This window comes from Thermobia domestica, chromosome 11, assembly GCF_964235325.1.
Source record: "Thermobia domestica chromosome 11, izTheDome1.hap1.1, whole genome shotgun sequence".
NCBI lineage: Eukaryota > Metazoa > Arthropoda > Insecta > Zygentoma > Lepismatidae > Thermobia > Thermobia domestica.
The window spans coordinates 67,900,558-67,972,646 of record NC_137464.1 but is presented as its reverse complement, the minus strand read 5'-3'; the positions used below and the strand labels follow the sequence as shown (position 1 = coordinate 67,972,646).

The 72,089-nt window shown below is 36.4% G+C and overlaps 1 protein-coding gene across 1 annotated transcript; it reads right to left on the bottom strand.

The window, feature by feature from the left end:
• Positions 1-37,999: 37,999 nt before the first annotated feature.
• Positions 38,000-65,451, bottom strand: LOC145664146 (uncharacterized). Its single transcript, XM_081730546.1, has 2 exons — positions 65,069-65,451; positions 38,000-40,823 (listed from the first exon to the last, which is right to left on the bottom strand). The coding sequence occupies exons 1-2, from the start codon at positions 65,199-65,201 to the stop codon at positions 40,060-40,062; spliced, it is 897 nt and encodes a 298-aa protein (XP_081586672.1). The 5' UTR covers positions 65,202-65,451; the 3' UTR covers positions 38,000-40,059.
• Positions 65,452-72,089: the final 6,638 nt, after the last annotated feature.

Here is a 72,089-nt window from a genome sequence, read left to right as displayed (position 1 = left end):
GAGAGAGAGAGAGAGAGAGCGTTAGTGCTATGGCCTGACGTCTAACTTTCAAAGGCTGAAGAAATGGTACCTGGTTAGAATAGTCTCCACCTACAGTAACACGTTCATGACAAAACAAGTCTGAAATCTGCGATGCGAAGCTCTCAACTGCATGTTGCATCGCCCAGTCATCATGGACGTTCCCTGCCAAGAAGTGATCAAGATGCCAGAAGAAGTGATAGCCAGTAGGATTAACATCAGCAGAATATGGTGAGTGAGGAAGGGTTTCATACAGCAACTAATGGAGGGTCTGCACTGTCCTTCGAGTGGCATATGGAAGTTCATTTTCGTGAAACAAGTCTGCCATTCCTAGACGATTGCGGACAAATTTTTCATGGAATTGATCACTAACGTTCCGGAGTGATAGTTTCGCCTCAATGGAGAAAGAAATAATGGATCACCACCTCCATAAACCACCAACAACTGCGGGTGGAGAGGTGAGTTTGGACGTTGATCACGATCCAACAAATCCTGATCGTCTGCGGATGTCATAGCAGAGCCATTTTTCATCTAATTTGCAATCCAATGCTGGATATCTTCCCGGTTATTTAGTACATTCAGAGAACTCACACTTTCAATCGAGGATTCTTGTCAACCAGATGTCAACTGATGTGACAATCAATTCAACTTTTTTTACTTTACCGATTGCGGGAAGCCGCCGAACGACAGTAGTAGGGTATATGTTCAACTCGTCTGCAATGGTACAAACCCTTTTCCAAGGACCCGCTTCCACGATAATATTGATGAGGAGCTCATCAGGACATACCATTGGTCAGTTTCCGCAGTACTCATGTTTCAATCCTAGTCACCGGTACGAAAATGCATTGTTGATCTTTTTGCAGCTAGAATGTCTCAGTTTAAACTCATAAAGATAAGTACTTACAATTGTGTGTTAGAATGTTTTAGTTTGAACTCGTAAAAGATAAGTACTTACAATTGAGTATTCTCCATGATGCATATTTGCACGACCCTGTTCAATAACACACTTCCTCTTGACTGACTGGGCACCTCAATCTGTTTCCTGAACATTTGCTGAGTTTGTGACGTTGTACGTGTGACCTCGGCTCATCCAGTGGTTGCGTTACAGAAAGTGATTTCCCTCCAGACATAAAAGCAGACATTCCGATCGTACCAACCAAAAATATAACACTTTTGTATTTCACTTATTTTTTTCAGGTGTTTTCTGTTTTTCTTTGTAAGTGGTTACATTCTTCGCAAACTTCTATACTACGTACAATCAGTTTTAATAATATGGCTGAGCTCCCTCGTGTTGTCTTCAGTGTGAGAGTCCCGGGTTCGATTTTCGGCTAGAGCGGTTCGGGTCCCACGTTCTAGGTCTATATCTTATATAGTCTCAATGTTGACAGGGGCGCTAAATTCTAATCCAACCAATTAATAATATAGTTAAATGGATAATAACAACTACTTTTTTCTTTCTATTGTTTCAACTCACGAAATGTTACGGGCGACCAGGCGGATTTTAGTTCGTTGGTGTGTGGTCAGCCCTTCACATCCCTTCGTCTTTGTGTCATTCTGTATAGACTGGAGTTCGTTATCTCTAAATCCAATGGTCCCAATTGTTTTATGATAGTGAGATAACAAAATAATTCTATGTATTTGTTAGGAATTGAGACCATATTTCATGGAAGACACGCAAGATGGTCTTTTGGTTAGATGAGAGCATGACAAATTACTAACCCGTTAATAGAAATAAATACAAAGTACTGAGATTCTCGAGAATATGAGTAAGATTTTAAAGCACACATTAAAATTGTATTCCTTGTAACAAAAAACAAGATTTCATCTTTAATTGGAGTAGAAGGGATGTCTATAATTAAACAAAGATAAAGAAGAAACTTACTTTCTTTAGAGCGAAGAAATACCTCTTGCTCTTCTTTTGTAGAATTTCAAGGTAATTGCCAAGATTAAGATGGTTTAACCATAGTTTCTTCTCAAAGGTTTCTAAAACCTGAAAGGAATTAAGGATATTAAAGCGTTGTTCACTTTATTTATTTATTTACTTCGGAAAAACAACATGCAAATGCCTAATTACAGTTTTCCCTCATTGTATGGTAATACACTTTAAAATACACATATAATGATATAATAATATGATCTCAATTGTATTGTAATACACTCTAAAATGCATATATAATAATATAAAAGAAAAATATACGTTAAAATACAGATAGCACGATATACAGGATACAGCAAATTTATACAGAATGAAAATTTTGTTTATAACTAAAAATATCTATATCTGGGTGTCCTTGTGACATCTTATTATACAATATACACATTTTTCTGACAGGCGATACATCCAATGCATTAGTCCTTTTCGCTGAGAGATGGAATATGCCATTATGGGGTCTCGTTGCTCTGTGTGAGACGTGAATTTTGATTTCTGATAACAAATATTGTGAATCTATTGCACCATGAATTATTTTATGTAAGAAAGATAAAATGAAATGACTTCTTCTGCTTTCAAGAGATTGTAATGAATATTTGTTTCGAAGACCTTCGTAGTTCTCAAATTTTGGATATATCCCTGTTTCTTTATATGTCAAAAAGCGCACAAATTTATTTTGAATGTTTTCGATTTTGTTTACATATTTCTTACTATTAGAACCCCATATTATTGCTGCATATTCCACCTTGGACCGTACATAGGCAGTATATAATGTTTTAAGGACATTAGTGTTAGAAAAATCACTTCCTAATCTCATCACAAAGCCAAGGTTCCTAAAGGCCTCACCAACTATTCTGTTGACATGAATATCGAATGATAAGTTTGACTGCAGAATGACTCCAAGATCAGTAACATAATCCACTCTCTCAATTGGCATTTGATTAATAGTATACACATAGCGTACATAATTTATTTTTCTGGTGTATGATACTACTTTGCATTTTCTAATATTTATCACTTTATTCAATGATATATTTAAATTGTTTTAGTTCTCTGTAAGAGTTTTCTTAACTTATTTACTATTAGATTTAAGTTGGAATTCAACATTCTCAATATCTACAGTTTAAGAAATGAACGGTTAGTGTTCGCATAATTATTTTCATTGTAATTGTTTTCATATGCTCGTTTTAGCATGTTAGTCAAAATCATGGATAATAGAATTCAATAGATGAATAATTAATAGAAGTAAACAATAAAAATAATTAAAAGACTAACTCCAAGAAACACAACGTGTGTATTTATTAATTTAAACTTATGTATATAATATAAATAGAAAGATAATACATAAATTGTATTTTGTCTGAATTCACTTGCTAACTTGAAAAAGTAAGTACTAGTTGTTCCAATAACAATACAAGAAAATTTTATCTATAATAATGACTTCTGCTCATATTTAGACTGTCTATAGCGATATATACACGTAAAGGACACATGCATTTACGCATACGTCTGTAACTTAAATTCAACTTTTTGGTATGAAGTCCCGAAGGATTTAAGCTAACTAACCGTCCACTTTCAAGTTAGTTGATGTGCAATCAGCATTATGCAAATCCCATCGTTGTTTTTGCTGCTTTTCTTCACCTGAGTTCGCTTCTCCTTCCATTTCAGTAAAAAACTTATCCTTTTCCCGTCCGAAAAAACTTGAAAACAGTAACATCTGGCAAATTGTGTTTTACAGAAAAAAAACTGTATACACACGTGAATCAGCTCTCATGTGTTGTGTAGCAGAGTGAAGATCTTGTAGTGAGCAAAATGCCGATGAGAAAAATCGTTTTTGAGAACGGTAGGCTATACCATGCGTCTTTCCCATGGAAGCATTTCCCTTATAGTAGAACGGTGTCAAAACAATGGCTTTGCAACGGGACACGTCACACTAGTAGTGATTTAACATTATGCAGAGCATCCTCTTCTACAACCCACATCATCAACAAAATCGCGCACAAAGAGGACATCAGTTCAGCTCACAAGATATTTGGTAAAGAAGATTCGGAATATGGCTGCCTGTGAGAATCCACTACCTCAGTGTGTTATGGTCAAACGGTTACACGTGGCCCAACCAACAACGACTCCTGCAATCCATCACAAATGTAGCCTCCCAACTGTCCGCAAGGACAGAGTCCATGAGCTGACATCGCGGAACGAAGGAGAAGGGCAGAAGGCTGTACGAGTGCTACCTATCTCTTTCCGCTGGACATTTGTTAGGATAATAGAGAAAGCATAGATTAACCTAAGGGACTGTTGAAAACGTCAGTTAACACCTACAGAGGTATTCGTCAAAAACAAAAACAAAACAAAAAATAATAACTTGGTACTTAAATGCAAACAAATTTTCTCGAAATGTTTTGCGATTGTTACTTCCTTTTATTATAGGGAAAGGTCAAAACAAAAGTCAAAATCAATTATGCTTATTACCAACAACACGTCCTATCTCAGATTTACTCAGACGAAACATCAGCTCGTGTGGAACAGCATTGTACAACAACAACATCCGTCGTGTGGAACTACACCATGACCATGGCTAGCCGCAGAAAGAGAGGCAATGGGAGGGGTAAATGCTAGATAATAGCAATACTGCCAACACTATTTCCTTTCCCACCCATCTCACCTAGGTATTGGCCAAGTCCAGCGATGATTACAAAGAAATCAGTAGATCAGAAGGTTAGGACGTTGGCCTGTGCTACTGAATGTATTTCAAGGAAATCTTTACTAATGAAAGCAAGGTATGTGTAAAATTAAGAATAGCTTTTAATTCATTTATTTTAATCTCTTTCTTTTGCCTGCCTAACAGTTTCCATCCAATGAGATGAATTTATACTTCTCTGGTAAGAGAAAGCGATTTAACTAAGTATTGACTTTAGGAAAAGTCATTTCAAAGGAATTTGGTGGGAGTCCGGAACGGCGGTAAATATGAACTTGCTCAGCGAGTTTCCTGAGTCACAAGTCAAAGAGTTATACATAACGTTCGGTTCTTGAATAGGCTTGTTTGTTGTTCTGAAAAGAAAGAGAAAGACGCTACAGTAATTAATGTTTACATCTAACATTATACTTACCAACATCCATAGCACTTAAAGCAGGTACGGACAGCATTCTAAGGTAGAAGATGGTTGCAAATTCCACTATCAGTAACAGCAACAATTCATTGAAGGTATTGGATATCTCCTCTTTGAAAATATAATATTATAATCTTCTGTCAATTACATGTAATATTGAATGTAATAATCTCAGATGCACTGTAAAGAGTGAGTCACAAAGTCTTGAAGTGGTTAAAAAGCTAAAAGAGTTAATAATCTATTATAAGAGCAAAAATATTACAGCATCTTCCTTAAAATAATCGCTGGGAGTTGCTTAATGTTGATATTTTTTGAGTTTTCGTGTATACTATTCACAGGCAACCAGTCATTAAATATTTTGTACAAAATATTGTCTTGATGTAAGTGTGTTATAAATTTTTCCAAATAGTCCGTCTCATCTCGAAACTTCTTCCATGTAATTTATAACTGAGTATACGTATTTCTCCATCTTCTACAACGTACGTCCATGCAAAAACCAAGAAAAATATTGTGCTGACAACAGTTGTATATTCTTTCAGCTTCATTTTTTTCACCTTCTTCTGTTCGTTTATTTCAATTGACTATTTTTTTTTTTTTTTTCATTTTGCACTAACATTTATTGGCAAATCCGATTTCATAAAAATTTGACTTCAGAACTATCAATTTACGCAGTTTTAATTTCGTTGATATTTAAAACCTGGTAACTTCCTTTGAAATTAGAAGAACAAATGCTTTGCGAATAACAATTTTATATTGAATGTTTCTTCTCCAAATTTAGTTCAATTACAATCTTCATCTGATAAATGGATCACAAGAGTTATGGAATTCAGTTTAAAGTGAATAATGTTTTTTTTTTTTTTTTTCATTCTTTTAAATATATTAGAAGTACATAAGATCGCTTTATTCTGAAAGCGAGGGATTATTGTATCTGTTTCACAGATGTTTCCACTGTATTATTCATGATCATGTCGAAGTTATCTGCTTTTTCAAATTATATTTTATAAATATATCTTATTAATATCTGCCTATATTTTGAAGTTAGAAAGCGGTATATTATTTCCTTAATTATCCAACCCAAGCATCCCTTGAAGACGTGATTAAGTACTATATGTACACAATTTTTCCCTGCATCACAAGATCACAAGTCATCTCTGTAGATTTTTGTACCCATGGCACAAAGAATATCAATTCTTTTTAATTCCATAATATCAAGAATGTAATCCAAAGTAAATTTAGATTCATTACACCTTAAAAACACATGTAATTTCTTCCATCTGTCTTGATTTCTTAAGGATTTTTCCTTTATTTTTGGATCCAAACAGACTTTTGATTGGTAGATCTAACGAGTAAGAATCTGCCTGTAAAGACAAAACGCTTTAAAGAACCTACGTATCTTGAAATATTACGATATTTCAAGATATTTCAATTATTTTGTCTATCTATCAGTGGTACCATCATCACAGATCGGAAGGAATTGAATTATTAGCTGACGGTTGCTCTCTCCTTTGTTGTATTTAAGACTACATGGCTCATCAATAAATATAATACATCAACGTGGTTTTGTCTATGACTATACAACACAGATATCTTACTAGTGAATAATGTCTCTTGACGAGAAAACATACTTGTTGCTAATGTCTGAGCAAGCCTTCATAAACTCATAAATTCAAATTCTTAAAATTTATTAATATCTGGATAAATTATTTCATATATTCATAATCTCAGACTAAAAATCTAATGAATCCAAACAATAGAAAATATTTGCACTTAGTTAATATAGGCAAAATCTCTGACAGCAAGACAGAATGCAGTAATCCCTAAAATTCAAAGTCTTATCTGTTCTTAAATACACCTTTCGCATTCAAGTATGATAGTCAAAAATAAACTCTTAATGACCCAAGTACAGCAATTAATTTAAACAAATGTGACATTAGTTTTATAATTTTGAAAAGAGATTAAAATCTCTGTTTGTTGGATAAAATTTTCTTTTTAGTTACGCCATCCAGAGTTGTAGTTGAGCCAGTACACAGTACGAAAAAAGTAGAGAAACTAAGCGTACCTACAAAATAATCGCTCCTGCTATCGACATATATATTCATTTCCTAGCAACTTTGTACTATATACATACATACATGTATACTGTAAATACAGTAGATAGATGAACGTGTATTCATCACGCAGAAAAAAAAAAGCATCATAGAACTGTAGCAAATGAAGGTGGAAAACAAATATTTCAGTATATTTATGACGTCCATCTACTATTTCTACATTTAGATAACTTTAATTTATTATCTATTTCTTTTCTAGAATTGGATTTTGTTTATGAATAGATCGATGGTTATACCGAGGGACATGCATCTTGTTGGAAAAGGGATAATAGTTTGGATATAATGATCACTGTTTGTTGTAATGATCTTATAAATATATATTTAGTTTTGAAATCAATATGTCTAATTGCATATTCATTGTATTTCTTGCAGCAAATAACCCGATAAAACTGTGAAATGCGCCGGAGTTCCCTGTCGTATTATCCTAAATGTCCTGAATGGTGTCACGTAGTTTCCTTTTAAGCGCGGATTTCAGTGTAGGGAACAAGACAATGGAACTAGATCAGATGAGTACGAGTAATAGTATTCGATGGGGACGTTGTCTTTGAACAAGAAGTTGAACACCATTCCTTAAGTATGACACCGAGCACTGTCATAATGCAAATGCCACTATTCGGATGCATCATTTGTCCGGTCATTTATGATGATATGAATCGCGTAATCTTTGTAACACAGCTGCGTAGATGATCTTATTGACAGTTTGGTCATATAGAAGAAATTTACAATGTACGATCCCGAACATGTCAATAAAACACAACATAGTAATGCTTTCACTTTAATCGAGCTTGTATGGCTCTTTTGGTTCTTGAGGATTCCAATGGATTAGCTTGGTTTTCTGCACTCGTACATTCATGATTCATTCTGTGTGATGATACAGGCCAGAATTTTCGGATCATTGGCGGCTATTTTCTTCAGTTCCTTGCTGATGATGAGTTTAGTGTCCTTCTGGTTCTATGTGAGAATCCTCGGTACGAATTTCGCCAATACACACCTATTTTTTCCTGTATGATTAGGTAAAATTTGGAGCCGATGGAAATATTTAACTCTCTCGAACTTTTACAGTCAGCCAGTCTATGATTGAATCTCTCGAACCGAATGCGCCTTCGCTAACCATATAACTACAAAGCTCTACACTATTTCGAATCTCATCAAATTGTAGGTACATGTCTCATATAGACTCAATGCTGAAAAGAGACATTAAATTAAAAATAAATTCTACTGTGGATAATTAATTGAAATTTTATATTCATATTTTCGATATGCTAATGCGGACATCATGCCCATAATATACTTTTGTAATAACATCAACTGTTATATAAATCTGCAAATAAAGGTTCTTTACGTAATCAAGAAGCCACTAGAAGAAACACACTTGTTTTGTTCTACTTGATAAGGAGCTTACCAAAGCTGCCTAAGCAGCGCACGCGACCCACTCGGGTCAAGACAGATTCTTTCGCCAGTTGAAGGAACCTCATTCCTTAAATGTTTAAGTTCAATATTTCAGTAAACCATTATCTGGAAATAAAATACAATAAATAAATAATAACTGGCATGCACTTTAAGGAATTTAATTACTGTTCTAAACACTCTTGTATTATTCGCTCTAATCAACCCAAATTGTAACTGACAGTTTTTAAATGATTATTACACATTTCAACAAACGGATCTTTTGGTTAGCTAAATATTGCGAAAGCAGTAGTTAAGTTGTGAATTTGGTTATAGCGGTGCTAGGGTAGCTTCAACAAAAATTGTTTTGATTTAGGAAAAACCATAATGTGCCTGATAGTAGGAAGAGACAACAATGGTTGTGCAAATACAATGGAACTTTCGCTGTGTGTTTCACAAGGGTCCTTCGTTACGTAGTACTATCAAGACATGGAAGGAACGCTTTTTTTTTTTTTTTTTTTTTTTTTTTTTTTTTTAATCAACAGTGAGTTAGGTGAAATGTGACGGTAGTAGCAAATTCTGAGTATGAGATGAACATGTAAACTTAATAAGAGACTGTTTCACTCATAGCCCATGAAAGTCAATACCCACATTACCCCTCTGCGCTTCTTTCTTTGGAAGTACATCAAAGAGATATGTGTTTTAGTGAAATAATAGATGATCGACAAAAATTGAAAAACCATATTTGAAATTCTATTGTTGTTTCTGTAACCTCTCAGATGCTGCAGAACACGTGAAGAGAGATTAAATACAAGATGGACACTCTGCACACAACACACGGAGTTCAGCGGGGCTATACTGACAGTGAGATATAACTGCTTCCAGTAAAACTTGGTGAATTTGTCTCAAAAATGTATGTTTTTGCTTCCAGCTACTGTTTACCATATTAAAACAACACATCTTTAAAAATTATCAGTGCCACTTTGAACAACCTGTAGATTTTGTAATGTATACTGTTGTTTTCTTATAAACGTGTTTACATTCATCTGCTTTAGCTTGAAATTTTATGCTCCATTCTCAAATAATTTTCGTTTGTGTTCTGCAGATATTTCAATCTCAAACTATGTACAGGAGTCATGGATTCACTTCCAGATGTAAGTTTACGAATTTTAAATCCCCATTAAACTCAGTTCGCGATTTATATAGCCTCGGTGCTGAAACTGAACGTGAAATTCCCAATTAACACACAAACTTATGCACAGGCTGGTGAAAAGAGAATCTGCTTGCCATAATCAATTTGAATCCATTTCAGATAACTTACAAGGAATGATGGGCCTTATATGTCATAGAAATTGTATTGATATTCGTACTACAATCGGTTGGATGTTAATAACGAAAGGACAGATAAGCATAATTGGCTAGGAAGAGTATTTCCACAATAATATACTTTCGCCAGGCGAAGAATTAAAAAAAAAAAAAATCATTACCAAAAAGTAAAACCAAATTTCTCCAGGAAAGTCATGATCTAAAGGTCACCCAGCCCCCACCATAAATCCTTCTTTTTAGCCATCTTCCACTGTTCCGTTGCAACAGAGAAAGAACTACGGTTTTTCTCAGTATGGCCAACCTCGTTACGGTTATCTATTAGTATAATTTTACAAACCATGGATTACATTTAAATAACGCAGGTAAAAATGTACTTTGTCGTATGATACTAGATACTGTACAATCAAAGAGGCTTCAAAAAAAAAAAAAAAAAAAAAAAAAAAAAAAAAAAAAACTGAATGGTATTGAAATTGAAATTCAGGAATGCAATATTTTTACTATAGCTAACGGCAAAAATAAAAGTCATTTTTTTTAAATACGAAATTGGCCTTTACAAATGATACTATGATTGTGTACAAGGGTATTAATAACGTACCTACTGGCACTCAAGACACGTCAAATAAAAATCCAAAAACTATTATTCGCGTTGCTAATCCTGAATGCCAATTTCCTAAACAAAAGAATAAAAATACTGTTATTCTTTCTTCATATCAGACTCATGCTTCCTCTATAGTACATTATAATGATCCTGATCATTCTTTTATGGCAAAATAGAAGTCCAATAGTGTCTTAAGCTCTACTCAACATAGTCAACTAGAGATTTTTCATCAAAATTTACAAGGGCTTACCTAAACAAAGAAAATTATGCTGGAAATTTTATTTAGAAATATGCAGGAACCTAGTCTAATTTGTTTAACAGAACATTGGAGAAAACAAAATGAACTTGGTATTATTAATATTCCTAATTATAACCTAGCTGCAAGTTACTGTAGATCAAATATGAAACAGGGAGGATCCTGCATATTTTCACGATCAGATGTATTAATTAAAAAGGTAACGAAATTTGAAAAATTAAACAGATAAACATTTTGAGGCATCCATTGTTGAATTATTATCTTATAAGGTAGTAGTTATATGTATATAGGGTGTTTAATAAGTAATGGTCATAAATTAAACCGTAGATAGTACACGCCAAAACTAACAAAAAAGTATTAGTAAACATGTGTCCGCAAACGCTTCGTAACGGAGATAGGGGCTGTCGAAAGTGTGAGAAAATGAAGTTTAGAGACGAATATCTCAAAAAGTGTGAATCGGACAGAGAGCGGTCCAATGAATGACTATCGAAGTCAGACCTGCGCTATGCAGAAATGCATGGTTGATAACTTCAATGCGCGCGCAAGGTTCCCTAAAGAAACGGAGGAATTCCCGGACAATTGTCCGAGGAAAGGGGGCTCAAGATGAACATCGAGGGCGCGTCTATCCACCAGTAATTCATAAGTCGTAGTACCAGGTCGAAAGCTCGAAAAGAAAGAAAATGGCGGACAATGTTGACGTGTCGTGTGTGGTTGCATAACCAGCAGGAAATGAGAGGCAATCGAAGAAAGGTGGTGGTGCATGTTGTGAACTACTTCAGAGGACATTTCTAAGACGAATGCATATGTACAGAGTAGTCTTTTACTGTACCATACTCGCCTCCCACATACTCGAATGTTGTCATCCCATTGCAATCCAGTTTGCGGATATTTGTTACGTTAACTGCTTAGCACATAATGCTTCATCAGTGCCTTGCATACCGTTTGGTTTACCTAAGTGCTGCCACACTTGTACGTGTGCATTAGTTGTCGGAATTCTTCCTGGAGCCATATACAACGTACATCACCACACTTCGATTGCCTCTCTCATTTCCTGCTTTTTATGCAACCACACGCGGCACGTAAACATTGTCCACCATTTTGTATCTTTTCGAGCTTTCGACCTGGTACCACGAAAGCGTGCATAGCGTAGGTCTGACTTCGATAGTCATTCATTGGACCGCCCTCTGTCCGATTCATACATTTTGAGATATTCGCCTCTAAACTTCACTTTCCCACACTTTCGACAGCCCCTATCTCCGTTACGAAGCGCTTGCGGACACATGTTTACTAAGACTTTTTTGTTAGTTTTGGCGTGTACTATCTACGGTTTAATTTATGACCATTACTTATTAAACACCCTGTATATAGAGCGCCGGAATGTGATGTAAATATTTTTATCCGAAATTTAGAAAATATTCTTTCTTATTATGAAACAAAGACGAAGGATGTAGTTATAGTGAGTGATATAAATATTGATTTCTTGGACCATAGTTCTATTGATGGTCAATTGAAAATATTATTACTTAGCCATAATTTAGAAGCAATAGTTAATGAACCAACGCGAATAACGGAAAATTCACAAACTGCCATTGATCAGGTGATTATAAACAAAATGTAATCCGATTGCTTCGTTAATGTTTTCAATAGCGGGTTTTCTGATCATAGAGCACAAATTGCCACTATGAACTCATACAATGCAAATGTGTTAGTTAATCCACAAAACAAAAAAAACTGGTTGTTCTAAAATAATAAAAATGAGAAAAAGAAATTTCAGTGAAGACAATATTTTACAGTTTAATAAGTGTCTAGAATCCGAGGACTGGTCAAGTGTAACGTCTAAATCATCTTATTCGGTGAACGATAAGTTTAGTATATTTTTCTGTAAATTTAAGTTGATATTTGATCAGTGTTTTCCATACGCAACCTTTACAATTAAGAACACAAAACAAAAGAAATGGATGACCCAGAGTATAATGGTGTGTAGTAAAACGATGAAGTCATTAAATCATCTTAGCAAAACGACTAAGGATAATAGTATTAAGATATACTGTAAAAATTATTAAAAAATATATATATATAAAAAGGTAATAAAACAAGCCAAAATGTCCTATTATAATAATGTAATATCTAATGCAGAAAACAAGACCAAAATGGCCTGGAAAATAATTAAAGAAGAAACAAACCAAAAACCACAACATTTTCAAAATACTGAAATAAAACTCGCGAACGGCAAAAACTGTAAAGACCCCCATGTTATTGTTGAGCTTTTCAACTCTTACTTCAGCAATATAGTTACTAACCTACTTAAATCGCAATCACCACCGAATGATATTAAGAATAGCCCTAATCTAATTAATCAAATAAGTAGTTCTTTATTTATAGTTCCAACAAATCCTTCTGAAATAATATCAGTAGTAAGGAATTTTAAATACGGATCATCAAGGGGACCGGATGACATCCCGAAATTTATAATTAAAAGATGAATCCACACAATTGCCCAGCCTCTGTTTCACATAATTAATGATTCACTCTTACAAGGTATATTCCCAGACAGCCTGAAATGGGCCCTTATAAAACCATTACACAAAAAGGGTGACAAAAGGAAATGCGAAAATTACAGACGAATAGCTCTCTCCTCTAAATTTTCGAAAATTATAGAATCCATAATGAAAAATAGATTAATTACGCATTTGGAACGTAACAATGTTTTATCTGACTCGCAACATGGTTGTCTTAAAAATAGATCCACATCAACAGCTGCCTTTCATTTTTTGCAAGAAGTAGTAGACTCAATAGAGAGTAAATCATACACACTATCTATATTTTGTGACTTAAGTAAAGCTTTCGACTGTGTCAACCATTCGTTACTCTTAAGTAAATTACATGCATATGGAATAAGAGGTGTTGCTAACCAATGGTTTCAAACTTACCTTACAAATAGACAACAATTTGTAGAGATAAATTTCATTAATGAAGACAACTTGTATATCGAAACTTACAGATCAACACCTTCCATGGTTAACATAGGAGTTCCTCAAGGATCAGTCTTAGGACCAATATTATTTCTTTTATATGTTAATGATCTACCACTTTATATCACTCATGGTAAGTCATTTCTGTATGCAGATGACACAAATATACTTGTTAAAGGAAGTAATTTAACTGAGCTGCAAAATAATATAAATATAACCGCAAGAGAGCTAGAAACTTGGTTACATCACAATAACTTAATTATTAACACCGAAAAAAAAACAAATGTTCATATATTTTCCCAACTAATTCATCATCGATTAAACCTTCGTTTACAATTAATAACAATAATGTGGAATGTGTTTCAAATACGAAATTCTTAGGATTAGACCTTGACGACAAACTTAAGTGGAAACATCATATAAACAATTTATGCCAAAATTTATCTTCTATTGTTTATATGGTTTATACACTTTTCTCTGTTCTTAACCTAGACACTTTAATTTCATTACATTATGCGTCATTTTATTCCCGAGTACAATACGGTATTGCCTTCTGGGGTGTCACTAATGATTTGTTTACAATATTTAGATTACAAAAGAAAATAATCCGTATCATTATACATTCTCATTTTCGTAGTAGTTGTAGAAGTAAATTTCGTGAACTCAGATTGCTTACTATACCGAGTTTGTATATATATGAGGTGTTAAAATTAGTCAGAAAAATATAGAGAGCTACTTAACTCATGCCAACGTACATGAATATAGAACTAGAAACCGTGATAAATTTGTAATACCGTCACACAAAACAAGTATGTTTGACAAAACTACTTTTTATAGAGGTGCGGTACTATATAATAAATTACCAAGAGAATTGAAAAACATAAAAGATGAAGAGAGGTTTTTCAGAGAGGTTAAAAATATGCTAATTTGTAAATCTTATTATTCTGTAGATGAGTATATAGGTGAATAATCCTTTATTATTTCTGAAGGCAGTAACCTTGGTATGTAGATATATTATAACCATTAGATTAAATAATAAATCTTTCTCTTTTTTTCTTCTTTTATTGTAAAATTTTAGTTTTTATATTTGTATGCTTTTTGTTTGTATTTGTTTATTAACTCTGTGAAGAGATGTATTTAACCAATGTATTATTGCGAAATGACATGTTCTATACCATATGTACAAATTTGTGTACTTTGTACGTCGAATGAACGCAATCAAATCAAATCAAATCAAATCATACAGCTCTTGCTATTTCTAACATCTGCAGTTTTCACACAAATAATATTAGTATAAGTTGAAGGAATGTATTTTTAGATAGCAACTAGCCCACATCATTTGACAGTATATGAAAGAATTATTTTAAGATGTTTACCTGTAAAACACATAGTACTTTGAAGTAAATTATGTCAGAAACCATGTAAATGTTATGGACTAGAGTAGAGTTTCTCTCCTCCCGACCCAAGTCTTTGTGTTTTCTCCAGGAAACATCTAAGGAATAAGTAACACATTTTAAAATTTGAGATCTTTGCACTGCGGAATTTTTCAGTGCGGTAACAGATATTTCTTGTACTATATGGCGGTATGCTAAAGGATAATCCAGTTCAAGCACTACTTCTCCCTTAGTGCATTATGTTCATTTGTGATCCCAAATGTTATGATGGTTTTTGAATCACAAAAAAAAGTCCCTAAAAAATAGGGAAACTACACACAACTTGTCGAGGACATTGAAGAAAGTTATCTTATTTTGCGAAATGTTTTTGATGAGAATAAGGAAGGAAAGCGAGGAATAAGAATACAACTGATCGATAATTTGAAAAATAGGAGAAATTATTGGGGGTTAAAAAGAGGAAACTGAAGATCGATAAATATGGAAGAAACATTTCCAGGCTAAAATCTTTTTTTAAAAAAGTCATTAGTTCCAAGACCTGTCAAAAGGCAAAATACTTTAATAATACTAATAACGATCACGTACGTCATCGATAAGAATAAATCTTCATCAGAAATTGAAAGCAAGGACATGCTTTAAACTGTCAAAATGGGAAGTTTATATTGCTTATTTTATCAATATATACGAGCGTCACTCTCAAAATTTGAGAATGAAAGTTAAAAACGTGAGATACATTATCCAGACTCTCACATCTTCTCGAAGTATTCTCCACCACATTGTATGCGAAGTTCCATCATTTGAGAATATTTCTGAATTGCCGAAAGCCAAATTTCTTTAGAAGTGATTGTCAGGTGCTCCTTATAAGTGGCCACAGCACTGAAATCAATAGTCAAGATTTTTTTTTTTTTTACTGTGGGAAAAAGAAAAAGGTTACATGGGGCTAAATTAGGATTGTAAGGGGATGGGACAGTTTTCACTCTTGATTCAGTCAGAAACGCAATTGATTGTCCAGTGGTATGTGCAGATGGATTATCGTGGTGTAAAAGAAGGTCTCGCAGACCGGACTTTAGACGTTTCATCCTTACCGCTTCAAACAGTTTAGGAAGGTATTTTGTCACGAGCCATCTTGCCATCATTGTTTTTCGTTCTTCCAGCAAAACTGTCACGATAGAGGCCACTGAGTGGGAAGAAGGAGCAAATCATTTTCTTTCCAACGCTTCAACATTTCTTCACTTTTTGGGGCGGACCCGCACCTGGGAAGACCCAAACTGATAATCACCACTTTGTTTCTGGATCGCACTGGTATACTCAGCTTTCGTGACCTGTGATATATATTTTTTTTTTTAATTGACCGCCCTACGTCGAATACATCCAACATTTCACAGCACCAACTCATTCGTGTCCTTTTCTGTTCACCGTAAGTTTGTGCGGGATCCAACGACTTTAGAGTTTTCTGACATTAAATTTTTCATGTAGGATTTTTCTATTTGCTGCTGATCCAATATTGAGAGAGTACTGGATCTGGGCATATGTGCATCCAGGATCTTCTCATAACATTTGTTCCACTTTCAGCACATTAACATCTGCAGTTGCTGTTGTAGGCCGAGCAGAACGATCTTCATCTTCGAAGGAGCCCCTCTTCCTCCTGAACTCTGCACAGCAGCGGTGGACAGTGGCTTGTGAAGGACAACTATCCCCAAATGCACGCCTCAATCTTTCATGGGATGCTTTCTTGTCTAACCCTACTTTATAATCATAGAAAATCATTGAACGAAAATGTTCTTTTCAAATCCATTATTGTTGAACGCGCAACAACAAATGTTTTCACCACACATTTCAAACTTAACTTTTAGCTAAACACCACTCAAGCAATGGTCAAAGTTTCAACGAACTGCGATAAGTCATTGTTGCCCATTTTCAAAACTTTCAGAGTGTCCCTCGTATGAATCAGAATTTCTATTATAGTATTCAACCAGGTGTGGTCTAATGCAGCGATCTCCTAAGAGCCACACTAACTTCTCCGCTAAGTCCCAAGGGCCAAGACTAGCTAGCTCATACCAACATACCGTAGTGCCAGTGTCATTTTGTGGGAGCGGCGGAATTATGCAAAATATCAATTATACTTGGTAGTCAAAATATACAGCGCCATGTTGTAGCCAGTAGCAGAACTAGAACATGTTGTGGAAAAGTTCTGTTGTGTGATCACTTGTCTGGAAGATTCGAGTGTTTTCAAGTGGAGACAACCGAGAGTTGGACAGTTCCAAATGTTTAGTTTGGAGCGACAACTGCAATCTGAAAAGCGAAATATAATATGACTAGTGTATTTTGTGACTTTAGTTTCTGAGTGAAAATACAGTGTTTTCAATTATGAGTAGATAAAACCCGTGCATTCTGTTTATTCAGAAGCTTGTATGGTATTAATTAGCACTACTTTCATTTGAAATTGCGTGCTTTTTGTTTAGATTTGTAAAAATATGGAAAAGAAACAATAGGTAGATAATGGGTGCAGAACATTTAAAGAAGAATGGAGTATCAGTATTTCGTGATTGAGTCAAGTACTAAGAATAAGGCAATGTGTGTAATTTGCAATAAAACAATATCAGTCCTTAGAATATGAAACGTCATTATGAGATTAAACATTCTCAGAATGACTCCAAATTTACAGGAAGCCTACGGTTAGAAAAATATGAATCTTTGAAAAACAGGTTGAAATCTCAGCAATTGTTGTTTAAGAAAGTAAATGCTGAACAAGAAGCAGTAACTTGTGCTAGTTTCTGAGAGGTGCATCCAATAGTGTGCCGGTGCTGTGCCATCAGTTGTAGCTCAGAATACTTATTAAATGAACGCAACGAAATGGGGGTGAAACTAATGCACAACACGGTACTTAACTGTAAAATTATGTTTGAATTTAAATAAAATTGAAATGTTTCTGTTTTAAAAATGACTATTTGTGGGAAAGGTAAGAGAAAGAGAAAGGTTTTAATTAAGATAAAGGAATGAGCACTAGCCTGATAGATCCAACGAGGCTGGCGTCGCCCTGGTCATCTGGAACGATGAATGTCTTTCTCTGGAGGAGCCTGGATAAACTGGAGTCAGTCAACATCTGGATCTCTATCCTGTTGATCTGCAAGGGACGTCGAGTTCTCTCTTGACAATGCGTTTTTACGATTATGTTCTCCTACACCTTCATTCCAGTAGACTCAACTTAAGCTCGATGTATCTGCGGTGATAAACCAACAGAATGGTACTCTTGAGTTATGGAGCTGGTTGTTCTCCAACGGTGCGATCCGCTTCTCTCGTCGATCCTGCACCTATCCTAACTGTGTGTCGAATACCTCTTGTCGATATGTCCTCCATGGTTTTGTCTGGCTGTAAAGTGATGACTCTAGCATTCAATGAACGGGGAAGTATCAGGCTGTGCGGAAAGGTATGCGGAAAATGAAGAAGAAAATTAGTCCTGTTTATTAACAATTTCGGAAGCGACAATTAACAAATACATGCTTATTCAAACTGTCTGGCAATGTACAACATTAATAAAAGTTTTGTTTCGTAGGATTTTAAAAGAGTTCATGATTCTGTAGTTGATAAATGTAATTTAATAAAGAATTGAATTTAGCGAATTAAGTTAAGAGTTTACACAATTATCACATGGTCACTTCACATCTAATACACAGTTACTTCACAATAGCGAGACGAAGCCATTTACAGACGGGGAATTGATTAAGGATTGCATGATTGCAGTAGAAGAAGAAATGTGTCCAGAAAAAGGTAATTTATTTAAAAACATCTGTCAGCAAACACTGTATCTCGAAGAGTATATGATATTGCAGAAAATATATTAACTCAATTGTCTGACAAAAATCGACACTTAGAGTGTCTTTTTGCCCCTAGATGTGTCAACAGATATTAACAGGTACTGCTCAGGTGTTACGTTTTTTTTTTTTTTTTTTTTTTTTTTTTAACATTCGAGGAATAGATAAAAATTATGAAATATATAAAGAGCTCCTTGACATTCATAGCATTCACAGCACGACTACTGAAGAAGATATTTAAAGGAATTGAAATTGCTGTTCAGAAAAACCATCTTCAATGGAAAAAATTAAAGTGTATCACTACTAATGGGGGCCAAAATATGTGTGAAAAAATAAAGATGTCGTTGCTCTCGTATGTAAAGCCGTAGAAAATAACGGTGGTTCAAAACCATTAATCGTGCATTGCATCATTCATGAACAGTCTTTCTGCGGAAAATGCTTGGATATGTCAGAATTTTAAAGCCAGAGATGACAGTTATTAATTATATGAAATCACGTGCGCTCATTCATCGTCAATTCAGCGAGTTCAATGAAGAGATCGGAAAAGGAAATGACTTACTGCAGCACGCTGGATGAGCTGCGGAAAAGTTCATAATGTACCTTTTTTTTTTTAAACTGCGAACAAAAAAAAATGTTTCACGCACTTTAACATATGTCGAACATGACAAACCGATAGTCCACTTCCGGTAGATTATGTAATTGAAGTTTTAGGTGCTTTAAAGATAAATTTTGAGTCTCGTTTCTCAGATTTTGATGCAACGGCACATGACGTCAAAAATTTTTACAATCCTTTTAACGCCGACATCGAAGCCCTTGCCCCAGATAGTCAGATGGAAATGATTGATTTGCAGTGTAGAGGTATATTTTTAAAGAAAAATATTTAAATTCACCATTGCTGGAATTTTATAAGAGTCTTCCAATCATACAATTTGACTAGTCGCATAAATTTGCTCTTTCTACTTTGAAAACGGCTTATCAGTGTGCATTCTCCAAAATGAAATATACAAAATATATATTTACATATCGAAGCTAACTGATGAGCATTTAAAGTCGCTGCCGACAATTTCCTCTAGTGAACTTGATCCACAACTGCAAACAATTGTCAGTGGAAAGTTACAGATACATAAATCTCATTAATCATAATTATAATGTTAAATTTCATTATGTGAATTATCTATGTATATCACTTGTTGTAAGTTTTAGGTTAAATCTCATATCTTTAATTACAGTTAATATGTTGAATTCCATTATATACGTCAGTTATTGTGTTTCTTAATTGGCCGTTTCAAAATAATTTAATCAAAATATTTTTAAAAAGAAATAAAGAAATTACTATCACTCACCTCACGTCTATCTTCAAGGCACATGTATAATGTGGTCATGGTAATCGATTTTTAAATTATTACAACAAATAAAGTTAAGTTCAAAATTTTATTATTTAAACGAACTTCTATTTTTGACAATACTCAGACCAGCCAGTGCTTTTCATATTTTTTTATATTTATTTTATTTTAAATTAAGTTCAACCATTATGTACCAGGACTAAGGGAGATGGCGATAATGAGATGGATGATGATAATAGGGAATGAAGAAAGTTGAAGGAAACAGGAGAAACCCAAGAAAACCCGTTCTATACTAATATACAATAAATATATGTACAGGTTCTTCCTCATTTTGTTCCTCTCACAAATAGAATTCTGGGGATATCAATACCGTATTTTACGGACAATAAGACGCACTTTATTATTATTATTTATTTATTTATTTATTTATTTATTTATTTATTTTTTAAATACCGTAACATTTCTAGGGTTGTCGACTAACAGATCGACTGACTGGTTAGTTCCGTCGTCGCATGTTAGAGGCGCTACGGTTCACCTTGTTTCCAGTTTTTCGCAGTTTACGGTCTGTATATTCTAGTCTGTGATTCTGGGTTTGTGATGGCGGAGCAGGAGGGAGACAGTGTTAGCAAGCTTGTGAATCCCTGCAACTCATGTTCGTCGCATCGGTGCACTGCTGCCGCCAGTTGAATCCAGTGTTGCCAGATAGAGATAGGTTTTCCCGCGGCACCGAATATATGGCCATTTTTAAGACTGGCGCGAATTTTAAATCAAACACTGAACATTTTTATATTAGTTTCCAGTATAAGACTCACCTGAATTTTGGAGGAAATTTTTCGAAGAAACAAGTGCGTCTTATAGTCCGTAAATACAGTTTCTTTTTAACATAAAAAGTACTTGGCTGTGGTGGTTCAGTGGTAGAGTGTTCATCTCTGGTGCGTGGGGTCCTGGTTCGATCAGAGCTCACGCCAAGTGGACTTTGTGATAGACAAACACCATGTGCGCGGCTTTTCTTGGAGTTCTTCCTTTCCTCTCACTTTCTTCATTTCACCATTCCATTCATTCACATCATCACCACCTCCTTTAACCAACACGGCATAACCGTGGAGCGTAAAACCGAAAGATTTCATTTCATTTCAAAACTATTTCACACTGCTCTGCTCACAAGTTACATACTACAAATGTAATTTTCACAAGACCTTGTAATTTTTGTTCCTCAACAAAATTTATAAGAACTTGTAAATCGCACAATGTTTTCAGAAGTCACGTAATGCCAAGAAGTCAGCTTCTAAATGAGATGTAGTAGCTATATTCCAAAGTTACTAATAGTAACAGACATACTACCGGTATTACTATTTTCTATAGTGTTACATTTTACATTCTCCAAACAATAACAATGGAATCGAAATTATTTTCGACATGTAAGAGTATAAAGAAGGTAGTTAGGGGATATATATATCAGGGGTGCCCACTAAGGGGGGCTATGACGCAAACTGCGTCATTGAAATATTTGGGGGGTTAAAAATCTATATAAATATGTTTGAGGGGGTGTAAAAATTAATCGAAAAGATTTTTTTCATGGAAGAACACCTACGGATAGACATATGGGGAGTGGGCACCACTCTATATATAATTTTAGCATGATGTGCCATAATGCAATAGTACCGATTGGAAGTGCTTTAATATGGAATTGACTGCAGATTTACAAGTAGATATCACTAGAGATTGTCATTAGTAGTCACGGCAAACAGAAAAAGTATGTGAAATATGATGACCACCTCAATCACGTTAGTTGCAAGGATGAGCTTGTCACTGGAGGAGCGTGTCTTTGTTACAGATGTATTTTGAAAGTAAATTGCACACTGTAGCAAACGATCAATTTCAGAAACGTTTCTGTAAGGAAGTGAGTAAATCAACTATTCATGGATTAATCAACAGTTTTCGTGAATTCGGCAGTGTGCGGGATAAACCTTGAAGTGGGAGGCTGATAGTTTTGACGAATGATTTTTCGAACGACATTGCCGTTACAAAAATCACCACGGAAAGAAACAGCAGGTACGACTACTATATGGCTCACTCCAAAAGAAACATGACGTTTTATAATTACGTCCATATTATGTGCAAGTGGTATAGGACAATCGAATGAAGTAATATCGAGAGTTCTAATAATTTACACGCTACGATGCGTCTGTACTTGATAAGAATTCTTTACGGACGAAGTCTGGTTCCATTTGACAGGTCTAAGTCACAGAACACTAGATATTGGTCCACTGAATTCCCATCTCTCTTACACAGAATTCCCCTGTGCTCGCAGAACATTGGTGTGTAGTGAGCTGTGCCCTATTCACGAATCATAAAACTTTTTTTTTTTTAACAGAATTAACTCACAATCAATCGGTTGTGTACCAAGATACTATTCGGCAGTTCGTAGCGCTTTTGACAGTTGAACGAAATATATAGCTGCAACAAGACGGGACAACGTGCCATACATCAGATGAAACAACTACATTTTTACGTGATTTTTTGGTAACCGTCTAATTTCGGAAAGACTGCACCTGGTAAGGTTACCGGATTTGATATCTTCAGACTCGTTTTGTAGCGTTACTTAAAAGGAAAAGTCTACGAAAATAACCCTAAAGGATTTTGATAAATTGAAAGACATCACCCAGTGCATAACAGTAATTGGTGTACTATTTTGCGTTGCGTGGCACAAAATATGTGCCGTTATGTGCAATTATTTATCCTACAACAAGGTGGATATTTTCAGTATCTGCTGTAATATATCATCTACCTACAGGTCTACGGACAGCTCAATCAATCACACGTACATCACCTGCACACCGGTAATACCGTTTCACTTGTAGATTGGTGCAATGTTTGATCGCTCTGTATCTCTTCGCTACTGAACTCGGAGTCACTCAACCGCTTAAAAACATAAATAATGACAATAATTCAAGAAAAGCATATTATTAACATTTGTTAAACTATACGAAAGCGGCACAAGTCTCCAAACTCTTTTGGTATTTACTAGTAAATAAACATACTATGCTACAAGTATTTTGTTAAAAAAAAATACATGTTCTTTGTAATATTAGTTCAGGGCCTGTGCCTAGTAGTTTGCTCGTATAGATAACAGAAAAACTTTTATTTATTTAGATTGCAATCATATGTCGTCGAAATGGTATTACTAGGCAACTACCTATAGTCTTTGAGAAACAGGCTCCTGGCACAAGGTTCCATAACAAATTTAAAATGGGACAACGTAAATCAAGTTAGCCAATTTATTGAGTGTTAAAAAATATTTTATATAATAGGTCATAAAACTTTTTTAAAAATATTGTTCTTACTTTGAATCCACGATGCAACTGTGTACATTGTTTCCACTTAACACGAAAACTAATTTTAACCAGATGCCCATCCCATGTAATTTCTGAATGGGCTATCTAAAATGGTTCGCTATAGCGAGGCATTAAAGTAGTACATATTTGGTAACTTTACTCGGGAGGATTAGAAAGGATAGTAATTTGAATATAAGCAGTTCGTGTTTTCATTTCATTAATCTGTGATAAGCCACGAAATATTTCATTTGAACAATTTTATAAAACTTTGTTTAAATTGGATAATATTCTGCGATCTGCTTAGTACGATGAAATTGGTTGTTACCTTTCTGTGCCTAAGAACCTCAATCAGTATCCATATCTTCATTTTCAGAACGATGTAGTCGTAGTTCTATCCTTCGGCTTGTATTGCCTGCATATACTGATGTATTGCTAGACCTTTTGGTGAGTATATGCTAGACTATTTTCAAAGGTATAACACAAATCTACCCCCATATAAGCTGTTTTCTCGTAAATTGAAGGTGAATAATCGCTGGACTATAAAAATATTACGTAGGTATACACAGTATACTCTCTTATAAACTCCATTACTCCCTGCTCTGCATAACCCTCATATACTGTGTCATAAAGGGGAATTGAACAATTTGACTCTCCAGGAAATTAGTTCAATGCGTCAGATCCATTCGTTGTTCTGACGAGCACATTTAAAAACTCGAATTTATCTTCATTTTTTTTTTTTTTTTTTTTAATGGAAACAAGTTCGTTTTCTAGCTGGTTCTCTACGTAGTTTTCTGATTTAATGATATTTTATAGTTTTAGACAAAATAACAAAAAGGTTTAGGCATAAGCGGCCTTAGCCTTTGCGGGGCATAGAGCAAGCAAGCCTAGCGGGGTCCTTCGCCGTGCCGTGGCATAATTTCAAAAGTAAAAGAGTCAACGACAGAATATCCACAAGCAAATATACGGTAGAGCTCTTATAGATTTTAGCGGTGCTTGTTTACAAACCACAATATTGTTGGGAGCTGCTAAACATAAGCGATGTTTCGTGTACAATCAAGAATAATTGAGTATTGCTACTATTTCAACAACTATTCTTATTTTTGTCTTATTGCTTGACATGAATTTTATAATTCATTTGAAATATTTTTGTTCTCTCCCTGTTAGTTATTTGGCGTAAAGTTTCATCAAATCGAAAAACTTATTTGATTAAACTCAAAACAGTGCAACCAAAATTGACGTTCAAATTTTCTCTATGATTGCTAAATTGTGTAGAGATAATAATAATAATAATAATAATAGTAATAATAATAATAATAATAATAATAATAATAATAATAATAATAATAATAATAATAATAATAATAATGACCAATCGTCTCTCTCAAACATATTTCCAGCGCTCTTCTATTCCAATTTTGATCTAAGATAGGTAGACGATAGTTGCTCTACGCTTCGTTCTATTTCGAGATCAAATCACTTCAACAAAGGATCTTCGTGAGTTTGTGAGTGTAAACTCTTTGTGTTGTTTAGATGATACTTCACATATTCTCGAACATGCTTCGCCTCACATATACCCTCAGTTGAACTGAAACCTTTGAGATCTAAAATAACTAAACGACACGCATAACGGTATACAGAACTTTTAAATTCGCAATATATTTATTAGTGTGTATTCTGTGTTTCACTATTATACGATATTCTCATGTTGTAAAGTTTACTAAAATGCCGTCTACTTTTACTTAAGAAAGCATTTAAAAGTTTGATTCTACTAAAAAATACAGATGGAGATTCAACTGAAGTGGGCTCCTATAGTTTCAGTTGTCTCCTAAGAAATATTTCGAAAACATTAGAAAGGATAATAGCCAAAAGGATTCAGAACCACATCGAAGAAGATGAACTTTAAGATGGGTTCAGAAAGGAAAAATCCACAGAGGATACGTTGAAAGCATTTGTACATCAGGTTCAAGAAAGTAGAATGGGGAAAACATACGCGCTGGCTAAAGTCTTTGGCATAGAAGGTGCGTTCGACAACTTACAGACACTATCTCTCATCGGAAGATTAAAAGAACTATCATTACCACAATAAACATAATGAAAGATTACTTCCTGAATAGGCAAATAGTCATCCATGAGGATCTAACTGATATTAAAATAACTACACTAAAAGGGTGCCCACTAAAATTCATATTAAGGCCATTAATGTGGGATTTAGAATTTATAGAACTCAAAAAAGTCAAAAGGTATCGAACTGATAACATCGGCTTTAACCAACTAGAGATCATCAATAAAATTAATTAAAACACATCAAAAAGTAATCCTTAATGCCTCAATAAACTATGCATCCAGTGTGTGGACATACCGCTTGTTGGAGAATAATTCTTTAAAAACTAAAATAAATTATCTACGGAGGAAACTCCGTATTTTTACATTTTTATATAAAGGTAACCAAGAAAGTTCTGTCATTTTTTGTGGAGGTCTGTGTTCAATTGCCCTCACACTGTTAGCTGAATGTAAATGGAGATAAGACGAAGGTCAGTTGTTGGTGTGGGTATATCCAACATACTACCTGGTAGTGGCAGTTCAGTTACACTGTGAACTTGCGTAAGGACAGAGTGACCATGGGACCTCCACAGAGCGTCATAAGGGCGTATGTGCTGTACGAGTTCAAACTGGGGTCAAATGTCGCTGCAGCGGGGCGGGGGATATGCCAAGCCTTTGGTGAGGGCGTTGTGACTATGCGGACAATGCAGCAGTGGTTTAACAAGTTTAAAGATGGTGACGAAACACTCGAAGACGCACCACGTGCCGGAAGACCAACACATGTACAAAATGAACATCTTCAGGCAGTAATTGAGGCGAATAGTGGCCAGACATGTGAGGAACTGGGACTACAATTCAGTGTGCGTGGAGAAACCATTTGACAGCACCTACATCAACTTGGGAAGCACTACAAGTTCGTTCGATGGGTCCCACATGATTTGACTCCGGACCAGAAGGCAACGCGAGCAGACACCTGCTGTCTCGTCTGTTTCTTTGCTGTCTCGTCTGAGGAAGGAGCCATTTCTGGACAGGGTGTTGACATGTGATGAGAAGTGGGTCCTGTTCGAAGCTCCACAGTGCCATCATCATTGGTTAGCATCCCATGAACCGGTTCCAAAACAGCCGAAACCAGCAATGCACCAGAAGAAGGTTCTCCTGTCTGATTGGTAGACTGCTCGCGGCATCGTGCATTGGCAACTGCTACCAGCTGGTCAAAGCATCAATGCAACTGTGTACTGTTAGCAGTTGAGCAGTGTTCAAGAAAATCTCAAAACTCTGGAGCCAGCACTTCTCAACCGCAAAGAGATCCTCCTGTTACAGGATAATGCTAAGCCCCACCTGGCTAAGATGACCCGATCTACGCCTTGGATGGGAAACACTATTGCATCCGCCATATTCCCCGGACATTGCACCGTCCGATTATCACCTGTTCCATTCCTTGGACAATCACCTTAGAAGACACCAATTCAAATCCCTAGTACAGGTGCAAAATGCACTTGATAACTTCTTCGCTTCACGGGCCACCAAGTTCTACCGCGATGAAATCCATAGCCTTCCAGAACGTTGGCAGAAGGTAGCCGATGCTGATGGGGACTATTTTTTATCTTCCAGGTACGTCTTAGGTAACATATCGATGTTCGAAGGATGAAAAAGCGACAGAACTTTCTTGGTTACCCTTATAAATACATAGTGAAATTTATCAGTGTAGTGTTTATGAGATGTCAATATGGTGTTAGTACTGTGAATCAAGCGTGCTATTAAACACACAGGTAAAACCAGTAACATACGGGAGAAACATAATTAACACAGGCAACGACTGTCATACAGCTGGAAATCAACCATGTAGGAAGGAGCAAGAATCAGTAGAAGCCATTGGTAAAGACAAAATTAGACTAGAATTACAGCTTAACAAGCATACAAAGTAACAATCAAATAAATTGTTGTAGGACTTCTTTTTTATATAATAACAAATTAAATGAATTTAAGATTAGATTAGGGCAGGGCCGGCGCGAGGGGGGGTCGAGCCGTGCCACCGCCCAGGGCGGCAAGTCTAATGGGCGGCAAAAATTGAAAAATAAAAGAATACTATAAAAATATAATGCTTCGTAATGGGCCCACATGGAAAAATAAAACTGTTCATCTGAGAATATAATTGAACTTACTTCACTCACATTTAGGAAAATACTAACTCAGGAAATTCAAAGCATTTTTCCTCATTTTCAATTATCTAACTACTAGCCACATATCGTTCAATATTTCCCTTGTAGCGACGTAGATAAGATTTTCAGCTAGGGTGGGTAAGATTATCAAGGTATATTTTTTTATCTATTCAACAATGTTCTAACGCCCCACTCCAAGTATGCAAAAGGTACACTCCCACTTGAGACCCATGGGAGGACGAAATTAATACCACCATTACTTAGGAAAAGGTGTTCAAAATTGAGTTATTCAGATTCTTAGTGAACAAATAGAAAGTAAAATGCTGTCTTTGTTGAGAGTTGCAAAATATTATAGTATAATACTAGACTGTACGCCAGATATTTCTGGTACCGAGCAAATGATGATAATCGTTCATGTACAAATTACATACAATAATGGAGAATGCCTTGTAAAAATTTAAAAACACTTTCTTGGTTTCGTAGCGGTAACAGACACCACTAGTCTAGGACGGACAGAAGTAATAATTAAACAGATAAAGGAAATTAACATTCCTATCGAAGACATAAGGGGCCAAGGATATGACAATGTTTCCAATATGAAAGGCAAACATTCAGGTATTCAGAAGAGAATTTTAGAAACAAATTCCCGAGTCTTCTATGTTCTTTGCAATAGTCATTCACTAAACCTTGTCGTTAATGATGCAGCCACAGCATTTCAGTACGCCGTTCCATTTTTTTTGTATAGCTAAAAAAGATATATATATATATATATATATATATATATATATATATATATATATATATATATATATATATATATATATATATATATGCATCGGTTCAACATTGGGCCATACTAAAGGAAAATATTAGCAGTCTCACTTTAAAACCATTAAGTACCATAAGGTGCGAGAGCCGAATTGATACTCTAACTCCATTCAGATACGAGTCCCTCGTATCAAACAAGGAAAGTTTATGATGCCTTACACGGCAATAGAACAGATAGAATGGTTGCCCTCGATGCTCTGTGTATGGCAAACCAGCTGCATAACTTTCCTTTCCTTACTCACTAGTTATTTGGTATGATTTTTTATTCTACGTAAACCTAGTAAGTAAAAGTCTCCAAACCATTGATTCTCATGTGTTGGATGCAGTTGGGGTCTCTTGACAATATATCTGAATACTTTGAGAGGAGCAGAAATGATGCCAAGTTTCAATCTTAATTAGTTGATATGATGGAGTTGTCATCAGCATTAGACATAGATAACCCACGGATAGGAAATGCAGTGCAAGCTCGAAGTCGAAAGAAAAAGAGACAATTTCAGTACGAGGCAGAGGATGAAGCTATTGAAGACCCACAAACAAGATACAAGAGCGATTTTTATTACACAGTTCTAGACGTGATTTTGTTAGGTATAAGAGAAAAGTTTGAACAACTTAAACATCGTATCGAGTATTTCGATTTTCATTACGATATAAGTAATCTTAAAGATATGTCACCTGAACTTTTGTCTGGAAAGATACTGAACTTGCCGGCATTTTAACATACGAAGAATCGAAAGATATTAACCCCAGTGATTTGAAAGACGAACTGAAATTGTTATCCGCTATAGTTAAGCGTAAAAGTTCGACAAAAGAAACTTTGAAATTAAGTAACATGACTCTACTCCCAATGTTAGTGTTGCACTTAAGATTTTGTTAACCTTACCGGTAACCGTGGCAAGTGGAGAAAGAAGGTTTTCGAAACTTAAGCTTATTAAAAACTATCTACGTCTTCCAGGTCTGAAACACGCTTGAGTGGCCTAGCGATGATATCAATACAACACGAATTGGCTGAAACATTGGACTACGCGAATGTTATAAAGAAATTTGCTCTTATCAAAGCAAGAAAAGTTTCTTTCAATTAAAGTGTGTGAAATTCATGTATCACTATTGTGTTCTATCACTATAAGGCTTAGGCTAATCACTTAGTTTTGCCGTAATATCTGATTCACTATTATTTTCATGCTCCATACTCTATTGAAAACACCTTTGGCGTGGGAGACCCGGGGTCGATTCCCGGCGGGAGCTCACGTGGTTCGGATTCCACGTTAAGCAGTAGGTCCACGTCTCATATAGCCTCGCTGACGAAAGGGACGCTAAACTAAAAATCAACGCAATCAATCAACTCTATTGGAAACACCTTTTGATATAAAATAAGTTTGAAAATTAAAATTCTTAGTCGTGACTAAAGCACATTTTTAAAAAACAAAATATTTTCTGTATGCGCTGCTGTACATCACAGATATACAGCGAATCGATCATATTGAATATTGTGACATGTATGGAGTCATTTAAATATTGCGTAAGCATTCGAGAGGTAGTTCAATTTTTTGTTTACTTTTCCATTTCATACATGTTTTTAAACGGGGCATCCTACTTTTTCGTGACACTTGAACGTTTTCTGTCCAAATAAAGTGCGGATTAAAGGGGCGGCATGTGAAAGTACCGCCCAGGGCGGCAAAACTGCTAGCGCCGGCCCTGGATTAGGGATTGCTTAACTATTAACTATACTCTTTGTTTATAGAATTAAATATTGGTGGTTAGACAGGAAAAGTAGCTACCTTAATCTTAATCCTTGTTTTTTTTTGTGTGTGTGTGTGTGTTTATCTTTGTGCTCTGGTTTTATTTCCTTCTTGTCCTTGTCCTTTTACCCTTTTCCAAACATTACAAAAAAAAAAAAAAAAGATACGTTGAAGCAGAATGAAGAAAGACTGCAATGATGATAGCCCGTTTCAGTGTAAAATCTTCGTGTACCTAAACTTGAAGTGGCGAGTCTGAGGTCAATTAATTTGCTTACCGGTATTATATTTTGAAAAAGATTGTTTCTATTCTTTTTCTTCTGTTTCCAAGAGATATCTACATGCGAAAAGCGAAAATTTTCGAAAAGAGCTCCCCTCCTTTTTTAAAACAAACTTTGCCTTCTAGTGCCTCAGTCTTTATTTTTCCTGTCAAGTCCTCAGAGAAGTTGTAGAACATTAAATTTCTTTAAAAATAAGTTATTATTATAGACTTTACCTTCAATTGATCGCAAGTTATAGTAATTTGAAATTTTTGGGTAAATTTTGAGATTCTCATAGAGGATTGCATTTCTTTCTATATATGAGCGGCTTCGACGAACATAATGGTATGTCACATTTTTTAACTTTCAAATAAACTGGAAAAGAAGATTAAACATTCCCATGCAATTCAATGCAATGACACATACCAAACACAAGCCTCCCCTGCTATATGCAGGTGCATTTCCAAAATCAGACTATCTACATACTGTTCTGTGATTCAATGCTAACCTATTCCACTTAATAATTCGATTCTACCGGAAGTGACGCTTATCATTATGTTCGCAGAGCCGCTCATATATTCTCATTTGTTGTGTATTTACATTGTAAATCCTGGATTTGCGAAAAGCTATTCATAAAAAAATGTTTCGGCTCTTGAGGCGGGATGGTTCCGGCAACTGGCTCAGAAGTTGGCTAATATTCTTTGTCTTCATATTTTTTTTTCACCTCAGTTTATTATCTTCAAGGAAAATGAGTAGCGGTTCTCTCTTCAAATAAACGGTTCACTCATCCTGGTTGCCCAGCATGGGGATCCATTAAGACAATTCCCCTGGCATTATTAACACTTCACTATACCCACATTTGCCACTGCTGCATCACAGCTCTCTGTAGTTACGACTGACAGTCTGTCATTGTTAGAAAGTTATTCTTAGTGTAATTTGGCTGATTACTTTCAAATCCTTGTTTAAATATTTTAAAGTTCAAAAATTTTCGTTTAAAACTTTTAGTTCAAAAATTTTGAACACTATTTTTCAATTTTTTAGTTCGAAAATTTTCTAACTTTAGGCTTGTAGTTACTAATTATACTCTAAGGTCATTGGTGGAAAAATTAGGACTTTATAATTTTGTTCGAAAAGTTTGAACTTTTTGAGCTCTACATCATTAATGTAAAAATTACGACTTAAAATCTGACAGGTAATTATTAAAGTCTACTAAAATGTATTAATAACAATTTCACACTTTGAACTTAGTAGTCATAACATATGGTCTATGGTCACTGTTGGAAAGTTATTCTTGATGCAATTTGATTGGTTGATCACTTTCAATCTCTCAACTTTTTCAATTTTTTGAAAATTTTTAGATTAAATTTTTTTGAAAATTTTAGTTTCAAAATTTTCAGATTGAAAAGTCTTGCAGGCTAAAAAATTACAAGTTTAACAAAAAGAGCAATTTCTAAACAATTGGAGCAGTTTAGATTAAAAGAATCTAGTAATACTGTACATGATATAATTAAGTTTTTGTGTAAAGTATGAGCATATTGGACTGAACTAAAACATTTTCTTAAAAAATGAACGCTGAGCGTTACAAAATACTGCTAAAATAATTCACAATCTTTTTAAATCCTTGCCGATAACTTGTTTCGAGTACTGAATGTGGTCAAAGTTAGATAACTTATTGTTATCTCGTTCAGTAGGTATGGTTCTCGAATAGCATTTTAATTTATAATTACAATTATCTAATCAGATTTAAGCAACAATAATCAGAGTTTAGCAAAGACAATATAAGATGAATATGATTTCGTAGCAAAGAGTCTATATGGCCCCATAATGCCTGAGACAATCATCTTTTAGAATCTGATTCCGAAATACAGTGACTAGCAGAATTATTCGGACACTATAGTGTTTGAACAAAAGGTGGGATTTCTTTCAAAGAAAAAGCAAATGTAAATAATATGCTATCATTTTCTCTGACATCTAACAAACATAAACAATTTTACACTTCGAAAATAAAATAACTTAACAATCAATGTAAAGTATTGAGATCAAAACAAACACAATACGAATTCGGGTGTTGCAAAATTATTCGGACACCTGACCAGAAATCACACTTATCGAGTAGAAAATATAAAACTCAATATCTAGTAGGCAGTCTTTTCTGCTTAAGAACTGCATGTAGTCTATTTGACATACATTCACAATTTTGCGGTCTATGCAACAATAATCTTGGCCCATTCTTGACGAAGCACATCTTTCAGATGCGCCTTCGAGGTTATGCATATTTTTCGAACTTGTTTCTCTAGTTTATCACACATTTCGAGCTTGTTTGTTTAGTTTATAACACATTTCGAACTTGTTTCTCTAGTTTATTCCACAAATGTTCAATGGGGTTCATATCTGGAGACTGGAGAGGGGGATGGAATGTCTTTGGGCAATTGTATAGTAACCACAGATTTACAATATAAGCTGTGTTTCGGGTAGAATTTGAATGTATCTAATATCCCCATTTTTCTGCCTTCTTTAAATCATGTTTGAGAATTTGCAGGTAGAATGTTTGTTCATTGACTGTTCAATGAACAGCAATTCATCTACTCCAGACGCTGACATGCAGCCCCATACCATTACGCTCCCTCTTTCGTATTTTACTGACGGCTGCAAATTTTGTTCCTCCAGCTCGGTATTGTTTCTTCTCCACACCATTACCTTCCCATCAGAACAGAAGATATTGAACTTACTTTCATCAGAAAAAAAATCACGTAGTTCTACCAGTTGGCACCCAAATACTGGTATTATTTCGCAAAACTAGTCTTTTCTTCCTCTTTGTTTTGTTGATATAAGGCTTTCTGCATGCTACGCGGCCATGAAAACTAGTTCTTCTCAGGACTCTTCTAATTGTATCGGGACTCACGTCGATCCCCATTTATTCTCCAACCTCGGCAGCGATTATTGAAGCTGATTGATTTTTTTTACTGATCCTTTTTTACTTTCCGGACTATTGCGGATTCCCGTCTCTCCGAAAATGTCTTTGGACGTCCCGTGTTAGGGAGGAAATCAACTCTATCTTCAACCTTGTATCGCTTGATAATATCTCATACTGTACTTTTTTCATTTGTGACATCTCTGCAATTTTTCTGCAGCTATTTCCTTTTCCATAATGAAAAATTCCTAATTGCCGCTTTTCAAATGTCGTGTTCTTTTCTCTTTGACCCATTCTTCGTGTTGACAACGAATTCTTGTATCTTACTGCCACAATAACTATTGCAGTACTTAACACAACCCTCAACACTAGCGCCACCTCTCATAGTGCTCACATTATCTTACAGATTTCGTACTGTCCGAATAATTTTCCTGCGGAAAATTTGGGTATTGTTTTCATTGCGATTAATTATATCCGTACTGTTGACAGCAACTACACACTTCATTGTGTTTTTCAGGTATGCGTATATAGCTCCTTTTTCTTATGTATTGTTGTGTACAAAATGTTTTCAATTCGGAGCCATAGCCCGTTATATGTTTTTCATTGGTTCTGTCCGAATAATTCTGCTAGTCACTGTATATTGACTCTAAGTTTCCGTTTTCCTCTCCTAAAATATTGAAGTGAGAGTGCAAATCGATCCTATTAAAATCAGTAACTTAATTCAAGGAGATACTGTTATTGATCTTCACCTTTGAATCTCCAAAAATGTTAAATTTATACACCTTTCTAAATCTATTTTTAAGATCATAAAGCCTTACTTTAGAAGATAAAATTCTACCAAATGTTTACTTTAAAAAAAAATGTACTCATCCAAGAGATCGAGAACACCGAAAAAAAGTTGAAATGTACGTTGAAGATTCTGCTACTTGACCAAACGAAATATCAGACAAAGAAAGGTGCTATTTTGTACAAAATTTAATGGTTTCGTTATTGAATCCAGACAATACAGACTCTTCTTGTGGGTACAAAGTTCTCCCAAACGGGGAGAAAACCAAGCGATCCTTGCTTGTGTATTCAAAAAAATGAAAATGTTTTCTCTTTTGCTTTATCTGTAAGTCATTTTCTGACTCCAAACAACTTACATCTTCGTCTTCTAGTGCCATATCAAAATTAGTACGTTCTGGGTTTAAAGACTGGAAGAAAGTACCTGAAAGAACACAAAATCATGAAAATTCGGTTTCTCATAAGAAGTTTGTTGTGCAATGGAAATGTCTACTGAACTCCCTCAATTGGGGGCGCGGTGGCTCAGTGGTAGAGCGTTCACCTCCGGTGCTTGGGGTCCCTGGTTCGATCCCAGCTCGCGCCGTGTGGACTTTGTGGTGGACAAACACCGTGCTCGTGGGTTTTCTCGGGGTTCTCCCGTTCCCTCCCACTTTCTTCATTCCACCATTTCACTCATCTCTCATCATCACCATCTCCTTTAGCCTAACCGGCATAATCGTGGGACGTAAAACTTAAAGATTTCATTTCATTTCATTTTTTTGAACTCCCTCAATTTAGACAAAGAAGTGGACGAAGAACTTCAAGAATGCATTCGAACAGGAAAAGAGAAATGGAAGGAGGTTTTATGGATGCGATGCAGTGTTGTTTTTATCAGCAAGTTCTGTTGTTCTGAGCATTTTGACCTAGAGAATGGGACACTCTTAATCTCATTCTTCTCTCAAAGCATAATTCTACCTTGCGAGAAAAGGTGACATCTGTTTTAATGGGGCTAGATTTCGTACATTTTATCGGCTTAATAGCTAATAGAGTAAGACAAGAAATTCTTAATGAAGTGTGGAAGGCTAAATATTACTCAATAATGTTTAACTGTACTTCAGATGTAGCTGACATTGAGCAAATGAGTCAGGTTCTGCGCTATATCACATTTCAAGAAAACAGAGGAAGGAAGTGTGAAATAAAAGAAAGCTTCATTGACTTCATTAACGTGCATGGAAAAACTGACGAAGATTTAGCGAAAAATATTGTACAAAGGATAGAGAAAATGGCCTCAATTTAGCAGAATGTAGAGGACAGTCTTATGAGAATAGTGCCATTATGATAGGAAAATATCGTGGAGTTGAGGCAAAGATCCAATCACTAAACAACCTTGCGCTGTTTGTGCCATGCATAGCACATTCCTTGAATCTTGTAGGAGTACATGCATCGGAATCAGGACCAGAATATATATTCCACCGATCGACAATAAGGCACGACAATATCGAATATATCACGAATAAGGCATGAATATATCGACAATAAGGCACGATATCTTAAAAAATATGTGAAAATCACTCTTAAAGGTACTTCGGACAGAAGATAGAATGCAAACACAGAAGCAGTGACAGCCCTGAAGTTTGAACTGAAAAATGTTCTCGCAGCATTTGATGACAGTATAACCACTTCCTCTAACTTAGAAGTCAAATCAGTTGCCAAAAAGTTAATGAAATCAATCAAATATCTGAAATTTATAATTAATTTTGTGTTTTGAGACTCAGTTTTGCATGAAATAAATCGAGTGAACAAAGAAATACACAATAAAGATTTGACTTTGCAAAGGTCTCTTGATTTGTTATCAGGTCTTTTGAACATAATCTCCAGGTTCATGAATCAAGGCGTTTGACAAATGGCTGTCGGAAGCCAGGGTTATTGTTAATTTGATAGATGTGGAAGATCAATTAACAGAAAAGCGTATCTCAAAGAAGAAGATAATGTCAGAAGAGGATGAAGTGAGACGTTTTACTGAAGAGGATCGCCTTAGACAATCTTTCTTCAGAATTCTTAACCTCTTACGGGAAGAACACTTTAGTAGAATGTACAGGCTCAAAGAAGTAAGCAGGACTTCAGCTTCCTCAGAGGAAGCTCATTGTGAAATGTCATTGGAGGACCTGGAAAATAAAAATCGTGCGCGGATCTCGCTTTGAAATATCACGACGATTTGAATGCTGTAGAATATGTGTAGAAATTGAGTCTTAAAGACTAGGCTGTTATATTCTTGCCCGATCTCAAGAAGTCCACTCAAGGAACATACTCGACGTGATCACCGAAAATGACCTTCAAAGTGCCTATCCAAACAAACATCCCAGTGGCTCTTAGAATTTTCCTTACCCTTCCGTGCAGTGTGGCATCTTTGAAAGAAGTTTCAGCAAACTAAAACTCATTAAAATACACTTATGTTCAACCATGGGACAGGAAAGGCTCTCAGATTTGGCAACAACTGCTATAGAGCACAATTTCTTATTAAAAAAATATTGAGGACATTGCAGAAACGAAAGCCAGAGAAGTACTTTTGTGAGCGCACGCTACAAAACGAAAAGGGGATTATAGAGAATATCGTTATTAATAGGTACTATAAGTAAAAGTATTTTTCTCTGTATTTATTGCCACATATGAATGGATGTGAAACGTGTGTAACTATCTACTTTAAACTTAAGCATACATTACTAGAAGAATTGTCTACACACAGGTGGAAGGCCCACACACAGAGTGAAGCCATACATATGCAAGGAAAAACCACTATACATATGAGAAAAGCCAATATACACAATTATCTAAATGGATGCATGTAGAGTGAGTGACATCCATTTATTCATCTTTCTCCCATTTATCCATAGCTTTTCCAAATGCAGTGCTACGGTCGAATAAACAGTGCTGAGTTTCTTTGGAACTTCTCATGTCGGTTCCGCGAATTTGTTTCAGTGATTACTTACCTTTAATTCGTCGTCACCAACAGCAGAACGACGTTCATCATCATATCTTTCAAACTATGCATGGCATATTCGCTCATACTGTTCATAGTTCATTAAGGTTTCGTGCTGTTTAGGCGCTTCTTGTGCGAAAATAGTTTTTTTTTTTTTTCGCATCTTATTATCACAGTCTGAAAATAGATGAAAGTACATACATATTTTCTATGGACTATATGTTCAGGAAGTGCAGAACATATTCAACATAAGCTTTCGAGTGATATGTAACGTAGTAGTATACAAATAGAATATTTTATAGCCACAACCATATGTCAGAGTGAAAAGTACCCGAAATCTTATATCAAGTTTTAAACAAGCCAATACATTGCAATATCCCATTAGTTACGCAAACCACAAATCATATGGTCACTATGGTTGGAAGCCTTCAAGAAAATGGTCACTTTACTATGAGCTGCGCGAGTCATGCTATATTTAGCCACGAGCCCCCCCTGACAGCTACAATTTTGGAATAGGGTCTATATTACATCTTCGGAGGAGTTATTTAAGTCTGATTTCATATTATACAATGCCCATTTACGAGTTGAAATATATTCCTAGTCAGTAGCAGGGCATTGTATTTACCAAAAGAAACAATTAAAAATTGATTCCATCATAAGCTTTTTCCTTCTTTCCTCGCACAATAACAACACCAATTGTAGAACTACTTTAAAAGGAAACTGTAAATAGATACGCTTTTCGCAGTGAGTTCTTTAGTTAACATTTATTAATATTGAAACACTCCTTCGATCTGAAAAACTGACATTCACAAAACAATAAAAAATAATATTAAAAAAATGAACACTATTACTTTCGTGTTGCTATCTTTCTTTGTACTCTCAAGTAACATTATCACAGTTACCCTCTATATTGACATATTTTTGACTACTCAATACATGGCATTTCGTTTCAGACGTAATATAGTCAATTCAACATTTTGCAGGGGCGGAAGGAATGGTAATTCGTTTGGGATAGCGTGGCAATGCTGAATTAAGAGGAAGCGGGAGCTAATATGGATTGAAAGTGCCGATTTAATATTTTTCATTACATATTTCACTTGTATGAGGTCTTTTCCTTTGGCAAAAATAAATAAAATACAAGAAAATGGCAGAATAGTTCGATGTGAACAACAGATACGTTAATGTAGATGTACCAGATGAAGTTTCATGGGAGATATTAAAGTTTAATTTATTATATTAATAATAGATTTTCTTATTAAAGTGTTTATCTAAAATATAAAAATAAAAGTGTCCTTGTGTGGGATAGGATTACGACAAAAACGATCAAACTGCTTCATATGAATTTCCTAATACAGTTATCACATATCTTGAACTGAGTTTATGTCGTGTCACTTTGCCGAAAGCTTGTTCTAGGATTTTTGAAAATTCCCGTTTTAAGGGTGGGAAGAGGAACATTTCCTGGTAAGTTTTTATCGTCATATTGAAAGCGACGTTGTCTGTTGTTTGTGATCGTGTTGCTAGAAAACCCCTGTACACTTTGAACTGAATTTTTGGAATACTAACTAGAGCTTGGTTTTCTAACATGGTAATTTGATTAAAGGGTGGTTCAAAATTTATTACAAAAATTAAGAATTTCAAGCATTTTTTTTATCATTAAACTTTCGCTGAAATGCGTATCCTAAAAGGGCTTAAATATACCATTCAAATATTTTCTATAAACATTTTCTTCTCGTGAGAAAAACGGACACTTCAACTAGTTCATATTCTATAAATTAGGACTTCAATAGTGCCCCACGAAGCTTGCACTATAGACCCAGCTGCCTTAACAACTCTGCCATTCACATTGAACTATTGTACCAGAAAAAAAGTAAATAAAAATAAAAGCCTACCTGATAATATATACAGGGTGTTTCAAAATGAATATTGGTGTTTTAAAGCTTTGTAGTATTTATTACAATTAACTTACAATTATAAATAGTACATCAAATGAAAGTGCAACTCAAACCATTTTGTACGTATGCGTGCGCATGGACGGTTTCCTCCGTCTGTCATTAGAAAGCGCTAGTAGCAAAGATGGCGACTTGTGAGCACAAAGCTTGTTGTGTTTTACATTTTGCAAAACCGGAATCTGTAGTTACAGTGCAGTTACCTGTGTGGAGAATTTTAAGGAGGCGCTTACAACTACTTTCCTTATCGTTTGCAGTTGCTACAAGCTCTACACACTAATGTTTACGTGTCAAGTTTGCAAATGAAATGTTGCTGCATGACGATGAAGATTTTCTGCATCGTGTCGTCTTCAGATGAATCGACATTTCACCAAAGTGGCGATGTGAACACACTCATAATGTTCGTATCTGGGGGTCAGCTAATCTGCACGAGATGGTACAGTTGCAAAGACACTCTCCTAAATTGAATGTGTTTTGTGCCATATCTCGGCGGAACGTTTATGGACCTTTCTCGCCTATCGACTCCGTGTGTGCCGTGTGATGAATGGTGCTCACAATTGAACACTTCTAGCAAAAAATGTTTGAGTTGCTCTTTCATTTGATCTATTATTTATAAATTACGTTAAATGTAATAAAGACTACAAAGTCTTAAAAAACCACGGTATTCATTTTGGGACACCCTGTATAATGAAAAAGTATATGTTAAAATAAAGCTTTTAATCTATATTAGCTGTTTTCCACTCCTGTTCCCCCTTTTCAGCAATTCATTACATGAATGATACATCTTTCTTTCTGCTTCAGAAAGTACTTAAGACCAGATTGGAAATTTCTTGTCCATATATTCAAAAACAAATACAATCACTGATGTACTTTGGGTTTATGTCTTTCGGACTCTAAAGCCTTTGTTAGTTTCCTACGAAGACACTGTTGCACTTCAGTCCGGAAGTCCAAATTGTCAACGGGTGAAAGTTGCTTCATCATTGGAAGCAGACTTAGTAAAAACATTCGATCAGAGTCTCTTTCCTCATCAAATCTCACTATTAGATTTTTAATTATATCTTTGTAATTTTTGTCTGTTTCATCATTATTAGACCTACTTGGTTCTTTGAGGCTATGAGCAGAATTCAAAACTAGTACAGGACCATCAATTGAATGTTCTGTGTACATATCGTCTTCATCGTCATTGTTGCCATCACTTCTGGATCCATTGCATTCTCTCTCTGACTCTATAGTCACTTCATCGGGTCGTGCTTCGTGCGATTCCTCTTCTAGTTCAATTGTTTCTGTTTCTTCAGTAGATTTCTCACCTTCAACAAATTCACTAATAACCGTTTCCTCGTGTCCTATTATTGTCTCGTGTCCTTCAGCTGAGGTCGATGTATCGTGAATAATTAGTTCTACTTTTGGAGTTGAAATCCACGAAGACTGTAAATCTTTCTGATCATTCTTTGAGATTGAGTCAGCAGTAGTCTGTCTATGTTCCACGTATGGGGAAAGAAAAGCATCCAAAGCATTGAAATGTCGCCATACTTTTTTAATATAACCTTGTTTCGTCATTAGTTTTCTACGTTCTCTCATGTAGTTGCTTCTGAGGCAATGCCATTTTTCTCTGCATTGATCTTCTGCAAAGATATACAAACAAAAGAAGAATAATTAATTACATGTAGTTAAAATGTTGCGAACAAAAGAAACAAAATTATATTACTACTTTTTTCCTACGATAATATAATAATTCGAAAAAAGTATTCGCACAGTTGTCATTTTTAAAGAATGACTTCTCGTTTACGATTATTTTATAAGCAAAGGGGGCAAGGATGTTATATGAACGAACTGTAAACATTATGCCTGCACTATGTTGCATCATTAGTTTACCAGTTGCGCCATCTATGCAGTATTGCTTGTTAGATTCATGCCTTACAAGCGTTGAGAAAGCATTCTGGACGTCGCGACGTACTTTTGTAGTAAACACGCTTGCGAAGCACTGTAGTGTGACCATTCTCGTAGTGGTACATAAAAATGGTTGCTGATTGAGATATCAACTTATTATTTTTGGATTTCCATTTAATGCGAACGTATTGTAAAAACTGAAATGCGACACAAAGGGAAACAACGGAAGACGAAAGAAAATATTTTATCAGGCCTCACACTCAAACAAAATCGTTGTCTAAAAGATATAAAATAACGTGACGACCTTGTCTAACAGTTTAATTTCTACTGTTATATATAAGAATGTATGTATCTGAGAGATATACAGATGGTGATCAGAAAAATGGAAACACCTGAACGACATTGCAACTTACCAGATTAATATGGTGTCAGGCCACTTTTCGCCTTCAGAACAGCCTTAATGCGACGTGGGATGGAGGCATAGAGGTCGTGAATGGTACCAAGTGGAATTTTACACCATTCCTCGTGCAGGGCATCGGCCACTTCTGTGAAAGAGGATGGAGGTGGAAATCGTCGCCGGAGTCGTGTTTCCAAGACGGACCACAGATGTTCAATTATGTTGAGATCTGGGGATTGGGCGGGCCAGGGGAGGTGATGAACTTCATCCCGATGTTCCTCAAAAACCACGCTGCAAACGCCAGCTGTGTGAATGGGTGCATTATCATCCTGGAAGATGGCGTCATTGTCCGGGAACAACATCTGGACCATAGGATGCAAGTGGTCTCCTAAAATTGCGACATAAATGTTGGCAGTGATTCGTCCGCTAAGTGTAACCACAGGACCCAATGAAAACCATAATATGGCGGCCCACAGCATCCCCGAGCCGCCGCCATGTTTCACAGTTGGGCGGAGACACTGCAGATCATAAGCTTCTTTGGGCGTTCTCCACACATAAACACGGCCCGTGGTTAGAAATAGGGTGAAGGATGACTCATCCGACCATATCACACGTTTCCAGTCCTCAACGGTCCAAGTTGCATGGTCGCGGCACCATTTGCGGCGTGCGAAAGCGCTATGGTCCCTGATGAGCGGTTTGGCCCGTGCAACACGACCCCGTAAGTTCATGTCATATAATTCGCGGCGGACTGTGATTGTCGAAACAGGGTGGGGGAGGTGCTGATTGAGTTCCTCCGTCACTTGCTCTGCAGTGGCACGACGGTTCTGCGTGACAATGCGCTTTAATACCCGGCGTAACCTGTCACTCATGATTTTCTTCCGCCCACTGTTTTGCTTCCCCGATGTGGTTTTCCCGTGTGTTGTGTAGACCGTCATCACCTTCGACACTGTCCCACGCGACACACCTAACACAGTAGCCACTGCCGTCACACTCACTCCACATAACCGCACCAACAATTTGCCCTCTTTGAAAATCTGAGAGGTCTCCCATTTTACACTACCTCCGTCTGCTGCAGCCACTGGACACTACTGTTCCACGGCGTCTGACGTAGTATGGAGACCGACCTAACACACCACCACCAGCGGCCCGGCGCTGCGGGCGCCACGACAGCACTGCCAATCCATACATCTGACGTGTTGCCAACTACAGGTGTTTCCATTTTTTTTGATTACCATCTGTAGTAGACGGATAGGTAGATAGATAGATATGATTCTCTTGTGACATGTAGCGACCTACGCAGCATACAAATGGTGTGACGAAATTATGTTGCACTTCGAATATGTGGAAAGGAATTATCCAAGATAGATGGTTGTCAAAAACTAATTTAAAGACCTTAATCCAGCAATGGATCGACAATTGTTAATAATGGTATGTATGAGTTTCAAATATAAATAACCCTCACTGCTTCACTCATATGACCCCAGTTCTCATTCTTGATATCTGAGCATTTGAGATTAAGAAATAAACGTCTATACCTTCTTCTGAGAGATCATACTTAACCCTGTAGCTGTAAGAATTTCTACAATTTACCGTTCCTCCTGCACTCCATTAATCTTCTTGTATGTACAGAGCAAAGAAATGCTTTTCAAATAGGTAAATTGTTTTTGGCTATGAAAAAACTTCTATTCTACAAGCTCTTCCTTCCAGCTGAAATATGCAATCTACGCGCTTGCTATGCTAATAGAAATCTTATCTGCATGGTTTATTTTCGATTGCTGAAAATGGGTTCTGCTGCGTGAACTTGCCACCGCCCATTTTGTTTTTGATTTATATATCTTTTGTATATATATATAGAAATCCTGAATAAATGAAAATTTTATGAGAACAGTCGTGAACAAACGATCTGCATGATTTAATTTTCAAATTCTGAAAATACAGGGTGTCCAATATACAATGCAACCCGAAGTTTGGGATAGTATAACTTTTGAACCGGAAGCGGTACACAAATAATGGTTATACCAAAACGAAGCCTTGTTCATGCATATATTTTTAAACTAAGAAACAACAATTGAAGTACACTAGGAACCACACAGTGTTGCCAGATGTAACCGAAAGTGTAAATCTTTTTTTTTTTTTTTTTTTTTTTTTACGAGTCACATAAATTGACTCATAACTCACACGCAGGGATGTTCTGTAGTTAATTTTCAGTTTGTTTAGTTGGAGTAGCTTGGAAACTATGGAGCGGGAAAAAGAATTTTTCATTTCCACCGATAACCAACCGTATGTGGCCTCTGTAAGGGGTAACTAGGGAAATTGTAGTTTTCATAAATTAACATTCTGAATTAGCAACATTGCTGATGTTTCAGTGCATTAAAAGGTGTGTTAAGGGTATGCCTATATTATGCAATTCCTGAAAACAACGAAAACGAAACTTTGAAATTATCGTGATAAAACTTCTACTTACGTGCACCCGGCAACACTGCAATTCATTTCTATGGGGCTGCTTAAAGCAAGAGGTATACAAGAACAACTCTCGAACTATACAAGACCTGGAAACGAACATTCGCAGTGGCACTGAGAATATTAACGCTTCTACTCTTCGTAAATTTGCTGTCAACATGGTGACACGTGTAAATCTGTGTTTGAATCAAACCAGGGGGCACTTCCAGCATCTGCTGTAGAACTGACAATTTACTTCCTTATGAATAGCAGTGTTGTCAGGTGCATGAAAGTAAAAGTTTTATCATGATAATTTCAAAGTTTCTTTTTCGTTGTTTTCAGGGATTGCATAATGTACACAGACAGACAGACCCTTAACACACCTTTTGATGCACTGAAACATCAGCAATGTTGCCAATTCAGATTGTTAATTTATGAAAACTATGATTTTCCTAGATCCCCCTTACAGAGGCCTCATATGGTTGGTTATCGGTGAAAATGAAAAATTATTTTTTCCGCTCCATAGTTTCCAAGCTACTCCAACTAAACAAACTGAAAATTAACTACAAAACATCCCTACGTGTGAGTTCAGTCAATTTATGAGATTTGTAAAAAAAAAAAAAAACTTCGGTTACATCTGGCAACATTGTGTGGTTCCTAGTGTACTTCAATCGGTGCTTCCTAGTTTAAAATTATATGCATGAACAAGGTTTCATTTTGGTATAACCATTATTTGTGTACTGGTTCTGGTTCAAAAGTTATACTATCCTAAACTTCGGGTTGCATTGTATATTGGACACCCTGTAGGTTCTGCCAGAATTAAACACACAGTTTGTTTGGCTTCTTTCTTTCATGCTTGGCTTGGTGATGTGTGTATGTATGTAGGTTTATCTCGGTATAACAAACGGTTCTGCGAACTGGAAATATTTTAACAACCGGTTTGCCCGAACCGGCTGAATAGCACCAGAGTGTGTAGCAGGCCCGTAGCCAGCCCGAAAATGTAGGGGGGGCCGGTGGAAGTTAGGGGGGGCGATCCAAAAATATTAGTTCATCCCATATTATAGTTCATTTGCAAACCTACCGTGAAAATTTTAGAGGGGGCCAGTAAAATTTTAGGGGGGCCCGGCCCCCCCAAACCCCCTCTGGATACAGGCCTGGTGTGTAGGCCTACTACTACAAGTGCCAGACTGGAAATGAGCTGCAGAGAGGAGGAGTAAAGGCTTTAGTGGATACAGTAATATGTTGAAAACAGTAGTTATAAGAACCATCGGAAAAATCCACAACGGTCTGCGTCAACGCAACGCAAATTTTCAGATAATCGGCATACGAGTTATAATGAATTGTTACACTTTTTTGCGTTGTGTTACGCTCCGCAATTTTTACGAAGACTGATACGGAATGATGCCCCATCACAAACACCTAAAGTAAGCCTACTGACTTTTGGTACCAAGTTATTTTCACCGATGAGAATAAGTGCACAGTAAGCACAACTTGTTTGATTCAGAATGGAAAACTGCGTGGAGAAAGAATACGGAGATGGCTCTCAAGAATCTTACTCTCATAGTGAACAATGGGACATATCTGTGCTTGTTTGACGGGTATTAAGTGGGGTGCTAACGAGTGTATTCAAACAACTTCATACACACCTACAATCAGCACACATTAAATCTATAGAGCATTTATGCGAAGTACGTGACCAAAACATAAAATAGAGGCTAATTTCTAACAAAGCAGTTCTCAAAAATGTGCTATTGATAGAATGGAATAATATTTCACCTGCAATTACAGTCGCTTAAAGGGAACTCCTACATATAATTACTATATTTTCGAATATGTCACTGTACGAATACTTTTTCCATGCATGATTTTATAACGATTTAATATTTTCTTTCTGTTAGAGACAGAAAATAGTTTCTAATTAAAAACACCAACATTAATATATTCATAGATGTATTAACTACCAAGTAATTAAGTTACCCACTTTTCACCCTCGCATAGGTGAACCCAGTAATATTCGATAGGAGTGGATGTCACAAGTATAATAATAATAATAATACACTGTAATTATTATCTTTCCATTACCTCACTTAATAAGTGTTTCGCAGTGTCCAACACAATACCTCCTACTGGGAAATTTTGGAAATTTATCTATACAGATATGTAAGACTTTGTTTTATTATTTAGCAGCAAACTATTGACATGCTGGCTGCATTGTTGCCAGTAACGAGGGAAAGAATATTTGTGTTGGTCTCCGGGCAAAGAACGACAATTTTTTAAATTGTTAGTATTATAGTCTAATAGATATTTGTTTCGCATGGGGCTCGAGGTTCTAGACCATTAAATTTCCTACACGGCCAAGCCAAATAATCTCGTGATGGGTTTGGAAACTTCAGGATTCGACTCCGATATTTCTCTTGTGTTAATATTGTGCGGTCAGTTAAGATGGTTTTAAGTTTAGCGTCTCTTTCAGCAGCCAGTCTATATGAGACGTGGACCTATAGTTTAATGTGGGATCCGAACCACATGAACTCACGGCAGGAATCGAATATGAAAAATAAATAAACAATTAGTAATGAGCATAACTGTCGCTCTTTGCCCCACGGTTTGGGGCAACAAGCGCCAATTGTACACCTGCATTTATTATCATTTTTTTTTAAATGTACTAAAACTTTTCATGAGTTAATGGTTTTACTATGTTGCCAAAGGTATGTATAAGTTTTGAGTAAAGATTCAGTTCAATCTGTCTAATAGATTTTTACAGTGCATTTTTAAATCGTTAAGTGTCTTCCATTGTCCCACATCACCCTATAACCACTTTTCTCTCCGAAACTGATGTGGCAACATCGCAATGTGACCTGTCATCTAGTGAGAAAACGTTACCAGTGAGAAAACGAGGATTTGAGATCCCTCTACCCTCTTCAGTTCTCTTGTAGGAATGTGAAGTTAATTAGCGCAGGGTGTATGCAGGGCCGGTTTTAATGTTTCACCGACCTTAACTCTCGTCACTTCTACGTAAAATTTAACACGGTAGAAAATTAAAAAAAATAACTTATGCGCACATTTCTTTAAACGTTTTTTATATAAATTTTAATGAATTTTCATTTTGTATCTGATATGATGGAAGATTTGAATTGCTACTTTTTTTTTTTAAATAATGTTGCACAAAGTGATTAGTTTTATTTGTACAATTCAACTTTAGAGCACTTTAGATATCAAACTTCAGAGCAACAGGTTCTGCACTGAGAAAAAAAAAAAAAAAGCCTGGCCGACCTCAGTCCGTAAGAACACCGGAAAATGTGGCGCGTGTGAGAGCGTCCATCCAATAATCTCCACGCAGTTGAACAGGTCGGCCAGACGATCCTGTAGTTTGATACCCAAACTTGAATAGTTTTCTTATCCGGAACAGAATCATGTCGGCCAAGTCCGAACCGAATGCGAAATGCCAATTGAGTACTAATCACAGAATCACCATTACGAATATACACCCTCCACAACAAACGCACGATATTCACCGCTGCACACCATTGCAACTATTGAAAATGGCATACTGTTATGGATCGATACCTCCTCCGCCGTCATATCCCCATTACAACTCACACAGCGCCCTCTCCAAATACGTCAGTTCTTTCCGAACCCTGCATTTATAAATGTATATGTTCATTATTCAATAAAACGTGGTGAAATATAGAGGACTTCATGAACGCCGATCCTGGGGGACTGGCCTTGGGCCTAAGTACAGTATACATACATACATACATACATACATATATATATATATATATATATATATATATATATATATATATATATATATATATATATATATACAGTGGCGGATCCAAGGGGGGAGCTATAGGAGCTATAGCCCCCCCTTGACACTCAGGTATACACTGGATAAAATGGACTTCAATCCTGCTTTACACTAGATAAAACGACAAAATATGGTTTAGCCCCTCCCTTGATCATATCATGGATCCGCCCCTGTATATATATATATATATATATATATATATATATATATATATATATATATATATTAAAACTTTAGTTGATGTTGGAGGACATATCTGAATGGTCTTCCAAAAGTTGCACAGAAATCGTCGTCACTGAAGAACTTCAGGGATGCACATGAGATGTGACTTATGTCTGTCTCGTGTCGACCCATTTTTTTTAGGTCTGTCTGTATTGTACATTGAATATTAACATATTTCTTATTTGATGCATAGTTCGCTGGATATTGGCTTGTAACACTCAGTTTGAACACTGCGCTTTGAATCTGAATGTGGAACCATTTTCGGCGGCCATTTTGAAACAAGCTTGCCCGAAATCAAAACAAATTTTGTACTAAGCTGTTTGGTTTTCCACGATTTATCAAACAAGGTATCACTCGACCTATATTCCGATTTGAAATTTTCACGTTGGTCCCGGGGCCCCACGATGGAGGCCCTGGGGACACCGCGACAACGCCATTCCACGTTTTCTATGGCGTTTTCCATTTTCATTTTTTGTTTCATCTTTTTCTACTCAGCCATTTCTGATTTATAAGTAAGTTACTGGAAATTTTATCTGATACAGGACCATTTTGGGGGCCATCTTGAAAACGGTGCTCCATATCAAAAATTGTTTCCTACAAAAATTACTCAATTTTCCAAGCTCTTTCGCACGAGGTATCACTCGACCTACGCTCCCATTTGAAAATTTCACGTACAACCCCCTCCCCCCAAAATGGTGGGCGGGGGAACCTCGTGTTTGACTCATTTTTTACGCCCCTTTGCATTGTACATTGACTCTTAATTTTTTCTTATTTGATGTATACACAACAAACCCCTGTTTCCATGTCAAATTTTGCAGATGACCCCCGTTGGAGATATTCACGATACGCCACTGGTGTCGCTATTTTTATTGCATTCTACACATACGATTTGGTAGTTCAATTGTTTGTTTGGCGGCTCTATGTGCATTATTAGCTGAGATAAAGGCCTGGTACAGGTAGTCAGATACAAGTCTGCAACAACGCATCTAGCGGCTAAATGGGAAAGGAGATGACAAAGTTTGTCCTCTAAAAGTTGCATGACATTTAATGTCCTTAGGAAACCACACATAGCGAATATGACGTGTCCATCATTTCGTCTCTGTTGGAGATCTCGACATGGTACAACTAATTATGGTTACCAGGTGGGAAACCTATCAATTCACGCCTATTTTCAGGGGCGGACTGGCCCACCCTGCTACCCTGCAAATGCAGGGTGGGCCCCCTCCACCAATTTTAAGAAGATGTGGCCCAGTTAAACCTACCAGCATCAAAAATATGGCAGGGTAACTCCCGCAAACTTGTGTTTTGCATAAAAAAAGACGTAACGTTAAACTTTCATGAACAGACCTTATTCTTCTTCACGTTTATCAACTTGAAAAGGTTCCGTCTATGAGACAATAAGGCCCTAAAACATTGCGGGGTTTGTGATACAGCAGCTGTTAAAAACGAGCACTTTAAATACTACTTTTTTAAATATAAGAAACACAGTAGATTTCAGGCTGTTATTGGATTTGGATACCATTGCCTACTCCGGTCCGTTTACAAGCCGGTGAATGGCGATGTTTTAATTGTTATTGTGGAAAGTGGAGGTGGAGCCGGAACACTTTTGAACTGCACTGTCCTCAGACCAAGTCTCGAAGAAAGAAATCTGATCACGCTTCGTTGTTGTTGTTGTTGTTTTTTTTTTTCAGTGCGGTAAAGCGAAAAGAAATTAGTCGCCACTATCAACGATTGTTTTATACAAACCTCAAACAATTACTATGAAGTTGCTGCCCTCGGCTCGTGTTTTATTTGTATATTACATCGAAGAGCAAATCCGCTAGCAGCAATTAAATTATTGGAACACCAGTTACGTGTCGTTTGTCGTGGAAGACAGATGTGGTTGTGTCAGTATGGATGGTAGGAGTGATTGTAAGATTACTGTAAAGAAAAAATATAAAAGTGGTGCTAAGAAGCGAGAACACAAACGAAGATGTGATTTACAAAAAGCTTCATCTGACCCAAAACAACGTAGGCTATTTGAATCTGTGAAGCCACAAGAAACAAATGAGCGTGATGTGACTCATTCGAGTACTGCAGGACAGTTGCCAGGTATTTTTTTTTCTGTCTAAGGTGTTTATAAATTATAATGTATACACCACGTCTTTGGATGATTTCAGTCAATTGTAGCTTATCTTTTATGGCTATTTTTGCTTGAAATTAGACAACTTTAACAGGCGAACACGAAATTAACTGAACTGTTTGCTGCCGCGTAGTGCTTTCAAACGGGTCAGATCAGGCTTTCATGGGTCAGGGGTCAAGTCAAGCCTGCTTGAGACACGGGTCGGGTCAGGTCACCTACGCTAGGGTCAGGGCTGCTCTAGCCACGGGTCGGCTCGGGTCAACTTTCTTATGCGCCGTTTCGGCTAAATCCTTCTCGGGTCCAGAGGGTCGGGTCAAGTTGAACGTCGACCCGACCCGACTCATAACCCGAATAGGTTTTAGCCGAAATGACACATAAGAAAGTTGACCCGAGCCGACCCGTGACTAAAGCAGCCCTGACCCGACCTGTGACCCAAGGAGGTTCGACTCGAGCCCTGACCCGATGAAGCCTGACCTGATCCGTTTGAGAGCACTAGCTGCCGGCACTGGGCTCAGTAAGCGTTGGTGTAACTTCTTAAAGTGCTGAACACTTATGCTGTCAGTCAAATCAGTGTGTATATCGTGTAAATGTTAACTTTCCTTTAGTTATTTAAAGTTAATTTAAAATAAAAGTGTAGTAAAATGTAAAAATTATTTGTGATGTGAAAAGTAGGTATTCATATGAAAAGAGAAGTTGGGGCCAGCCGAGGAATGGGCGGACTACACTAGACGATAGACGATATCTAATCTTTCTGCGACATGAAAATATGATATTATGACTTACTTATGTCAAGGAAAATCTTGCGTTTCGAAATCTATCGCAAATTTACCTCCAATCGCATTCTTTGTTTTGCATTGAGACCACAAAGTTACAGCTTTTTCAAGTTTCCAACACTGACGCCGACTCCAACTCTATCGTGTACCCAAGTATCATGTGAAAGAATTTTCTCGATTATGAAAGTGATCAAAAATCGGTTGCGTTCATCGCTTGGAAAATATTTGTTGGAAGACTCTATTCTTTTATACATAGAAAGCTCATATACGTTTGATTACGACAAAGTGATTGACGATCTTGTATCTAGCTCCAAAGAATTAGGTAGATATTTGAAATTGTGAGTGTAACTGGAGCATAATGAAGATATTAATATTAGGATACATTTCTGGCATTCATATTAATATTATATTAGGTTACAGTATGCAATTCAGTTGAAAATTTCAACCAATTTGATATTAGAACTGATTTATGAGGAAACAGGCCCGTAGCCAGCCCAAAAATGTAGGGGGGGCTTAGAAGTTAGGGGGGCCCGACCCAACCATATTATAGTTCATCAGCATATTATAGTTCATTCGCAAGCCTACAGTGAAAATTTTAGTCACCCAGTGAAAATTTAGGGGGGGCCTAGCAAACCCTAGCCCCCCCGTGGATACGGGCCTGTGAGGAAAGAAACTTACATTATTTCTGTCAGTGCTTTAATTATTTAGTGTTTCAAAGTTAACTTGAGATTAGTTTTTACTTATTGCACATGTATATATTTTGGGTTTTCTAAAACATGATATTCATTTGTTTAAATAAATGGTTTAAATTCATTACATAAAAAAAGAATAGCCCTATATAAATAACTGAAAGCACCAATTCCGGTATTGTGTGTGTTTACAATAAAAAGTGATAATGCCAATTACACACCGTATGAGTTACTATTAAAATGTTCCTACTTCAGATTTTTTGTAATTAATGTTTTGCTTTTGTATGAACATATGGGATACTATTTATGGGTGCGAAGATTGACTTTTATATGTAATACATATGAAGAATGCGAAGTACATTTTTTACACTTTTATACAGTGGGCCCATTTCAGTTTAGCAGGGTGGGCCCTATGGTTGCCAGTCCGCCCCTGCCTATTTTGACGTATCTTTACCTGACAGTTTATCCAAGAGTCCCTACGCTCCTTTGGGGAATACCTTGTGCATTGATTTCACGATTGCGACATACCCATCTTTGAATAGAACAGGCTTCGTTCCTTTGAGGTGACCATGCCGCCTTGCCTCTATCATTCGAGATAGAGAAGATATAGCGCTCTAAAGTGTATTTTGCCACGTTTTCGGCATCATGTAGCTCCGAAACTATGTGCCCTAGAGAAAAGTGCAAACGGGCTTTTTTTTCTTGTTTCGGTGTCGGGAATAACCTCCCGAATTTTGTCGGTGGAGTTTCCTACCACCCTATATATACAGGGTGTTTCAGATAAAACGTCCAGTGCTTATAAATCCGAAACGGCTGAGAATAAAAAGATGAAACAAAAACTGAGATAGGAAAATGTCATAGGGCGCATCACATGGTGTTGTCGTGGTGACCCACAGGGCCCTCCTTCAAGGGGGCCCAGGGGGCAACTTCAAATTTTCAAATGGGAACATGTATTGAATCATACCTCATTCAATAGTCCTTAAAATACGAAACAACTTTTGTATGAAACAATTTTCGATTTGGGGCACCGTTTTCAAAATGGCCGCAAAAAATCCTGTATCAGTTTGAAGTTGGCACCTGGGCCCCCTTCAAGGAGTTTCCTGAGGGTCACCACAACAACACCACTTGATATGCTTTATCATCGTTTCTATCTCAGTTTTTGTTTCATCTCTCTATTCTCAGCCGTTTTTGATTTAGGCCTATAAGCACTGGACGTTTTATCTGATACAGGACCCACTTTTTGCGGCCATTTTGAAAACGGTGGCCCAAATCGAAAATTGTTTCGTTTTTCAAGTACTATTGAATAAAGTATGGTTTAATACGTGTTCCCATTTGAAAATTTGGAGTTGGCCCCTGGGCCCCCTTGAAAGAGGGCCCTGGGGGTCTCCACAACAACACCATGTGATGTGCCCTATGACATTTTCCTATCTCAGTTTTTGTTTCATCTTTTTATTCTCAGCCATTTCGGATTTATAAGCACTGGACATTTTATCTGATATAGGACCCACTTTTTGCGGCCATTTAAAAACGGTGGCCCAAATCGAAAATTGTTTCCTACAAAAGCTGTTTCGTTTTTCAAGTACTATTGAATGAGGTATGATTCAATACATGTTCCTATTTGATTTGAAGTTGGCCCCAGGGCCCCCTTGAAGGAGGGCCCTGGGGGTCACCACAACAACACCATGTGATGCGCCCTATGACATTTTCCTACTCAGTTTTTGTTTCATCTTTTTATTCTCAGCCGTTTCGGATTTATAAGCACTGGACGTTTTATCTGAAACACCCTGTATATATATATATATATATATATATATATATATATATATATATATATATATATATATATATATATATATATATTAGAATATCGAAAGCTGATTTCGAAATCTCTTGTTCGATCACTATCTGTATATAGCCTACGTAGTTTTCTGGTAGCTGGTAGCCTACTCAACTTGCCGCCCTCCCTCTTTCTCCAGGGGAGAATGTTAAAAACCACAATTTTGATTTGATTTTCAGTTTACTGTCCCGTTCAGCACCGAGGCTGTATGAGACGTGGACACACTGATTAACGTGGAATCCGAACATGATGTCCCGTCGGGAATCGAACCCAGGTCTCCCACGCCAAAGGCGCGTATGATAACCGCTTAGCCACGAGTGAGCTCATCACGATTTTAAGTATGTTACCCCATCATGAACAAAGAAGGAGAGGGAAAGGGCACTCACACTCAGAAAGGCCTAAACACTACAAATACAATTTCGTTGTGTCGGTTGTTTCTTTAAATAATAATCTATCACATTAGTGAAAAACAAAGCAATCACACCTCCAGAGGAAAGATGGTACCGTAATCCTTCTTGTAGAATTCAAAATCGAGCTTCAATCTCAATATATCAGTTTGCAATTCCAGTGCAACTACCTCTTTTATCTTTATTTCACTTCTACATCTATTAAAAAAATATTAAAAAATCTTTTTTCTATCTTCAATGATAAGGAATTTGTTTGTGACAAAAACAAGACTAGTTTCCGTATCAAAACTGTGATTGGAAGAGGTGTTCGCCAAGGGCGCCGATTTCTCTGTAAATCTAGGGGGGGGATTCAAATGCAGAAGGTATATATATATATGAAGATTTTAAGACAAATTGTACTCAAATTATACTAAATACTGTATATTCATAAATACAATAGGGGGCCCACATGAGCTTTGGGGGGCCCGGCCTGCCCCCCCCCCCTCCCAAAGGATCGGCGGTCTTGGCGTTCGCTACTCTTCGAGAATTGAGTTCTTGTATTTGACAACAACCAAGCAATTCATGTTGGGATTTTGTTTGACCATTTTCTTTGGCACTATCCATGACTTCACACTAATGCAACCTAAACATGATTTATGAATGTAGTATTCAAATAGAAAGTCAACTTATTAAATTTAACTAACATCATCATGAAGTCTTCTTATAACAAGAAATATTTATTTTAAATAATATATTCATGAAAGATTTTGCCGCTCCTAGAAACCTGCCGGCACGTGTTGTAGTTTCACATATGGCAGAGTCGGCCCTGACTGTGAGGCATGCTTTTAATACATGAATTAATATTAGGCTATATATCATACACGGTAATTTGTTGCTGTAGAAAAACTATAAAATTTCAAAAAATAGGCACTTAAATGCAACTGGAAATAATGATAAATACTCAATACAATTATAAATAGCTCAAGTCATTCAAAGAATATAGAAACATACCTATGTTTGTTAATATCTATTTTTACTATATACAGTGAAACCTCTCTAAAGCGGACAGCCGTGGGGAATCAAAAATTGTCCGCTATAGAGAGGTGTCGCCTTAGAGAGGTTCCAATATTTTCTTACGTAAATCAGGTAATATGCAATTAGAAAAAAAATATTTTTGCATGAATCACGTATTTATGAATATTACCAAAATGTTACTGTACCTGCATTATTTTGCGCCATCCAATTCGAGGCACAACATGTGAATAAGATGTTTTAGTTCTCTGCACTTTACACTTATCGCTACTTACTACGTTTTAGGTGTGTTGCTTTAATTTGTGAGTTAATTGCAGTCCAGCAATGACTTTTTTTTTAAAAGACAGTATGCGTACCCGTGGTCAAAAATATCAAACTTGTCTTCTGTTTGGTTAGAGATTCCAGCGGGACAGTAGAATGATGCGTCATTCCAAACAGTGGGCAACTGTCAATCACTTTTGTTTCTGAAGCAGGTTGGGTGGGAGTGGAATGCAAGCAAAGTATATAAGGGTGTTGTGAAACAGAGACTCTTCCTCTGGGTTGCTGAACAGTCTGTTGAGGAGGCAAAATGTTGTCACACCCACATGTTCTTCCTTGGTGACACACGTATGAATTACTAAAAGTGTATTTTTACTGCACTTTCCAACTTGTTTCTAGAGAAAGTGTCCGTAATACGGAGGTAAATAATACCTATAAAACACAAAAAACTGTCCGTGTCCGTACTAGCGAGTGTCCGCTTTAGAGAGGTTTGCCAATATGTTTTCTCCTATTACAGTGTTTGGGGATTACAAAATATGTCCGTTATGGGAGGTGTCCGCTTTATAGGGGTGTCCGTTAGTAGAGGTCTCACTGTACAGGGTGTCACCTAACTTTGCGAAATGACAAAAAGCTTGACAAATCTAGTTATGCAAGAATGTACCCATGTCAGGACCCTAAAAAAATTTGTAAACAAGTTCCCCCAAGGGTCCCATCATAGGGCTCCAGGGGCCAACTTGAAAATTTCAAATGGAAACCGCTATTTTTATTGCAGATTCTGATTCTGCAATCAAAACTAAACAACTTTTACATGAAGCACTTTTTTGTTATTCTAATAGATGGCGTTGTATATAGTTTCATTTAGAAATGTAAGGTTTTTTGTATGTATTAATGGTTCATAGATAAAATGGTGCTATATATTTGCCGTTCCGTGAGTACGTATTGGTTGTCTTCCCGTGGAGTAAAGAAAACAACAGGAATTGCGTTTTAATTGCCACAGAAAATAACCCAAAAATTAACCTATTGGAGCACAACAATTTCAGCATACTTTCACTTCTTACAAGGGCTCGATATGTTAGTCAGCCGCTTTGAAACTAATTCAGAGAGCATTTTGCAAAAGAAATAAAAAAAAAAGTATTTCACAAGTTATTTTTTAATTGCACAAAATTTGGCAGTTCCTAAAATGTCTTTTCTTCGTTCTAAAGTAAGGGGGAAAAAGCGTAATAAGAAACAACTTATATCTTTTCTATTGTTTTTTAGTATAATATATGAGTGAAGTGGTGTGTTAGGGGTGTACGAGTGCATATACAATTAAATTTAGTGAATTCAATATAGTTCTAGGTTTTAGTGTTATTTTGTATAACTGAAGTATGGAATGAATCTAAGTATTGTTGTGTTTTGATTTGCTCCAAGAAAGTGAAAACTGCACCTAATGGCAACGAATATGTTTCGGGAAGTTGCAAAAGCAAATATTTCTTTAAATGTCGTAGCATATACTTGTATTTACTGCCTTTCATTTTCTAAGAGTAATAACATACATTTAATAGCATGTATAGAATTAAAAATTAAGTTCATTAATCCCTGTTTCAATATGGCTTTTGCAAAACAAGCATCATGATTTATTACTATGATTAATATTATCTTCTCTATTTATTTGTTTTGCAAATTTGTTATTCAATAATCTGATCACACAGTTTTCCAGACAGAATTTTAAGATGTTCATGAGCAAGGAATCAAATCTCTTCTTACACTTTTGTTGTTTAAGAGTACAACGGGCTACTAAATACTGCGTTGCTCTTGTCAATTTACTTAATAATATATGAGATGACATACTATATATGGTATTTTAACTGAAAAAGATAGTACCCTATTAGTTATACAACCTTTCGTCAAACATAATATTAAAAACAAGCAAGAAAACTAACATTTATATGCAAATATTCAGATCGTCTTGCCCCCCAACTTTTAACGTCCAACCGCCGCCACTAACAAATTTTGAAAACCTGGATACAGCTCAAAGAAATTTAATTGATATACAGGGCTATTTTCCAGATTACAAAGGTTAATAACTCACGTTTGTTTAGTCACAATGACATGCAGCTTATGTTAAATGAGAGAAAATTCAATTTTTTTTGTTTTGTTTGTTTGTTTATTAACACATGCATGTTATGTTCTTTGTCAAAGTTGCTCAAGGTAATTCAACATACATCAGGTTGATAGTTCAATTCTTGGCACACTTTGTTTTACATCGCAGTCAGGAAATCCATCTGCTTCTTAAATGCGTTCTCAAAGTTCACATAAATTGTTTGGGAGGGGTGACTGATACACTTGGATTTAACATAACTCTAACTTCGTTGAAAATTCCGTTTTACATAAAAGTAGAGAATTAAAAAAAAAAAAAAAACGTTGTCCTGTCTTCGTTTCCTGCTGTCTAGATTTACTGGTACCCTAGTTACGGAATGCGTAATTACACATCAGCTTTACCAGCCAAGTAGTGTCTTCTCGTTTGTTTGTTTTTCTTTTTCGAAGAACTTCATTATCATGAATCCACTTGCCTCTCACGACTTGGTTGTCTAAAATTGACAGATGAGCAAAGTGTAACTGATGTTTCACAGCATGTGCTCAAACTGCGCACTTTTCTTGGTCTGACAGTGAGAAATTTTATGGTAAAACACAAATACTGCATTCCCGATGACGCCCAATTCAGTAAGTGCAACTTCATCAATAACCCTTTGATGAAGATTATCCAAAGTGGTTGTCATTGTTTGATATACTCGGACTTTTAGATAAACCCAGAAAAAGTCAGTGGCGATAAATCAGGATAACAGAGAACGAACGGGCCACCCAATCTCACCTCCTCTGCCAATCCGTTATTTAGGAAATTCCGTGTTAAGAAATTGCCGTATATTTACACCGTTGTGCGGTCTTGCACATCTTGGTGAAGCCATCTGTGGGTAAAATTGCCTTCTGCAGTGTCTCATTGCTGGAAGTACTTGATTTCGAAGCATCTTCTCACACAGTTCAGAAGTCAAATTGTTATTAATAAAAAAAAGGGACCAATTATTGTATATTCAGTACTGTCGCCCAGATAATCAAATTTTCTGGATGTAGAGTGTGTTTGAAAGGACCAATGAGATTATTGTCAAATCAAAACCTACAATTATATGTAACCGATTAGGTGGAACGTGGCTTCATCAGAGAACAAAATGCTGGTAAGAAAAGTTGGATCATCATTGATTTGTTTCATCATATCTTCACAAAATTCTACACGGCTATCAAAGACAGATAAATTTGGTGTACCAAATAAATTTTGTATGGGTGGAACTTCATTTTCTCCAATATCCTTTTCGCAGAGATGTAACTAATGTCATGTTGTCCAGCAGCTTGATGAATGTTGAGTATTTTCAACAAATGACTGCAACATCAAGCTGTTTGTCGCCGATTTCGGTCGACCTGGAATAGTACAATTATTTATAGTTACCGTTTCCTCGATGCGTCTTACGATCCACTCGACAGTATATCTCCAAATGGGATTGTGTGCAACGTGATTTTTTTCGCTCAATATTACCCTTACTTCAGCACATGACCTTTGATGATTGTCCCACCCTCGTATCATACAGAGCGTTAGAACTTTACTTTGAGAGCACTAATGCAAACTAGATGAAATACAGTTGAAATACATCTTGAGTGTTCAGAGGTTCTGTGTAATAATTAGAGACCGGATGTTTAGGCACTAAAAACCTGGAAAATAGGCACTTAAAATTTAAAAAATAGGCAGTAAAATAGGCACTAAAATGTAACTCGAAATAATTAAGATAAATACTCAATACCATTAAAAAATAGATTCGTCATAGGTAATGTTCAAAGAATATAGAAACATACTTGTTTGTTAAATAATAATCTTCTTTTACTGTATATGCAAAAACGAGGCATGTTATGCATTGCACATACTGGGTGAATCTGAAAGATATGCATATACTTTGGGAGGTGATTCGTGACATGAAAAGAAGACAAAAAGTGCTGTTGCATGTTGTCGAATTCTGCTTCGTGTTCGAGTGACAGGGGTGCCAAATTCGAATCGAAATCGAATCGTGACAATTGGAACGGGACATAAAGGTGCGCACATACTTCAGATGATGATTTGTGAAATTCAAGAGGACTTTAATCTTCTTTTCATGTCACGAATCACCTCCCAAAGTATGTGAACATCTTTGAAGTTCATCCTGTATATATATTGTAACGTACCACGAGCTTGTGTTTATAAACACATAATATAAGTAAATATGTGTGTATTATGTTACGTAAATTATATATTTTCCCAATGAAGGCTTATTTTGAAGAAAATGCATTGAATAGGCAATATTAGGCACTAAAGCAATTATTTAGGCAGTAAAGGTCGAAATAGGCAAAATGAAATTGGCTTAAATCGAAACTATAACCCCCCATATAAACTTTAAAACGTCATTTTTGATCATATCTTTAAGATTAAAGAATAGGCATTTTGCCTAACATCCGGTCTCTAGTAATAATGCTTACTGCTACCAATATCTAATGACTTCTACGTTGCTGGACCGAAATTTACAATCAACCATAAATATTTACAGAATATGACATAGGGGTGACACATATGTGTCTTCTGGTCAAACGTTTGTTTCACTAAGTTTATAACAGCACATTTGCTCTCTTGGATCTATCGATCAACTTTACATGTTCATATTTACTTTCATTTCTTATATGGAATTACATGCAGTTTCAAATCAAATCGTTATTTGACATCTACATAACCATAACAATAAAATGACGATGTCCTTTTAGACTTTACTAGATCCACTGATGAACCTTATGTGTTCACTTTCACTTTTCCCTCTCAGGTAAAATCACATGGTCTATATTCAAATCAAATCGCATTATACATATCTACATAAACATGGCAAAAATGAATAACTTAATTCTCTTTTGACACTATGTCCGATTATTAATTGAAACTTCATGTCCCAACGGAGAGCTAGAGTTAATTAACTTTCATAGTGTCCACGAGCTCACAGACAAAATCTCAGTTCTTGAAGAATATTATCACAAACGTGTTCTAACTTCATTTGTTTGAAAGTCTTACCACGAACCTTAGCACGCCCAGTTCTTGACCTAGCTTTTCATTTATCAACCTCAGGTGACGTACAATATTATTTTTGCGATTTATGTTATCTAGGTGGACAACCAAAAATATTTAAATTAATAGTTACGTATTTTCGGTCGCAGTATCCGAATCTGCATTAATGTAGATTTCTATTTGGAATTTTGGGAAGATGAAGACAACTTCAGTCTATGTTAGTTGAAAAAAAAAATGAAATGAAATCTTTAAGTTTTATGTCCCACAGTTATGCCGGTTAGGCTAAAGGAGACGATGATAATGAGAAATGAATGAAATGGTGGAATGAAGTGGGAGGAAACGGGAGAACCCCGAGAAAACCCGCGAGCACGGTGTTTGTGCACCACAAAGTCCACACGGCGCGAGCTGGGATCGAACCAGGGACCTCAAGCACCGGAGGTAAACGCTCTACCCCTTTTTTTTTAAAAAAAAAGTCAACTGACTCACCGAACGTGTTCCAGTAACTTACTTAATCTACTTATATCTAATTTTACTTGCTTTACTCATTTTTTACTTGCTTTCTCCAATTCCTAGACCGACAGGGACACGAACACAGAAATATCGAGGACAGTTAAAATCACAAAGGCTCTCCCACCGGGAATCGAACCCGGGTCCCCGTACACCAAAGGCACAAGTGCTAGCCACTAGACCAGCAGGGAGGTCACCCACTGAGCCACCGCGCCCCCCTCTATGTTAGTTGAATAGATCTTTTAAAATGATTGGACACAAACTTAAATTGCAAGTATATTTTCGAGGTATTTAGTTTACTATCAGTCTTAGGTGACGTACGTGCTTATGATGATATTCATTTTTCTAGCTATTACAGTTCCATCTAGCAGAATAACGAAAAAGTGCTTCCAGTAAAAGTTGTTTATTTTCAATCGCAGAATCAGAATCTGCAATAAAGATAGTTTCTATTTCAAATTTTCAAGTTGGCCCCTGGGACCCTCTGATGGGACCCCTAGAGGCACTTGTTTAAGAATTTTATAGGTCCTTAGCATGTGTACATTCTTACGTAACTATATTTGTAACAGTTTTTGTTATTTCGGAAATATTTCAGGTCGCAAAGTTAGGACACGTACGTATCATGATACTCATTTTTTCGCGAGTACAGCGCCATGTATTAGATAGTTTTGATTGCAGAATCAAAATCTGCTATAAAAAAAGAGGGTTTGTTTGAAATTTTCAAGTTGGCCCGTGGGGCCCTATGATGGGACCCCTAGGGGCACTTGTTGTTTACAGAATTTTATAGGACTCTGACATGTGTACATCCTTACGTAACTATATTTGTCACACTTTTTTTTTTTTTTTTTTTTTTTTGTTATTTCGGAAATATTTCAGGTTGCAAAATTAGCGGACTTACGTATCATCATACTCATTTTTTGCGATTACAGCGCCATCTATTAGAATAACGAAAAAGTGCTTCATGTAAAAGTTGTTTAGTTTTGATTGCATTATCAGAATCTGCAATAAAAATAGCGGTTTCCATTTGAAATTTTCAAGCTAGCCCCTGGAGACCTATGGTGGACCTTGGGAGCACTTGTTTACAGAATTTTATAGACTCCTGACATGTGCACATTCTTATGTAACTATATTTGTCACTTTTTTTTTTTTGTGTGTCGCTTCGGAAATATTTCAGGTCACAAATTAGGGGGACGTACGTAGGATACTATTTTTTTTCTTTTGCTTTTACAGCGCCATCTGTTAGAATAACGAAAAAGTGCTTCATGCAAAAAAAAAAAAAAAAAAATGTTTTGATTGCAGAATCAGAATCTGCAATAAGAATAGCGGTTTCCATTTGAAATTTTCAAGCTAGCCCCTGGAGACCTATGATGGGACCCCTGGGGGCACTTGTTTACATAATTTTATAGTTCCTTGACATGTGTACATTCTTACGTAACTATATTTGTCACATTTTTTGCTGTTTCGGAAGTATTTCGGTTCGCAAAGTTAGGTGACTACGTACGTTGATACCATTTTTTTTTTGCGATTACAGCGCCATCTATTAGAATAACGAAAAAGTGCTTCAAAAAAATGAAATTAAATCATTAGTTTTACGTCCCACGATTATGCCGGTGAGGCTAAAGGAGACGGTGATGATGAGAGATGAGTGAAATGGTGGAATGAAGAAAGTGGGAGGAAACGGGAGAACCCCGAGAAAACCCACGAGCACGGTGTTTGTCCACCACAAAGTCCACACGGCGCGAGCTGGGATCGAACCAGGGACCCCAAGCACCGGAGGTGAACGCTCTACCACTGAGCCACCGCGCCCCCACAAAAGTGCTTCAAGTACAAGTTGCTTAGTTTTGATTGTAGAATCAGAATCTGCAATAAAAATAGGGGGTTTCCACTTCAAATTTTCAAGTTGTCCTCTGGGGCCCTATGATGCGCCCCTGGAGGCACTTGTTTACAGACTTTTAGAGGCCTCTACGATGGGTATATTATTGCATAACTAGATTTCTCGATTTTTTTGTTATTTCGGAAATAGGTCTATTTAGGTCGCAAAGTTAGGTGAGATACCCTGTATATACAGTGGCGGATCCAGGATATGATCAAGGGAGGGGCTAAATCATAGTTTGCCGCTTTATCCAGTGTAAAGCTTGACTGAAGCCCATTTTATCTAGTGTATACCTGAGCGTCAAGGGGGGCTATATTCCCTCTTGGATCCGCGCCTATATATATATATATAAGGGAGGCTAAGGGGCTATAGCCCCCCCCCCTTGACGCTCAGGTTTACACTGGATAAAATGGGTTTCAATTCTACTTTACACTGGATAAACAGCAAATTATGGTTTAGCCCCTCCCTTGATCATATCCTGGATCCGCCACTGTATATATATATTTGTAATGTACCACGTGCTTGTGTTTACGAACACCTAATATATGTATGTGTATTACTTATATTTTATAAATTATATATTTTTCCCAGTGAAGGCTTATTTTGAAGAAGATGCATAGAATAGTCAACATTAAGCACTAAAGTAATTATTTAGGCAGTAAGGGACGAAATACGCTATAACCCCCATATAAACTTAAAAACGTTATTTTTGATATCTTTAACATGGGCGGGGTTATGGGGGCATTGCCCCCCAACTTTATGACAAAATATAAAAATTCGAATAATAAGATTCTTCGATTCTCATTTGTGTTTACCGTGCCTCCCCAACAGACAAAAGGTTTGCCCCCAGCAGACAATTCCTAACTCCGCCCATGATCTTTAATAATAAATAGGCATTTTGCCTAACATCCGCCTTCTAATTATTATTATTATTATTATTATTATTATTATTATTATTATTATTATTATTATTATTATTATTATTAGGGACGTACGCAAGATGTGGGTCCTAGAGGTCCAGACCCCCAAAATCCCGACTTTTCCGTAAATTTAATTTAATTTTAGGGATGATTTTTGTCAATTTAAATATAGTCCATCCTCATATTAAATTTGGATCCCTCCCAATAGTACACAGTCTGGGAAACAACGCGAATATCATAACGCCGCTGCTGCTGCTGCTTTTTTTTTTTTTTTTTTTTTTTACCCGTACTATACTATTCATTTATTCTATGGGGGCGCGGTGGCTCAGTGGTAGAGCGTTCACCTCCGGTGCTTGGGGTCTCTGGGTCGATCCTATCTCGCGCCGTGTGAACTTTGTGGTGGACAAACACCGTGCTTGCAGGTTTTCTCGGCGTTCTCCCGTTTCCTCCCCCTTTCTTCATTCCACCATTTCATTCATTTCTCATCTTCATCATTTCCTTTAGCCTAACCAGTATAAACATGAAACGTAAAACTTAAAAAAGATTTCATTTCATTTTATTTACTCTATGGCCAGGAAGTGCATGATTCTGACAAGGGGGGGGGGGATTCACAGAAAAGCGCAATCGCTCGGGGTCGTGGTATGTTCCCAGCTCTCGAAAGAATAGGCTTCATGGTGGACAAGCACTGTGTGCCTGGGTTTTCTCTGAGTTCTAATTTCTTCACTCCATCATTTCGTTATCACCACCTGTACCTCGGAGCCTAATCGTAAAAAAAAAAAAAAAAAAAAAAAAGAGAGAGAGAGAGAGAGAGAGAAAGTGCAGTTGCCAATATTACACACACCTTCATGCAAATGTGCCCATATATATTTTATGAAAAACAATTCTTTACGCACATTGTATAACTTAGTTAATGTGTATTGTATTAATTATAGTACTATAGCTGTTGCGGCTCTTGAGGGAAGTTACATCAGTAAAAATTTAAATTTTATCGCCAGAAGTTTAGAGAAGAAAGCTTCACATGGCTTCAAAAATATGTAGGCCTACACAACAATTAGTGCATTATGAAAGCTTTCTTTCCTTAGCTTGTAGCGGTAAAATTTCGTTTTTCCGATGTAACTTGCCTCAAGAGCCGCCACTGTACTACAGTATTTAATATGCTAAACATTAAAGTGTGTATTTCGACATATATCTCGAAAAACTGGGCGCCCCTTTCGAAAATTCAGGTATAAGAAATTGCCCCCTTACACCCCCCTTACGGATGGCCAAGCCAATGGTCTATTTAATTCCGTCTACCGGCTTTAACATGAACGCCTAATTACATAAATCATTATATTATGAATGTCGTGTGCTTTTCAAAATTACATTCTTTATTATTATTATTATTATTTCGCATCGTCTAATTAAGAAAAAAATATTGTCACCCCACCTCACCCCACTTCGACAACGCCAGTCGACAACGCCATGGATCGCAGTCATGCAGTGCAACTCATAAATGGCGCGCACTCGTACATAAGTTGTGTATGGCTTGGCAAGAAAAAACATAAACACCACACAGTTTACATTCTTTTCTTTTTACCTCAACAAAAGTGAATATAATTTTAGACATTTACACTTACCTGTAGCATTCATTTGTAATGCAATTGACATCCAGATAGCAGCCACAATACTCTTATTTCTACTATTAGCATGTCTCGTATTGTACAGCTCTTCATTTTGCCTCACAAGAGATATTAGCTTTGCAGTGTCCATTTTATCGGTACAAATTAAGTCATCATTTTATAAAGATTCAATTAAGAATATGTGTAGAATGAGACACGACACAAAGGAGAATAATATAACATTTGTATAAAATTACATCCTTATTGATTCACTAAACATGATTCACCAAAAATACTCAGACAAACGAATTTAGTTTACTGATTTGACTCGTTGAGATTCCACCACAACACGACTCGATCGAACGTTGCTGCTGCTGCAGGACTGGAGGGGAGGGCAGTTCAAGGCGATAGCGTCACTTGAATCCTCGTAGCAGTGTAGCCAGTTTCACGCTAGAGAAAGTTACAAAAATCAAGTGAATCCGACAAGTAAAGCTGCATTTTGAATTAAGATAAAAGGAAACGATAAGGATAAAAAATGTTTACATCTTCTGCTCAACTTCTTCTTCAAAACGAGTTACTAATGTTTTCTGTTTATATTATAATAAAAAAGCTTCAACAATATAATACGAAAAAAAAAATAATAAAAAACTTCATTTAACAAGTCTCCGTCAGAAACGCGTTATAAAGAACCGTCTCTTAACTCCATAAAGGCGTAAATTATTTGGGCCCTTATACAGAGACGTTCTGACGCGTGATTAGTGCCATACTAAAGAGTTCGGCTAACATATGTTGACTGCAGTAGTCAGGTTTTTAGTATGAAGCTAATCATACGTAAAAACGACACTACAAAAGGCCCTTGATGTTTTGAAGGTAACTTATGAAATATGTTTATGCATTGATTTTATTGTTTTAATTTTATATTCTCAAAACTGGTTCCTCCACAATATTTAGATTATACGAGGGCAGGGGCGCCGGAACCGGGGGGGCAAGGGGGGCAGTTGCCCCTCCTGAAATTTTCAAAGGGGGCAAGATACCCTTTTTGCCCCCTCACTTTCAGACTGTAGAAACATCACGCAACGCTGATTATATTAACTAAATTTTGCTTTTTATAGTAATGTGAAAAACAACCTCTATTCCAGATTCATCTTTCTCTTTGAAACAAGGGACCGGGCGCTTTTTCTGCCCTTATGTTAGACAGAAAGAGTTAGGTAAAAGAATTGAAAATTCTCTTTATTTCCATTGGTGTACATTCTCAAAACACTGTAAATTCTTTTAAAATTGTTGTTTAAGTAATCGTAAGTCTGCAATATGAAAAGAGTCGTCGAGCGAGATTTTAAAGTTTGAAAAATGAGTAACACAGTTTAAATGAGTAACAGGACATTTAGGGACTAAATACATTTTCCATAAAGTTAAATTAATGTTCTTACAAACAATGTGCAGAGTGCAGTAAGTTTTATAGTGAGGAGGAAAAATGTATAAGGTAGGATTAATAATTCAGAGCATATGAAAAATGCGAACTCTATTGTCGTTTTGTTCGTTTAATCCTTTCCTACCATTTTTTTCGGAGTGAGAAACATTAATATACGGCTATTTTAAGTTGTTTTCAAACGTATAAATATATATAAAAAACGTTTTCCACCGTTTCGTTTTTCGACGTGGGAAGGGTGGGATATTATGTATCCCTCTGATATTTTTACGTGGGACCTATATGTCCCAGTGGTATTGACATGAATGATCATCTTGTATTTTCAATTGTGAAACTATATTGTCAGAAAAACAATTGGGTCGTATTTATGATTACAAATATTTTACATTTTGGCATCCTTTTCCAAATTACAGTTCATGCAACCACTGCTTTATCATTAGCATATTGTTCCTCACTTTCATCTGTTCCATTATCACTTTCATTGTTCACGTTCACTTCCACTACTGTCTATTTGATAATGTTAATAAGAATTCTGTGAACCATTAGCGGGCTTCTCTTTACCAGTGGATCATCAATTCATAGCAATAAAATGTGGTAAATTACCAGGGATCCTCTGAGAATGTATCGTGGGACACATATATCCCAGTGGTAGTGAAAGGGCTAAGATATGAGTGCAGAAACAGAACATCTATTTCAGCTCTCCTTTCGGACCAAGTTTGTAAACAAGAATAAGGAAGACAGTCACTGCTTATAATGACTAGTAGTGTTAGATATTTAGCTCCTAGTGGTCAAGCAATTAGTGGGCATTTGCATAGTACGGGTAATTTGATGTCACTCCTGGATGAAAGAAAAATGGATGTGCCTGTTCTCAACCAATGGATTAATCGACAGGATAACTGGCTTAGTGCTGATTGAAAGAATGAAATTTTAAAGATTATGTGACATGCAATATAGCAGAAGTTAGAGTCTCCATTTTATGCAATCATAGCCGACTCCACGACTGATATTTCAAAGAAAGAACAGTTGTCTCTGTGTGCGCTGTATTGACTCTGATTCATCAAATCCAACAAAAATATTTGTGAAAATGATCACCCCACATGGCACAAAATCGGAAACAGAATTCACGATCAAAGATATTCTAACGAAACCTAGCCTGAATGCAGAAAAATATACGCGAACAATGTCCTGATGGTGCAGCTGTCATATCAGGACGAGCTGAATGGTGTGCAGAAGATAACTTCGACTCAACATCCGAAAGCTGTATACATTCATTGCAATAATCATGCATTAGATCTTCCATTGCAGGAAGTAGCACGAAAATGCGAATCTTTCTGTGACGTGCGGGCCATAGTGAAAGACGTTTGAAACATCAACCTGGATTCTGCAAAACGATAGACAACATACGCACGCCGACATTGTTCTTGAACCCTGTAAAACTATCAACGAAAGTAATCCTAAACATTTGCTGCCTGTTTGTCCTACTCGCTAGTGTGTTAGGCGAAACTCTCTAATCAGATTTCAATCTACTACAAACGAATTCAAATGACGTTCGAAAAGAATCATCAGTAATACAAGTGGTCCAAATGATGCTCAAAAAATAATTCTAAAAGGGCATTTGAAAAGAATGAACAAATTCGGAATATTTTTTTTTCTGATAGTCAGTCTATTAGTCTGATAGTCGTGCTTTTGTACCTTGTGGACAACTGGCGAAAGTGCTTCAAAATTCTGATTCTTCTGCTTCTGGAGGCTAAAAGAGCAGCAGCGATTCTATCTAAAGGATACTCTGAGAAAACCTACGAACGGAAAGTGCATTTGAAAACATCTGTATGGAAGCAAAGACATATGCAGACAGACTACACTTAAAATTGCCCACTTCATCAAGATCAAAGAGAACACCAATTAGGTTGGAGGAGACTGATAATCCTCCTATAGCAGCAACCCTAGAACCTGTATCAGATCTTCCAAAAATGTACTTCGAAATCATTGATTACTTGTTGAATGAAGTACAGCGTCGTTTCAATCAGCCAGGCTTCAAACAACTCATAGAACTCTAGAAAGATACTTTCTGAAGGAGCTTTAAGTGTTGGTGGGCCTCTCTCAAAAGAATATTTGAAGCAGGAATTGGGTCGTCGGATTTTAACCTGGATAGATTATGAGCACAGCTCAGGCTGCTTCCACCTACTTTGATGACGGCTGAGTCGCTGACGACCATCAGAATATTAAAAACTATTAGTGCTGAAACCCCAACTGTTCGCAGTCTTCTCGACCAAGTTGTTCGTCTAGGGATTTTCGTTCTCACTATGTCAGCTTCTTGAGCATTTGCGAAAGATCATTCAGCTATTTGCGTAGTCTAAAGACATATTTGAGGACGTCCATGACCGCAGGAAGATTGGCTCATCTGCTGTTGTTGCATATGTGTAACGACCAGACTTAAACACCATTGCAAGAGAATTAATATCAAAGACAAGCGAAAGAAAAGTTACTATTGGTCAATTTTGAAAAGAAATAAATGGGGAATTACGTAAGTGAAAATATTATACGTATTATAACCAACTATTTAAATTACAAAATAACACTTAAAATTCAATATAAACTTGAATTATTTCTTATTAATTGTGTCGTACTTTATTAGTGTGAAGTGAAGTGAATATAATGAGATTAGGAAGAGAGGTGAATGTAATAAAAAACTGGATATACTGAAGTAAGTGTAGTAAAAAATATAAATAACTCTGAATAATTAGTGTAATTGAATTTTCTATATACATTTTATGAAGTCTTTAGTGAAAATTCAATTTTTCCATTTCTGGTACGAAGTCAAGTAGGTACAAAAAAAAAATTCTTATTTTTTACTTAATTATGTAGCCTGTTTTATAATGTACAGTACAAGTTACTTTCTACTACAAAGTGCTACAAAGTTTGTAGTTCTAAATAGCAATTTCTGCAACACCAAAACTGGATTTTTAAAAATATAATTTTAATTTCCTTATTTCCAAATGATTTAAGTAGCTTTAAGATTCTTTAATAGTGTCCGTGTGGCCATGTCCAATGCAGTTAAAAATATGTACCAATATATAAAATGGTAAAATTTGTGCTTACAAACAGTCATTGTGAGCAGTACAAATTTTACAATTTTATGTTTTTAATTCTGATTTCACTGGTTGAAAATTTCTGTACCAGACCAAAATCCAGAACAAAACTGACACGGGATTAATTAATCTAAAGATGTAAACTAAGATGCCTCTAATAGATGGAAATTTCACTCTCACGAAACTGTTTACAGGTTCATTTTATTATTATTATTATTATTATTATTATTATTATTATTATTATTATTATTATTATTATTATTATTATTATTATTATTATTATTATTATTATTATTATTATTAACCAATCAAATCAAATTATTGTTACATTACAAACATATTCGTATTATCTTATCTATGTTACATTCCCGTATCTATTTTCTAAACAGCAGTTTGCCCCCCCAGCTCAAAAATACTTCCGACGCCACTGTACGAGGGGCACTACGAAAGTTTTGAGATGTGAAATAACATACATCAATTTAACACTTACATTTTCTCAAAGTATTTACCATTACACTGTACACACTTTTGCATCCTCGAAAACCACTTTTGGAAGCAGCGTTGCCAGTCTTTTTCTTCAAGTGTTGAAAGTTCATTCTCGTAAGCCACTACAGCTTCTTCAGGGCTGCGAAATCTCTTCCTAAGCATGCGATCTTTGATCCTGGGGAACAGAAAAAAATCGCACAGGGCCAGGTCAGGGCTATACGGCAGATGAGTCATAAGTTTGACCTCCATAGATTCTAAAAACTGAATTGTGATGCTGGCCGTGTGTGCGGACGCGTTGTCATGATGAAGCAGGATCCCACGCAATCCAGTTTTTGGATCCGTTCCCGAAGCTTCTAGAACACTTTTGTTAGGCAAACAGTGGTGTACCACTGAGCAGTAACAGTCCTTTGTTCTTCAAGTGGAACAGTTGCAACATGACCAGATTTGGAGAAGAAAGTTGCGACCATCTTCTTCCCCACACTTCGCGGTCGCTTCACTTTCGTGTGTGGATTTTCGTCTGGAAAGATCCAAACTGTAGACTGGCGTTTATTTTCAGGGTCAAATTGATAGATACAAGTCTCGTCACCAGTAACAATGTCAGAGACGCGTCGAGAATTGCCTCCATCAAATCTTGCAAGCATATGTTCACACCATTCCACACGCATGCGTTTCTGCTGATCAGTCAAAGTGTAAGGCACCCAACGAGATGAAACCTTCCTGAGCCGAAGATGATCATGAAGAATTCTTGTTACTGCTGGAGATCCAATGTTTACTGTAGATTCAATGTCCTTGAAAGCTGTTCGAGGATTTTCTCGAATCATTTGTTCCACAGCGGCAATGTTTTCATCTGACACAGCTGTTGCCGGACGTTCAGCTCTCTCTCCATCTTTAAGCGATGTCCGGCCTCTTCTGAATTCACCAAACCACCGAAAAATTGTAGCACGGGAAGGAGCAAGGTCCCCAAATGCCCCTGCAAACGGTCAATGTTTTGTCTCGTTCAAACAACTTTTGAAATCGTAAAGGATCATTGCCCGAAAATGTTCCCTTTCGAGCTCCATTCTAGACAGCCGAATACTGCTCACATCAACAAACAAGTGAAGGCGATACGGCCACGCCGATGAGCGAGGCGAGTTGAAACTTGCTTCGCTTCTTCGCTCTGGATACCACTACCGAACACAATTGTTGGAATTCAAATACTGTGCCAGAACAATGCGTATCTCAAAACTTTCGTAGTGACCCTCGTACTATTTGCATTTCTCTCCGTTCCTATCTGATTTTTAACTATTCTTTAAAATGAATAAAGCAACTCAGAAAAATATTTCTTCTATCTTATTCAAAAAATTGTGTTTTTTTAAAATTTATTTAAGGCAATGGTATCGGGTTATTTCCTCAAGTGCGTTTTCCTCAAGTCCAGAAAATGTGGGACATTTCCTCAAGTGCCTTATCTTGATATTGATCATGAACTAGAAATCCAAGACAGAGATACAAATCTTGGCCAACAACCAGAATGGGGGGGATATGATTTCTATGCGTGATAAAATAAATACAATATTGCCACTGGTTGGTTAGATAAAATTTTACTATTAAATTTTAAGAATGAAGGTCTTTTATATCAAAGGATATCTGAATATTCTAAACTATATAGACTACACAAGCTTTCAATTTAGAATTCAATCATAGCAGTTTTCACGTTTTCAGTATCCATTTGAATTACGAAGGCAAAACCCTGCATCTGAACCATTCAAAACAAAAGGTTTCTTTAAATACTCAATAAATAATTACAGGCGATATTGTTTTAAATAAATTGTCCTATACCCACGATTGCCTCAGTAAATCATATTAGTTTCTTGGATTGTGTATAATATAATTCGAATAAGCTGATTGAAGAAAACTATAGTAAATTCTCCAGTATTGAAAACAAAACAATATGGTAATACACAGTGGTCGAGGTGAGACGATATACGGTGGTATGCCATACCGCCTCTGATTTTTCAGTAATGAGGACATACCGTCTCTGGTTTTTTAGTGATCAAGACAATAT

What these genes read in the sequence shown, in the direction of transcription:
- LOC145664146 (XM_081730546.1), bottom strand. Translation starts at nt 65,201, where the DNA reads ATGGACACTGCAAAGCTAATATCTCTTGTGAGGCAAAATGAAGAGCTG. An exon ending in ATTACAAATGAATGCTACAG is followed by an intron (nt 40,824 to 65,068) that starts GTAAGTGTAAAT and finishes ATATCTTTGCAG; the next exon opens with AAGATCAATGCAGAGAAAAA.